General features: G+C 44.8%; 6 protein-coding genes, 1 long non-coding RNA gene and 1 pseudogene across 10 annotated transcripts; 3 read left to right on the top strand and 5 right to left on the bottom strand.

The window, feature by feature from the left end:
- LOC120651532 overlaps positions 1–842 on the bottom strand; it is a 3,006-nt pseudogene extending 2,164 nt beyond the window's left edge.
- Positions 843–15,823: 14,981 nt separating this feature from the next.
- LOC120651530 (nicotianamine aminotransferase 1-like) lies at positions 15,824–20,658 on the top strand. The gene is made up of 7 exons (XM_039929028.1): positions 15,824–16,181; positions 16,941–17,280; positions 17,363–17,581; positions 18,146–18,205; positions 19,531–19,686; positions 19,754–19,847; positions 20,254–20,658. Exons 1-7 carry the CDS (start codon positions 15,904–15,906, stop codon positions 20,373–20,375), a joined length of 1,269 nt encoding a protein of 422 aa, XP_039784962.1. The 5' UTR covers positions 15,824–15,903; the 3' UTR covers positions 20,376–20,658.
- Positions 20,659–36,168: 15,510 nt separating this feature from the next.
- LOC120648720 lies at positions 36,169–37,302 on the bottom strand. The gene is made up of 2 exons (XM_039925404.1): positions 36,993–37,302; positions 36,169–36,894 (listed from the first exon to the last, which is right to left on the bottom strand). The coding sequence occupies exons 1-2, from the start codon at positions 37,236–37,238 to the stop codon at positions 36,274–36,276; spliced, it is 867 nt and encodes a 288-aa protein (XP_039781338.1). The 5' UTR covers positions 37,239–37,302; the 3' UTR covers positions 36,169–36,273.
- On the bottom strand, positions 37,294–38,186 carry LOC120648019 (homeobox protein engrailed-1-like). Its single transcript, XM_039924802.1, has 2 exons — positions 37,452–38,186; positions 37,294–37,353 (listed from the first exon to the last, which is right to left on the bottom strand). The coding sequence occupies exons 1-2, from the start codon at positions 38,184–38,186 to the stop codon at positions 37,294–37,296; spliced, it is 795 nt and encodes a 264-aa protein (XP_039780736.1).
- A 2,711-nt stretch (positions 38,187–40,897) lies between these two features.
- Positions 40,898–47,479, top strand: LOC120651529 (lysine-specific demethylase JMJ706-like). Of its 3 annotated transcripts, none has more exons than XM_039929027.1 (11): positions 40,898–41,512; positions 43,225–43,603; positions 43,696–43,852; positions 43,932–44,151; positions 44,237–44,290; positions 44,375–44,454; positions 44,535–44,812; positions 44,894–45,295; positions 45,378–45,703; positions 45,824–46,042; positions 46,524–47,479. In XM_039929027.1, exons 1-11 carry the CDS (start codon positions 41,510–41,512, stop codon positions 46,941–46,943), a joined length of 2,538 nt encoding a protein of 845 aa, XP_039784961.1. In that variant the 5' UTR covers positions 40,898–41,509; the 3' UTR covers positions 46,944–47,479. The 3 variants fall into 3 exon arrangements, with proteins under 3 accessions (XP_039784961.1, XP_039784958.1, XP_039784959.1); XM_039929024.1 differs by lacking the exon at positions 40,898–41,512 and adding an exon at positions 42,573–42,680 and having other exon boundaries at positions 45,779–46,042; XM_039929025.1 differs by lacking the exon at positions 40,898–41,512 and having other exon boundaries at positions 43,216–43,603; positions 45,779–46,042.
- A 1,242-nt stretch (positions 47,480–48,721) lies between these two features.
- Positions 48,722–49,419, bottom strand: LOC120648719. Its single transcript, XR_005665057.1, has 2 exons — positions 49,263–49,419; positions 48,722–49,188 (listed from the first exon to the last, which is right to left on the bottom strand). It is a non-coding gene; the product is annotated as an uncharacterized LOC120648719 (long non-coding RNA).
- Positions 49,420–54,460: 5,041 nt separating this feature from the next.
- LOC120651528 (probable inactive shikimate kinase like 2, chloroplastic) lies at positions 54,461–57,675 on the top strand. 2 transcript variants are annotated; one of them, XM_039929023.1, is made up of 8 exons: positions 54,461–54,628; positions 55,830–56,020; positions 56,090–56,284; positions 56,515–56,576; positions 56,704–56,770; positions 56,851–56,969; positions 57,052–57,228; positions 57,408–57,675. In XM_039929023.1, the coding sequence occupies exons 1-8, from the start codon at positions 54,569–54,571 to the stop codon at positions 57,509–57,511; spliced, it is 975 nt and encodes a 324-aa protein (XP_039784957.1). In that variant the 5' UTR covers positions 54,461–54,568; the 3' UTR covers positions 57,512–57,675. The 2 variants fall into 2 exon arrangements, with proteins under 2 accessions (XP_039784957.1, XP_039784956.1); XM_039929022.1 differs by having other exon boundaries at positions 54,483–54,793.
- Positions 57,676–57,748: 73 nt separating this feature from the next.
- Positions 57,749–62,291, bottom strand: LOC120651525 (probable inactive poly [ADP-ribose] polymerase SRO1). The gene is given in 8 exon segments (XM_039929021.1): positions 57,749–58,083; positions 58,086–58,115; positions 58,371–58,466; positions 58,554–58,736; positions 59,033–59,112; positions 59,210–59,451; positions 59,768–61,066; positions 61,944–62,291. Coding segments are annotated over 7 exon segments (1,842 nt in total). The 5' UTR covers positions 60,877–61,066; positions 61,944–62,291; the 3' UTR covers positions 57,749–57,981.
- Between the last annotated feature and the right edge of the window lie 7,834 nt (positions 62,292–70,125).

The raw sequence follows: 70,125 nt of genomic DNA, 5'->3' as shown, positions 1-70,125 counted from the left end.
AGATTGTAAAAAAAAGGAGCAAACAGGGAGTAACTAACCTGTACTTCTTTTCAACATTTGGTAAGCAGCCAGCCGGTAAGGTATCCATACCCCCACAGACAGGAAGCTTTGTGGATCCAGATTTTGCAGTTCCCATGCATTGGATATTTGCGACATCACAGGGACCTTGTCCCAGCACCTGAGCACTATAGCACCCTGCATTCCAGGATTGCAATACATCTGATCGTTGCATCTGAAATCACAGGAGTTGGCAACCTGGGCAGCACCAAGAAAGCGTCCCTGGTCAACGCTAGACACCAAATCGATATTCTTGACAGGCCTCTGATACGGGAAGGCGCCAATCTCCCCTTCAATCCTGCCTCCGATATCCACAAGCAGGCAGCGAAGCCTAGCCACCTCGGCCTCAAGCGCGGCATGGTTCTGAAGCTTCTTCATGAGCTGCTGGTTGAGAGCCCTGAGATAGACCACCACCTCCTCCAGCGCGGCTTTCTTCTTCTCGCGGTACTTCCTGACCGCGGCGCGGTTCCCGGAGGGGCGCTTCTTGGAGGCGTTGTTGTTCTCGGAGGGTGACTCGGCTGTCTTAGCTGCGTCAGGCGAGGCGGTGACGATCTTGGTGTGGACGTGGACGCAGGTGTGGGTGTGCGAGAGGTCGTGCACGGGCGGGTTGCAGGTGTGGGTGTGGGTGCACGCGTGGTGCTCCGTGTCCTTGAGGATGTCGTCGAAGTAGTTGTCCATGGAGCAGCTGCTGGGGGGATCGGTTGCCGACGGTCGGGCAGAGGAAGTTGTCCGCGTTGGAGAAATCAAGGTCCCCGTCGTCCATTGTCGTCGCAGCTCGCAGTCACCTGCTAACAGGAGAATCGGATGCGTGCTTTAGCGCTAACAGTGGCAGTAATAACAATAAACAAAACAGGGGGTGCGATTCGGTAGTCCTCTTTTCACGAATCGAAAGGATTACGAATCTTGAATCAGATTAGTCAATATTACGTGGGGGCAAGGCAAATCGGTATCAGTGGTAACCTAACCTACACTGGGGACGAATCGAGCGCGGCGAATAGGGGGCTCACAGTTCAACACTTTGAAGAAAAACGTGGAAATCATACAGCTATTAGTGCTCCGCCGCTCCGCAAATAAACCCATGACAGGCACCCACTCTCAGAATTTCGGATTTGGATGCTCACCGCGACGAAACTGATTCTAGCGTCGATGGACAGAACGGGGGGTAATCCGTTGATTGAGGCAACGTAGGGAGGAATTCCTTACCGACCAGAAGGAACGGGAGGAGGTGAATCGAAGCCCGGATGGAGCTCCGCTGCGCCTCGGTCTCGTCCGGTGGGGTGGGGGGGGGGGGGGCGGGTCGGGTCGGGGCGACCACGAGAGGAGGAAGCGGGGTGGAGTTGTGGGGCGGAAGTGCGGGAGCGCAAGCAGCCAAGCACGGGGGCCGCTGGTGGGCGCGCATTCGTTGCTACTGTTACCGACGAATGCGCGTAAGAGCAAGTATTATAAGGATGATTCAGCCGGCGAAATAAAACTCCACGTCAGAATCAGCTTACGTGGAGGAGGGAGGAAATAAGAGAGAAGGGTGCCGGCGCTTAGCATTTCGCCGGGCTGAATGCTTCGATCGAGGAAAAGTGCTGGCCCTTTGCTGCCTCTTCCAATCCTGTGTGCACATATATACCAGGCATTAAATGCTTGTGTACTATTGCAGTCAACTTTTGAGCTGTTCCATTATACTAGTTGGCTATATGTTACTAGTTTTATATGACATGGCACCTCTTACAGCCTTCAGCTGGCTAAATTATAATCCTTGCTCTAAGAGGATTAAGTGGTGCACGTGCACAACTAATTAGCAGCGAATATTGATATCTTCCTACGTATGCCCCTCACCACCATCCACTGTTTCTCATTTCCAGTGTCTACCTTCTGTTGTATTTTATTTACTACGCATGTTGCACATCTTTATTATGTTTTCTCTTTCCCTTTCGGGGCAGTGGGTACGAGGGAGATGAAATGGGTGGGGGAAATATTTTACATACATATGAATGTCAAAGTATATGTTATTCTTGTATAATTGTAAGTACTAAATCAAATAACAAAAACACTATATCTTACGTTGTAATCTCTTTTCATACAAATGGCACTAACAAAAAATCAATAGTTTAGAAAAGCATTGGTCAAATAAAAAAAACTCTTGTTATAAATTTTGGCAGATGCAGTAACAGATACCGCATAGACACATATAAATATGCACCTTCGTACAAAAGCAAGACTAATGGAGATAAATCAAAAGCAAAGAGTCCACAGCTACACCTGCAAAAAATATTACGACACCAAATAAGTACTTGAAAACAATAGAATTTCAAGTCTTTTGAAAAAATAGACTTAGAATTTAAATTTCTTAATTGTATATCCAAAACTTCAAACATCTCTCGCAGGACGCAGGCTCAAAACAAGTGGCTGGGTTGGAGCAGCCAGCCAAGCAGCTCCACCTAGCCCCAAATTGGCTTCTCCCACCAGCCAAACAAGACAAGATATCTTTTAAGTTACATATCTAAGCCTTTACAGCTGAAAAATAAAGGAGTTTCAAAATTATGTATTCAAAACATTATAGTATCTAGCTATCAGTTCACATACTAAAAATCTTTTGTACTAGGAATTGAAAACTTTCATGTTACAAATCAAAACTTTTGTATCTAGGATTATAAAACTTTTATATTATAATATTAAATACTGTACACATGTCAAAACCTTAGCTATCTGAAATTTAAAAAGAAACTTTCAAATCGTATATTTAGAACTTTGTAGTGGGTGTATGGAACTTTAAACCTTTGTATTTCCAAACTTCACACACCAAATTTGGGAACTTTCTACTAGCATGTGCACATTATAAACTTTGTACTCTCAAATCCAAACCATTGTGTTGCTAATAGAATAACTTTGAAACTATGTATAGAAAACCTTTTAATTTCTAAGCCATCCCAACTATATACTTGAGAAGTGTACTGTGGTCCTTCTAAATCAGCAGTACCAGAAACTTTTGGCATGATTTACGAAAGCTTTGAACACAACTCAACACACATGCATGCCAAAAAAATATTTTTTGCTTGTTTCATAGATGCTTTCAACATATAAACCTTTTGTTCCATGGTCAAGGCCTTACTACATGTATACTGATAACTTTAAAGTGCAAATGAAAAAATTTCTACTTAAGTTATGCACATTAGAATCTTTCTATTTGAATATTGAAAATTATTTAACTCATAGTTTAAAAGCCAACCCCCCACCCCATACACACACACACAAACAAATAGGTCTTTCTAACTTTTAAATGGCAAACCAAGAACTTTATATGCAATGATTAAAAACTTTTTAAATAGTGTTGGAGCACTCTATACACTCTCCCTCCTTCCCAGTTTTTTAACTCATAGATCTACGACTTTCTACAACAATTAATAAAACATTGGAGTTATATGTGAAAAAAGTGTGTATGCATTTCAGCCTAAACATAAATTGCAAATTACATAACTTCTTCTCCAATGTAGAAAAATAATCAGCAACCCACCCAAAATGCCATGCCACAATTCAAAAGGAAACAATTCTAAATGTCCTTTCAATATTATTTAAATCAACAAACACTATGGACAAGACACGGATTTATAAAATGCACAACCAGATCTTTAGATAAAAATCTTAGGAAACTTTCTATGTGTTTACAAACTTTCAAGTTACGTGATTAAAACTTTCTATATGTTCTGACAAACTTTCAAGTTACATATATAACACTTTATGATTGTACCTGAAAACTTTTGACTCATATGTCTAAAAAGTTTCAATAATACATTCCTTTCAATGTACATATTCGAAACTTTATAATTATATTTGAAATTCTTATGATACATGTATTTGGAAGTTTTCCATTTATAGTTCAAATAAAAATTAAGCTATATGATTTAAAATAGGGAGCGACATAAGGCAATAGGAAATAGAAATATCTCAATCGTGAGCTAGCATGTGCTCTGACTAGATCTCAACAAACTTACAGGCTACTAATTGCTAGATTATTGTGGTTGATAAACAAACTAATGCTACAGTTCATGTGTAGGTACGGCTGTGACCACTAACTAGACTGGGCATCAAAATCTAGTAGGCAGCAATGTTTGCAATTCTGAATGAACCAGACTACAAGCAGGTAGCAACACATGCAGGCCAAAAACAGGGCGTAAACAAAAGAGCGGGTAGCATAGGCTACCTATGTCATCAACCATTAACAAACAAAACAATTGCTAATGGTGGTGGGCTGGTGGCCGGCAGTGAGCAGCAGTGGTGGTAACCTCGTCGCCCACACATCGGCCACACAAACACAGGGAAAAGACAGAGGGGGAAGCGGAAGGGGGATTAAGCTGGGATTGCAAGGGCGACGATGCAGGTCACCACAAATCCAAAAACTTTGTACACTAAATTTATTAGCTCCAAAAACCTTCTATTAGCCTATTTTAAAATTTGTCCTCCCAAATCCAAAACTTTAATTCAAATCTAGCACTCTAAATTCCAAAACTTTCTACTAACATATTTTCAAACTTTCTACACCGGAGTCTGCAACTTTGTAAATCCAAAACTTTGTACACTAAATTTCAGAACTTTATACAGTTAAATTTAAAAATCTATACTACTAGATATGAAACTTTATACATGAATATTTGAAATCTTTTACAAATAGATATAGAACCTTTTACATAAAACTTTCTATTGAAATAAAAAATTAACACTAAATTCAATAACTTTGGACTTTCAACTCAAGATCTTTGAAAAAAAACACTTGTCAAAAAATATTTTAGTAAAACAAACTCTGAACTTTGCAGCCCAAATTAGAAAACTTTCTACTAGTATGTTATAAACTTTTTACTCTTCAAAAAAATATGGAACTTTGTGATAGAATATTTGAAAATTTGTACTTTTAGATTTAATACTTCATAATTAAAAAACTTTGCATTCCCATATTGAGAACTTTGTCCTAACCTATCATAAACTTTATATCCCTAACTTTATCTGAAAAAATGTTAGAATCGTGAACAGAAGAACAAATTTAGCATCTAATTTTAGGGACTTCATACCAGTGTATTTTGAAACAGACAGAGCATTGGAATGGCGAAATAGAAACTCGTTAGAATGGATGACACCGGGGCTGAAACTGCCATGATCCTTGCGCCACCGAGCTCGCCTAGCCATTAGAGAGGATTTTGCTCGAGGGAAGAAGATGGAATGGGAACGAGATGCAAGCGGATGCTAGGTGGCTGTTCGGGAGACGAAACAGATGCAAAATGAAAAGGGGGGAAAAAGAAATCGAAATGGACCTGTACAGCTCATCGCACGACTAGATGCGCTTTGTTTTTGGTTCACGTGGGTGGTCTCTCTAATTGACACGCGTCCGTTCATTGCTAGGCGGTTGCAACGAACGAGCGCCATCTAAGGATTTCGGCCAAGCACGGTTACGGATGGATCTGGACGGGACGTGGTGGCCTATGGGCTCTTCTTGTATTCTCTTCTCTCGTCCTTCTGTGGGGGTAGGGGAGCCCGGAGAGCAGCGAATGAGGGCCTCTTTGGCAGGGCTCCACGGCCGGCTGCAAAGCCAGCTCCAGCCGGAGCCCTGCCAAAGGGTGGAAATTTGAGGTGCTCCAGGTCTGGAGCTGGACATGCAGCTGCAACCGGATCATGTAGCAGTGACGGAGCCAGGGAAAGGAGGATTCTCGCGGCTCCGTCTTGAGGCCCACGGGTGTGCTCCCAATTTGCCCCACAAGTTCCAATTAATTACACCAATTTTGCCACTACCCTCGGGAAAAAAAGACGCTTCAGCGCGGCTGCCTCACTCCCCAGTCCACGCGAAACAGAACGATGCTTCTCTCTCCCACACTGAAACCGTCCGGCGACGCTTGATGAACCCCCTCCGTCGGCCGGCGGCGCGCCGGGAGGGCACTCAGGCGAGCGAAATCGACGGATCCACACCTGCAGAGCTCGATCCGGGCATTGGGGGCGGCGGAGGGTTCTCCTATGAGCCGGATGGCACTCTACGCCCAGGAGGAGGCGCGGCGGCCGGCCAAGGTGCAGCGCGGGGGAGGAGCGCGGACGCGGCGTGGCCGAACTCCTCGGCGGCTGCCCCAACCGCATTCCTGCCTAGCGTCGGTGTGCTGGCGGAGGGGGGGCCATGGCAGGTGGGTTGCTGGATTGGTGGACCAACGCAGCGGCGGCGGCGGCACTCGGGCCGGAGTGGCTCGCTAGCGTGTTGACTGCAGCGCCAGCGCCGGCTTCGACATCCATCGGGAACCATGCAACCATAGGAGAAGCAGAGGCCGCTGAAGGAGTCCCTGCTCGCTGACGAGACGAGCAGGACGTGGTGGCCGTGCACCTAGGCCGTGGGCAGCGGCTCGTGCTACCAGTGCTACCGTCGACATTGATCTCACTGATCCAATGTAAGAACACTTCCCTTGCTACCAAATTTCTAGATAATATTGGAGTGCCGTATCATGCATTAGAATGTGAACATGGAACCCATTGTGTGCTTGGAATTTTTCGCAATGGAATGGGCATTACTTCAAATGGATTGTGTAGTAACTTATGGTACTGAATTCTTGGCAGGTATGAACATTGGTTGTACTCACAAGTCTGCACATGTAAATTATTTGTAAGTTGCTCATATAATTTTTTTACTTTATTTTAGGAAAATATTACGTTGTTGATGCTGGCTACCCAAATAGGCCTGGATACTTGGCACCATTCAAGGGTGCAAGGTATCATATTCCAGATTGGAAGAAAGGTCCTGCTCCAAGGTGAGCATGAACACTTTAACCATTTGCATTCAAGTATTCGCAATGCAGTAGAGCGTGCTTTTGGTGTGTTAAAAATGAAGTGGAGATTACTTCTCAAGATGCCTAGTTTCCCAATGGAAAAGCAAAAGATGATTGTTGCTGCAACCATGTGCCTCCATAATTTCATTCGTGAGAATAATGCACAAGATAAACATTTTGCTAAATGTGATCGGGATCCAGATTATGTGCCCACTATAGCGGAAAGGTATAAAAGAAGTCGACTAATCCAAAATGCAGGAGATACATCAACTCCAGAATCTAGCGATTTGTCTATGGATAGATTCCGTGATGACCTTGCACGGGCCATAACTAGATCATCATGAGTTTGTATCCATGGTTATATGATTTATGTGACGATTGAGAAGACAAACTATTATTATGAGAAGATAAATTATTATTACCTGACTAATATTTCTATTTATTTATTTACCTATTTATTTATTTTCACATGACTTCAAGGTTTAAACTCGGTACAAACATGTCAAATAGCAAAGGGCATATTGGACATTTCACATGTTCTATCCATTCATAAAAATCAGCATGAAGCCGTTTTGACAAACGCTTTACAAAACGGCTCCGGCTCCACTAGAGAAACCGCTCCACCAGAGAAGCCGGAGCCGGAGCTGTTTTTGGTGGAGCCGGAGCTCTGCCAAACAGGCCCTGAGTGGTGCCCCGGATTCGGTTGGTCAGTGTGGACCGTGTCTACAAATTTTTTCTTCGCTGTTTTATAGGAGTACTTGTTTCTTGCAAGATTTATAATGGCTTTCAGATATGCAGTCATTAATTTGATCATAATGTTTCCAAGGATTATTTCTTTCATTTCAAAACAAATCTAGTTTCGACAGATTTTGAATATAATAATAGTCAAAGAAAGATGTATGGTTAAAGGCTGTGTTTTCCCTTGTACAAGCGTTACTCCTAGTCCTAAGTGACGTTTCGGACATTAACATAGTCTCTAAAACTTAACTCTGATTACTATTTTTCTATAAATATGCACAATATACAATCAAAATATAAATATACTTTATAAAACTGCATTCTAAAATGAATACTATATATATAATATAGTTAACTTAAGATAATCTTCAAATATTAGTATTTTTATAAGACAACAAGACTCGAGGGAGTGGGTACCGAGGGACGTAAATTCGAAGACAACATGACGCTCAGGCACATTTGACAATTTTAAACCACCAATTGGTTCATAGCTATAATTGTATATACCTGCACTTTATTAGTACCTTATTACATCTACTGGTCATATGCTGTTTCCTACATTTACCAACTTGTGGTGGTCAATCTGGCCTAGGCAAAATGTGAGCTCATCTTACCGCAAGGAAAATAGAGAAAAGTTTCCACTGCAGTTTGTTGCATTTTACATTTGTACTAAACTCTCTTAGGAATTAAGCTTAGATTAGCGTGTGCTGTGTGACCATATGTGCATCCCAATTGACAAGGTTTAAGTCCAATTCTGCTCAAAGTCGGGTGCTTTCTTTTTCTTAATGTCTTACTCACCAAGTTGCTGTTAGCCTGTTAGGTTACCAGAACGAATATGTATATCTGCTATTTACATCTCAACTTGTTTTCAATCTTCATTCTTGGCTCGCTGCCTTAGGCATCTGATTTTATAGGGATCAATCATATAATTCACTATGCCCAGGTTTTACTTCTTCGGCAGGTTCATATTCTTACTAAAGCAATATTAGGAACCTTGTCAGTTTCAGTAGTCACAATAATATAGAGTATTCTCATTATTTCTACGATTTAAATGTTCCATTGTCTATGTTGTCCGGTAGATTCAGTTTTATTTCATTTCTGACACATTATTGGTGAATGAGCAGCATGGCAAGACAACACAATACTGCATGCCTCACAATAAAATAACATGACGTGGCACGCTGCCTACTAGGTGTTGAGTGGTGTGACAAGGAGCCTTTGTGTATTGTTGTTTCACATTGTAGGCCCTGAGGCTTCAGCTCCGGCTCCAAAACCGGCTCCAGCTGGAGCCCTGCCAAACGATGCATTTTGCACCAGCTTCAGGTCAGGAGCCTCCCATGGAGCCCCTCACGGCTTCCACATGCGAGGAGGAGCCGGGAAAACGTAGCTCCACGCGGCTCCGGCATGCCCTTTCCAGGCCTGCCCCCGGGTGGGGCCTGCCGGCGCACGGCCCGCGGAGAGGAGGTGGTTGGCGACGCTCGCAGGGGCACGACCGGCGGGGCCGGGGCTACCCGCAGGGAGGATGGGGCCGGCGGCGACCGCAGCGAGGAGGCGGCCGCGGGCCGGAGCTGCGCGGAGGAGGCGGTCGGCGGCGGCCGCGGGCCGAAGCTGCACAGAGGAGGGGGCCCGCGGCGGCCACGGGCCAGAGCTGCACGGAGGAGGCAGCCGGCGGCGACCGTAGAGAGAAGGTGGACAGCGGCGACCGTGGGCTGGGGCTGCGGCCGGCGGGGAGGGAGGTGGCGCAGCAAGCAAGCCGCAGGAGGAAGCGACGAGAGAAGAGACAAGGAGGAAAGAGAAGGAAGGAAAGAAAAATAAGGAAAGGAAAAGAAAAAATAAAATAAAATAGAAAAGGAGGGTAGTATGGATATTTTACCTTTTCTATGTATTTTAAACTATTTGAAGGAGCTGTTTTGCCAAATGTTTTCCAAAATAGCTTCAGCTCCACCAGAGAAGCCAGAGCCGGAGCTATTTTTGGAGGAGCCGGAGCCCTGCCAAACACGCCCGTAGTGTTGTCTTGCCAAGCTAGTCATGGCTTGACCAAAAAGGTTATTTAAAGACAGTTGCCAGGTGACTATTTTAAAATACTAGTTTATGATTAAAAACTAAAAAAAATGGTGTAAATTCATCAGGGAGCTATTCCTCATATTATGAAGAACACACATGATGAGTTCTTTAGCAAGATTATCAGGTTGTTAAAGGAGTGCGCAGAAATATGCTACAGCAAAAAAAAACATAGTTGGACAGTGAGCCACGGACCCCCGCGTCGCCCTCCCTGGCGACTCGGGGGGGGCGACACCGCGCGCCGCCCTGACCCCCCCCGCCTCCCTAGCTCCGGCGGCCGCCGTCGCTGCCGGCCGGCGGCGGCGGCGGCCAGCGGCGGTGCTGAAGCCAGCCCCCGCGTCACGCTCCCCCTCTCTCTCTCTCTCCCTCCTGCTTGCTCCCACGCCACTCACCCCTCCCAACTCTAGGTCGCTGGCTCGTAGTCCGCCGGTTTTCGACTGCTGCTCGCCGGATCCGCCCACCCCGGCTTTGGATCTGCACTCCCCTTGCTGGGGGAGCCCTCTCGTCGATGGTGGAGGCGCCGGTCGGGGGTGGGGCTGCTCATCGTCGTCCCGGCTTCCGCGCTCCAGATCCTGGGTGTCTCTGGCCCGGATGCGCGTTTCCCCTGGCCAGGTGGTCTCTGGGGGCGGTGGCTGCCGGCTGGAGGTGGTCCTAGCCTCTATTGGCCTCTGCCGGGGCTGGGGCCGTTGCTCTCCGCATCTCCGGGTTCGCCGCCGCCTCCGAGTCTGCCCACATCGGCGTCCTTGTGCCAGCCGCCGGTGCGGCTCGCCTTCCCCTGGTTGCGGCAGCCACGCTGGATTGATCTGTGGTCCCGGGCATGAAGGTTGTTCCTCGGTGAAAACCATGTCCGGTATTCTGGACCGGCGACGATGGCGCTCAGTGCGTCATGTCCCTTCTGGGGGCGTCATCACTTGACACCTTCATGCCTCCTCTGCCAACCCAGTCCGGTGACCCCGCCTCCCGGTTCGGCGTGTTCCTAGGCACGGCTGCGGTGCTTCATGTTCAGCTGTCGGCAACCTTTGGTTTGGGGTTGGTTTTCTAGTGAAAATCATGTCCGATGCTTCGGATTGGCGATGATGGCGCCTGGTGCGTCATTTCCCTGTTGAGGGCCTCGTCTTCGGATTCCCTCATGCTCTTTTCGCTGGCAGTCTGATTTCTTTGCGGCTTGCCGTGGACGGTCGTCTTCATTTGTTTCGCCTACCTGTGCTCTATCGACACATCATCACCATGTTCGCTGGAGCTGCGACTACTACGACGGATGCTTTGCCGTCGTTGTGCTGGCGGATGCTTTGCCGCCTCTGCTTCACTCGTCTGGCGGATGCTTTGCCGCCCTTGCTACTCCGAGTCCGACGGATACTTTGTCGTCACGGTTGCTGCTTGTTGGTCATCATCGCCAAAGGATGCTAGCCCAGTTGGTTAGTCACTCCGGCGGCACCCCTCAGGTCCTGAGTTCGACTCTCCGTGGGAGCGAATTTCAGGCTGAGGGTAAAAAAAATCCCCTCACTGGCCCCGTGTGCCAAAGCACTGGTTGTGAGACGGCCAAGGTCGGCCTGAGGACCCTTACATGGCCCAGGCACTGTGTTCCCAGGGGTTACGTCTCCCAGTGTCAGGGCGAGGCCCGGATTCGGGGATTTTCTCGGTCGGGGAAGCCGATGCTTCTTCTTAAGCTAATACCGGTGGGGCGGTCTTTCCCCACCCGGCCGAGTTTTTTTTTTGTTGGTTGTCATCGACGGATGCTTTGCCGTTGTGGTGATGTTCTGGTGGATGCTTGGCCACCCTTATGTTGTTACAGGGTCTCAGTCAACGATTTGGTGATGGTGCTCTATGTGTAGGTTCATATGATTTTTGTCGCTTGGTTTGGTTTGGTGGGTTGTGTGGAGCTCATTTGTAGTCTTTGTTTAGCTAGTTTGCAGGCTGTTTGTTTTCCTAGCCTTTTTCGATTTTTTCTCTGTTTTTAGTCCTTTGTGTACTTGGGTAGGTCAGCCTCTGTTTAGCCTACTGCAAAAAATATTTATAAGCTGCTTTCTTCTTAATGAAATACGTGCTCAGGCATGGTCGAAAAAAATGCTACAGTGAAATAAAGGAAATCAAGTGTATTACCTATCCCTGCAAAGCAGAAGGATTATTTTTTATGATGGTAAGACAAATAGAGGTTGTGTTTAGTTCCCCCAACTCCTCCAAATTTTCCAAACTTTCCATCACATCGAAACATTAAATATAACAAATGACTCATGCATGGAGTACTAAATCTGGTAAATAAAAAAACTAATTGCATAGTTTTGATGTACGTTGCGAGACAAATCTTTTGAGCCTAGTTAGCCTATGATAGAATAATATTTAACACATACAAACGAAAATGCTACAGTGATTTTCGCAAACACTTTTCACATATTTTTTGCAACTAAACACAGCCAGAAGTACCTTTTTACATTGCTTGAAAGAAAAATAGGCTGACAACCTATTCTGCAGGTGAAACTAGGCATATCACAGTTGTCAGACATTAGTGATGACGTCGATTTCTGTAGAAAGTTGGCAAAGGAGGAATCAGTCATGGTGTTGCCTGGTACGTGGTAGCAGGAGGGCTAAAGGTTATTTTTACATCTAACATATCAAAAACATGCATATTTTCAGAATATATTGTGTAGACTATAGATCTGCATAATTATGCCACTCATTGAGAATGTTATTCAAAAAAAGATAATCAGTACTTGATTGATCAGTAACCAAGTACTTTCTGGGTCTAGAGCACTGCTAGCAAAAAGTATGTGTAAAATAACACCGGGCACTAATTTCTTAGATTGAGGCCTCAAGATGACATATTTTCATAGGTCCCCATGTAGTAATATTCTCAATTTTAACTAAAGAAGGCAAGTGCACCGTTCTTCATTTTGTGGGCACCACAAACATTTCTTGCTGATTTGCAGGGACTGCCTTAGGCATTGAGAACTGGCTGCGCATAACCTTTGCTTCGGATCCAGCAAAACTGAAGCAAGGACTTGAATGGATCAAGTCCTTTTGCCAGAGGCATAAGTCACATGTCAATTAATCCTAAGGGAGTGCCTTTGCAATACTGAATTAAGGCCGTGTTTAGTTGTGCTCCGTAAAATTTTTGAAAAAGTATCTTTCTATGTTTGAATTACTAAACATAGATTAATCACAAAAATAAATTACAGAACTCGTCTGTAAATCGCGAGACGAATGTAATGAGCCTAATTAATCCATTATTAGAGGTTGTTTATTATAGCATTATTGTAGCAATTTAGCGTCTGATTACGGCCTAATTAGGTTCATTAGATTCGTCTCGCGATTTACAGGCAGCAGTCGCAATGCGTTTTTTATTTCGTCTAGATTTAAGTCTCCATGCAGGTGCCGGAAAAAAATTGAAATTTTGATTTTTGGAACTAAACGGGGCCTAAATTCTCCAATGCTTGTTGGGGTTTCCATGTTCGTACAATGGCATTATGTTTCTTGAGTACGTTGAACAAACAGCATAGAACTTCGCCTCTGTTGTGTTCGCACAAATTTCACCTGTTCCCCGTTTAATGCTTCATCATGTATAAGTTTATTCACACCGCAGCATTCCCCGTGTGGCTTCGCATGCTTTCATCCGAACACCAGCAAATGAATATGCTTGGAAATTAGATCTGAGCATGTTATATATGGATCCCATGTGTTTGTGTAAAAACGAAAAGTGAATTTGCTACATACTGGCTGGTCCAGTACTCCAGTGAAGTGGGTTATTGGGTCTGGTTTCCAAGAAAATGTTTGTATTTTTTGATAAATGTCCATTTGAACCCCTGAACTTGTCGTGGCTGACATGACGGTCTGTCGTAGGATGGGTGCAAAACTCTCAACTGCCTAGGGTGCAAAAAAAAATGGACATCCGGTTTTATAGATCAACGAAAGTCGAGCTTCGGTAATAGTGTATGCGTCAAAAATGGCCAGTGTCCTGTTTGGATCAGCAGTGATTTGACCCAACCCCTTAGACTTGCGAGCAAACGAGATGATTTTTATGGAAACTTTTATAATCAATCGTTCTTCTAGGCATCTTGTAAAAATTATAAGTAATTGTAAAATTCCAGGTTCTCTATAGTTATTTTTTGAGCTCAGAAATCAATAAGTAACACCAAATAATCAGTTTTATTTTAGGAAGACTGACTAATAGCCCTCCTTCGAGGAGGACTATATGATGCCCCGTAAGAATAAAAGACGGTAGAGAAAATTCTCTAACCGCCTTTGTTACTGTTTTTTTTTTTTGCGGCAACAGGGATAGGAAAGACGGTTAGGAATGCAAAATCAGAAATATGGGATGCCGGAAATGATATATTTCGGTTAGAAACATGTCGATAACGATGAGAAATCGATAATTCAAATTGGAAACACTTATATGCACATAAATCCTTCCAACGTTCAACCATTCAACTTAACGTTTCTGAAATGAACTGGGTTCTCAGAGTTGAAAAATCCGACTCTCTGTGCTAGTTCCTAGCACGATTTTTTTTTGCATGTATGGAGTACTAAACGAAATTTATTTGAAAATTTTTTTTAGGAATGAGTGTAACTTTTCACGACTAATCTAATGACGGTAATTAATCCATAATTGGCTACAGTGATGCTACAGTAACCCTGTTCTAATCACGCGGTCAAAGGTCTCATTAGATTCTTCAAGGTTTCTAGCGCAGGGGTTTTGGAGTTGGTTTTGTAAACTGCCTTCATTTAATATCCCTAATTAGCAATCAAAGTTACTACAGTTCTAGCGAAGCACAAATCAAACATGGCCAATATTTACTCTAACCGGATTATGAATATACTCAACAATGTGCGTTGGGGGTGTGCGTTGCAGTTATACTACCTACTAGTGGCAGTATTTCCCTTTCCAGGCCCTAGCACGCTAGATTCAGCTGATGTGTCCATGTGGTAGCACTTGTAAAAATGTAAAAATAAATCCTCTCCACGCTGAAATGTAAGATTCTGTTTGGCATAATTTGAGCTTCTCTTAAAACAGTTGGTGAAGCAGTTTTTTTGGTGAAGCTAAAACTATATTGAAAAACATTTGGGGAAATAACTTCTTCCTAGTGAAGTTGGATGAAGCCAAATTTTTGTAATTTCATCTCGCTAGTGGAAGCACGTGGACGGCAGAAAAGCTGCTACAATTTAGGGTTTAGGGTTACAGAGTTTGTTGGATTAGGCCTTCAATATTATCAAAGAAAAAAACGTCTTCAACAGCCTACCTCACTAGTCATCCAGCCTCGATTACAGAGTTTGTTGGATTAGGCCTGGTTTAGTTTCAAAATTCAAAATTCCAAAACTATCACATCGAATGAAAATCTTACATGCATGAAGTATTAAATCTAGACAAAATAAAAAATTAATTGCATAATTTGTAAATTACGAGACGAATCTAATAAGCCTAATTAGACCAAGATTAGCCACTAAATTGCTACAGTAATTGCTATAGTAACCATGTGCTAATGGCGGATTGATTGGTCTTAATAAATTCGTCTCGTAGTTTACAGACGAGTTCTATAATTAGTTTTGTGATTAGTCTATATTTAATACTTCAAATGTGAAAAGATTTTATTTCAAAAAATTTACGGAAGCAACTAAACAAGGCCTTACTCTAATATTTTTCTTGTCAAATCTATTTTAGAGAATAGCTAAATCAGTAAATTTAGCTAGTTTTTTAACTAATTACTTGAGATGCTCGAATGCTTCTTAAACTAGTTTTTTCAAAAGTACTCCAATAAGCTAAGTATTTAACAATCCTAATTACTTTCGCTTATTAGATGCAGTGAGGTCGAGCCGCTTAGAAATGAAACGAGGCACATGTTATTCTTCTTTATTCTTACTTCCTCCGTTCCAAAATGTATGCCGTTTTGATTTTTCTAAATTCATAATATTTGTTATGCACTTAGATATAATATATGTCTAGGTATATAATAAAATATATAAATTTAAAAAGTCAAAACGGCTTATATTTTGGAAGAGAGGGAGTATGTGTTAAAAAGCTTTTGTGGTAAGCAAAAAAAAAGGTAAAACGTTTGGATAAGATTTTCAATTTTTTTTCATGTATAAACAGCTTATAATAAGTGGAATCAAATTCAGCACCTGTGAGCAGCTGAAGCAGTGGCCAAGCCAGCACAGCAGGAGGGCACCCAGTGCGCCACCCCTTTTGGTTCGGAATTAAAGAAAAAACGGACGGCATCAGTAGACGACGCTACGGACGAAGCGGTGGCCAAGTCGGCAGAGCAGCACCTGCCTCGCAGCGATGGAGGGCGGCGGGAGCAGCAGGAGATGGCGCTTCGCGTCGCCGAACCCGGCCGTGGCGGCCGCCGGGGAGCGGAGCATCCAGAGGCACCTCCGCGACCTGCACGGCTGCCTGGACGAGCGCGGCCCGCGGCCCGTGATCCCGCTCAGCCACGGGGACCCCTCATCGTCCCTCTCCTTCCGCACCGCTCCCGAGGCGGTGGAGGCCGTCGCCGCCGCCCTCCTCTCCGGTGATTTCGACGGCTACGCGTCCCGCGACACGAATCTCGCAGCTTGCCGGTTAGTGCCCAGAGAGACCCATTCTTGGTCTCGTTACTTGCTGTTACAGTCCTTCCTTGGCAAAATAATGACGCTTGGCTTGAGTACGTTATGTTGTTCTAGATCTTTCTGAACTGAATATAGTCTCGTTTATGGTTACAAATAGTGTACGAGTACTTCTTTTTTAGGTCTCAGTCATACCTTTTCCTTTTAACTTTGACCATACCGATAAGAATTATATAGATTGACAACGTATTAGCTTTTACAGTTTTACTCAATTCATCAAGAAAAGTACTTTCATAGTTTTATGTAATATTTAATCGTCACTATGTAAAAATTCTTATAGAAATTACTAGTCAAAGTATCATCTTGCATACCATGTCAATGTCCTAGCAATGTGCCAATAATGATTACAAATAGTGGTAATAACATATTGAATATGAGCTTGACAAACAGCAAAGATGCATCTATCAGGGTCCTCATGAGCGCAGCTGTAACCACTAGCTTTTATTTCAACATATTTGTAAAAACTACTAAATTATAATCTTACAAAAATGCATTCTGAGTCCAATCTGCATATATACTTTTCACAAGAGTCTGCTGCAATGTTGCCTCTTTATCCATCTTGTTCACACATCCGAACTAATTCATGAGAAACACATTGTCGCATAACAGCAAATTGTGAATCCGTCATCTATAGTAAAATATTTATTAAATCTTCCTTGTATGTACATGTAAGTCGTATTCCTTTGCCAATACTTACGTTCTTCTTAAATCCAGAGCTGTTGCAGAGTACTTATCGTGTGATTTGCCTTACAAGCTTTCCCCTGATGATGTTCTCCTCACTTCTGGATGTACCCAAGCTATCGAGACTGTGATGTCTGTTCTTGGCCAACAAGGTTTCAATATATTGCTCCCAAGGCCTGGTTACCCAAAACATGAAGCACATGCAGTGTTTCATAAGATGGAAGTACGCCATTATGATCTTGTTCCAGAGAGGGGTTGGGAGGTCGACCTGGAAGCTGTTGAAGCTCTTGCAGATGAGAATACTGTTGCAATAGTGATTACTAATCCCAACAACCCTTGTGGCACTGTGTATACTTACGAGCATTTGTCCAAGGTTAGTAAGTTGTTTATATAATGCTAGGTAGCCTTGTGTTATTCGTGTTATAGAGCTTATTATGTGCCTGTATCTAACTTAGATTGCAGGTACAGCAAACAAGCTTGGTATGTTAGTCATTTCTGATGAGGTCTATGGGCATCTTGTCTATGGTAGCACTCCTTTTGTGCCAATGGGTGTTTTTGGGGATACTGTTCCAATACTCACACTTGGAGCTATATCAAAGAGATGGGCAGTACCTGGCTGGAGATTTGGCTGGATAGCAATTTGTGACCCTAAATGTATTCTGAAAGAAACCAAGGTGATTCATAAAATCATTTACACATCTTTTTTGTCATAAAATTTTGTCGGTGGCATTTGTTGTTGCCTGACGTGATATAGTTATTATTTGTTTTTTCAGTTCAGGTTGTTTCTATGTTTAGAGAATTAGAGAATTCATATTTCCCATATGACGTATATTTGCTGCTGGAATGTTATAGCTGTGTAAATATACTCAACACTATATCTGTGTAAAGGATTGCAAATATGTATGTTATGAAAAAATTTCTCTATGCCAACTAATCTACATGTTGAGGTAGTTTCAAAATGGCTCAAAGAATAACTCTTACACTTGGGTGCATGAAGGAGCTGCAAGTCAGAGTTAGAAGAGGTCATCCTAGTGGTTGACAATATGGTAAAAATAAAACCCCATGAGTCCTTATATAGTTGTTTTACTCCTTCTGGTTCTGGATACATAGTGCATGCTTATCTGTGCACAAACTTTTGTGTTATTTCTAGAATTAATTTTTTGTGTGATGTTATTGTTTTCATGTGACTCTAGGAATATCTTTGCTAACTGTTTGTACTAAATTGAACTCAATGATAGGTTTTTCATTCACTGACAAGCTTCAAAATGCTAACAACAGATCCTGCAACATTTGTTCAGGTTAGTCTTTGGGTTAATGTATCCCATATTATATTCAGCTAGATGCTCTCGAAGAGTTTGTTTTTCCGTTTCTTGGCTCTAGCAATATATTCGATAGATATGTAAAGTGGCAGATCAGCGATATTTTTTTTATTTTGAAACAGCAAGGCTATGAAGGGCGGGCCTGGTGCAGCGGTAGAGCCTACCGTCTGTAACCGGAAGGTCCCGGGTTCGAGCCCCAGCCTCTGCACATTTGTGTGGGTAAGGCTTGGGGCTTAAAAACAACCCTTCCCCAGACCCCGCACAGTGCGGGAAGCCTACGGCACTGGGTACGCCCTTTTTTTAAACAGCAAGGCTATACCAGGAATTTGTAGTTCTACTATTTCATATTCTTAGAATCTATTTAGACAGGGTTTAATTTTGTTTCACTTCAACACAAACTTGTGCTAGGCACATTTGACAATTTTAAGTCACCAATTGGTTCATAGCTATAATCGTATATACCTGCACTTTATTAGTATCTTATTACATCTACTGGTCATATGCTGTTTCCTACATTTGCCAACTTGTGGTGGTCAATCTGACCTAGGCAAAATTTGAGCTCATCTTACCGCAAGGAAAATAGAGAAAAATTTTCACCGCAATTTGTTGCATTGTACTAAACTCTCTTAGGAATTAAGCTTAGATTAGTGTGTGCTGTGTGACCATGTGTGCATCCCAATTGATAAGATTTAAGTCCAATTCTGCTCAATGTCGGGTGCTTTCTTTTTCTTAATGTTTTACTTACCAAGTTTCTGTTAGGTTACCAGAACGAATTTGTATATCTGCCATTTACATCTCAACTTGTTTTCAATCTTACTTCTTGGCTCGCTGCCTTAGGCATCTGATTTTTTAGGGATCAATCATATAATTCACTATGCCCAGGTTTTACTTCTTCGGCAGGTTCATATTCTTACTAAAGCATTATTAGGAACCTTGTCAGTTTCAGTAGTCACAATAGTGTATTCTCATTATTTCTACGATTTAAATGTTCCATTGTCTATGTTGTCGGGTAGATTCAGTTTTATTTCATTTCTGATCCATTATTGGTGAATGAGCAGCATGGCAAGACAACACAATACTGCCATGCCTCGCAATAAAATAACATGACGTGGCACGCTACCTACTAGGTGTTGAGTGGTGTGACAAGGAGCCTTTGTGTATTGTTGTTTCATATTGTAGTGTTGTCTTGCCAAGCTAGTCATGGCTTGGCCAAAAAGGTTATTTAAAAACAGTTGCCAGGTGACTATTTTAAAATACAAGTTTATGATAGGTTAAAAACTAAAAAAATGATGTAAATTCATCAGGGATCTATTCCTCATATTATGAAGAACACACATGATGAGTTCTTTAGCAAGATTATCAGGTTGTTAAAGGAGTGCGCAGAAATATGCTACAGCGAAATAAAGGAAATCAAGTGTATTACCTGTCCCTGCAAAGCAGAAGGATCATTTTTTATGATGGTAAGACAAATAGAAGTACCTTTTTACATTGCTTGAAAGAAAAATAGGCTGACAACCTATTCTGCAGGTGAAACTAGACATATCACAGTTGTCAGACATTAGTGATGACGTCGATTTCTGTAGAAAGTTGGCAAAGGAGGAATCAGTCATGGTGTTGCCTGGTATGTGGTAGCAGGACGGCTAATAGTTCTTTTTACATCTTTTTTCGGAAAAGGGAACTTCTATTAATTTCAAAGTGATAACATCAAAGTATCAAAAGCATGCATATTTTCAGAGTATATTGTGTAGACTATTGATCTGCATAATTATGCCACTCATTGAGAATGTTATAAAAAAAAAGATAATCAGTACTTGATTGATCAGTAACCAAGTACTTGCTGGGTCTAGAGCACTGCTAGCAAAAAGTATGTGTAAAATAACACCGGGCACTAATTTCTTAGATTGAGGCTCCAAGATGACATATTTTCATAGGTCCCCATGTAGTAATATTCTCAATTTTAACTAAAGAAGGCAAGTGCACCGTTCTTCATTTTGTGGGCACCACAAACATTTCTTGCTGATTTGCAGGGACTGCCTTAGGCATTGAGAACTGGCTGCGCATAACCTTTGCTTCGGATCCAGCAAAACTGAAGCAAGGACTTGAAAGGATCAAGTCCTTTTGCCTGAGGCATCAGTCACATGTCAATTAATCCCAAGGGAGTGCCTTTGCAATACTGAATTAAATTCTCCAATGCTTGTTGGGGTTTCCATGTTCGTACAATGGCATCATGTTTCTTGAGTACATTGAACAAACAGCATAGAACTTCGCCTCTGTTGTGTTCGCACAAATTTCACCTGTTCCCCGTTTAATGCTTCATCATGTATAAGTTTATTCACACCGCAGCATTCCCCATGTGGCTTCGCATGCTTTCATCCGAACACCAGCAAATGAATATGCTTGGAAATTAGATCTGAGCATGTCATATATGGATCCCATGTGTTTGTGGAAAAACAAAAAGTGAATTTACTACATACTGGCTGGTTCAGTGAAGTGGGTTATTGGGTCTGGTTTGCAAGAAAATGTTTGTATTTTTTTGATAAAAGTCCATTTGAACCCCTGAACTTGTCGTGGCTGACATGACGGCATGTCGTAGGATGGGCGACGTGTAGGTCAACACCACCGTCCAAAACTCTCAACTGCCTAGGGTGCAAAAAAAATGGACATCCGGTTTTATATAGATCAACGAAAGTCGAACTTCGGTAATAGTGTATGCGTCAAAAATGGCCAGTGTCTTGTTTGGATCAGCAGTGATTTGATCCAACCCCTTAGACTTGCGAGCAAACGAGATGATTTTTATGGAAACTTTTATAATCAATCGTTCTTCTAGGCATCTTGTAAAAATTATAAGTAATTGTAAAATTCCAGGTTCTCTATAGATATTTTTTGGGCTCAGAAATCAATAATTAACCAAATAATCAGTTTTATTTTAGGAAGACTGACTAATAGTATGTTGCATCCTAAGGATAAAAGCAGTCGGGAACGGTCGAGAAAATTCTCTAACCGCCTATGTTACTGTTTTTTTGTGTGGCAAAGATATATTTTGATTAGGAATATGTCGATAACGATCGGAAATCGATAATTCAAATTGGGAACACATACATGCACATAAATCCTTCCAATTTTCAACCATTCAACTTAATGTTAATGAAACGAACCGGGTTCTCGAGTTGAGAAATCTGACTCCTTGTATTGTCATGATAGTTCCTAGATTATGCGCTATCACATACAGAACTCATCCCCAGTAGATATCTGATATTAAGTCGAATATGGGTTTAATCATTACATAAATCTAGAGAATTTGTAGTACGGATTTTCATTACAAGCCCCCTAGGCTAATTCGTGACATGAAAAAAATGAAAGTAATAACTAGGCTTCGGGGTCATCCTTCATCTTGGTTCTTCTCCTTCACATACAGACTTGAGTGTAGAATGAGCCTCAATCATATAATCCATTGTCGTTGGTGTTGCATTGAACCTTGCATGTAGCCAAGCTATCCCTAAGAAACGGGATATGTTCATATCACGATCCATATGCAAACTTTATTAATTGATCTATACTGCAAGTACGCGGGAGTGTGAGAGGTCCTGCCTCGGATCCAAGCTACTTGTACTACCTCTACCTGTACTAAATGTGCTTTTACGCGGCTGCCGATGCATGCCTCTCCAGCCGTTCTGGACTGTTTGATTGGCTGTCCGTCCCATGCTCTGTTTTTGTTTTTTTAACTTCACAACTCCCTTGTCCATCGGAGCCGGTTGGGTTCAAAAGGGTTCGAAGACGAGGGCGTGCCGTCAGCTTGCGTCGCCGGCCGACCACGCAGCGTGAAGCGCGGCGCGCCGCGGGTTTCCACGGTCGGAACTCGGAAAGAGCCCAGCGGATCGGATAGACAGATATCCTCGCGCGCGGTCTGCCTCGTCGACGACCGGCGAGTTGTCCAGCACTCCAGCTCCGACCCCGGAACGTTACGGCCGTCGCCGCCGATCGGCTAGGCCTTGTTACTAAGAAATTGTCCAGCGACTCCGCGGCGTCGGCGCGTCGGCGACCCGTTTCGCCGTCTCGTGCATTGCATTATTGTCTGCACGACCGACGCCTGATGGATGCAGACTGGTCTTTGGCCAGTCCACGGTTGGGGTGGACGGATTCGTGGCTCGCACCTACTGGTAGAACCTTCCAGATTGAAGTCCCTTCGTCAAGCCTGAGAAGAGCAGGTAAGCTGATTGCTACTGCGGCCGTGTTTGGTTGGGACCTTGAAATTTTTTTCACCTAGAGAATCTTCATTATATGGGGCACTAAATGAAAGCAATTTGCAAAACATTTTCATATATGAGTGCAGTTTAGCGCGACGAATATAATGAACTTAATTAATTCATGATTTGCAATGGTAATGTTACAATAATCTTCCTCTAATCATCTTCTAATCATGCGATTAAAGGCCTCATTAGCTACAGTACATGCTACAGTACTATAGTTGTGGAGATTGTTTTGCAATTAGATTTATTTAATACATTTAATTAGTGATCAAAGTGGCGCAAAATTTTCATGAAATTTTTTTCAGAGCCATCCAAACCTAAAGGAATGTAATTTTCATTTCGGGAGAAGTCAAATGATATCAAATTTATACAAAAAATTAGTAATATTCATATCTCTGAATAGATTTAAGTATAAAAATATATTATTGTACATGATTGATCTAATTATACTTATTTTGTAACATCAATATTAGTACTATTTCTTATTAATTTTGATAAATTTAAAATTGTTTAACTCTTGAGAGACAAGAGTTGCACTCTTTTAAGGATGGAGTAGTACATACGTATATGATGACTTGTGTGACCAAAACTAGCTCCCTTTTGTTTTTGTCTCCGAATAGATTCGCTTTTATTTGTTCTCTGCTAAGAAAAAAAAAGTTGCGCGCCGCAGTTTTTTAGGCGGAGTACTTGTTGTACACTTTATCTATGGCCATGTTTGATTCACACCCTCAATTTTTTTTTATAAAAAAACAAATATATGCATAGAGTACTAAACGAAATTTATTTACGAAATCTTTTCACAGATGTTGTAACTTTTCGAGGCGAATCTAATGAGCCAAGTCCCACCGTGATTGGCTACAGTGATGCTACAGTAACCGTCCCTAATCATCCTCCAATCATCCGGTCAAAGGCCTTATTAGTTACAACATATGCTACAGTACCATAATTATAAAGATTGTTTTGTAATTAGACTTCATTTAATATCTCTAATTAGTGATCAAAGGGAAAAAGTTTTCATAAAAACATTTTCACCCCCTAACCAAAGAAGGTCTATAGTGGTATATCCCACGGTTCTACAGTAGCATGTTAATACTATATCTTTTCGGATTTGGATAATAAAGCCGCACGGGACACGTCAGTAGTAGGAGTATTTGCGATTGGACCAAGAGTACAGTACTGCACACCACCGGACGCGTCCCCACCATCAAGACAAAAAAAAAAAGGCTGAATCGGACCCATTCGGACCGGCCCGACGGGCGAGAGCAGTTGACAGGGGGTCCTACGACCGCTTGGCGCCACTAGTACAGTACTAGCCGTGATTGGAAGGTTCTAGTTGTACTTACGTGGCTGCAAGGACCCACAACTTGCCCGCCAGAGTGGCACGTAGAAGGAAAAAAATCCATGCACGCGTATCACATCTTGGAAGCAAGCAACCAAACGATGATTGATTTCTCTATTACTAGTACGGAGTAGCATCAAGCGCGATAATTAATTCTGCCATGTATCAATACGGTTCACCCAACCAAAGTCACTAAACAAGTATGAGTACACATCTTCAACTGTTCCGCACGCGAATCAAGTGGCGCGGCAGCCGGCAGGCAGATATGAGGTGGGTAGGTCTGGTGCCCCTTGTGAGGATCGGAGCAACTCGTCCACCTGCTCAGCTCACGCGCGGAGATGGCGAGAGCGAGGGGAAAAGGAGAGAGACCTCCTTCATCAAGGGGAAAAAAAAAAGAGAAAAAGCGGGAGAAAAGCAGTGCCACCAGCCAGCCCACCACAGCACAGATGCTGCCACGCTTTCTCGGTTCTTCTCGTCACGCACGCACGCACCCCCGGCCGGCCGGCGAATCTCGGTTGATCCCCGCAGCAGCCGCTGCCTGGCTGGTATCTCCCGTCGCCGGCCCGTGAGCGCCACACGAGTGCACGACGCATCCACCATGTGTGTGCGTGTGTGTGTGGACGACGGGGATGGTGGGCGGGTAGTATGGTACTGCAACTCCTACATCACAAGTCGCGAATCCGAGATATTCCGATCCGATCCGATCCCTGCGCCGCGCCGTGCGGCAGCCGATGATCCTCCGCTAGAAAAGGGAAAGGAAAGAAAAGGCCAGGAATGGGGACCCGATCCACTCCACTCCACCGGTAGCGGCGGATCGTCCCGGAATCAACAAACCTGAAGCGGAGAAGCGGGCGCACCGGTGGTGGTCGCGGCGCCTGGACTACTGGTACTCCTACATCACAAGTCGCAGCTGCAGGCGATGCCATGCCACGACCACCGGTTGGCATTGTTGGAGCCTTCGAGTCGCGGGGCCCGCCCGCCTCGTTTGGCCATGGCTGATACCCTTTTGCTGGCGGGCGGGCATGGCTGGCATGCCGCTGATGTCCACGTCAACCGGCATCCGCTACGTGTGGCCGCATGAGTGGCTGCGGCTGCGCGCGGCTGTCCACGTCAGCGGCGCAGATGCCCGGAAACGGAAAGGATGGAAAGCAGAGGAGGAGGAGAAGAGTGGCGGCGCGGAGGAGGGAGGGACCAGTCACTAGTCACCAGTTTGGTTGAGGCTGTGTTTAGTTTTTTACATGTAAAATTTTTGTGTTGGAATCTTACTAATTTGAAGTACTAAATAAAGTCTATTTACAAAATTTTTGTATAGATGGGTTATAAATCGCGAGACGAATCTAATGATGCTAATTAATCTATGATTAATGCATAATTAGTAGATGGTTACTGTAGCATCACTGTTGTAAATCATAAATTAAGTAGGCTCATTAGATTCGTCTCGCGATTTACATCCCATTCATGTAAAAAAATTTAAATAGACTTTATTTAATATTCCATGCATGTGTCGAAATATTCGATGTAACTTTTTTTTTTTGTATTTACAGAATTTACGGATAAGGCCTGAGGTTGGCGACGACGCGTCGCTGCTCCTGGAGTCCTGCGTCACGGGCTTGATATGGATAATCATTTGGATCTGGCTTCTGGGCCCGGAAGGAAAGCAAAGCACGGGGCCAAATTGCTAAACGGAACGGCGATGAGAACAGCAGCGGCGACTCCGTCATCCACCAACTAGCCAGCCGCCCAGCAGCGGTTGGGTTCTCCGGCCGGGAAAGGAACGGCTCGTGCACCTTGGACCCCGAATCTTTGGATTCTTCTTCGATCCTCGCTCGCATCACGAGCACAGACAAGGCAAGGAGCGGATTACAGATGGACGGATATGGGTAATGCGCGTGAGCTAGGACAGGAAAGGGAGGAAAGGGGCCCCACTTGTCTGTGGGCGCACGGTTCGTTACCTAGAGCCGAGTAGTAGAAGCAGTACAGTAGTATTAGAGAGTGATTTGTAAGCATCGACGTGGTGCTTTGTTTACTAATCTCCTGCTAAGCTGGATGACCAGCAGTACAGTAGCTAGGGCCCTGTTTGGTTTCCCTATCATACCTATCGCACACGATTCCTGATAAAAAAATCAAACATGCAAGATGCAAGGAGTACTAAACGAAGTTTATTTGCAAAACCTTTTCACGGATGGGTGTAACTTTTCACGACGAATCTAATAATAGTAATTAATCGATAATTGGCTATAGTAACCATCATCTAATCGTGCGGTCAAATGCCTCATTAGGTTCGTCTCGCGAAGTAGCGTAGAGTTATAGAGTTAATTTTGTAAATTGCCTTTATTTAATATCCTAATTATTGATCAAAATTTTTATACTACTTGTGCTACTTCAAACCAAACACGCCCCTAGTACTACTCTGCAGCGTGCAATTGCCGTTTCCCCTCTCAAGTGTCTGAACCCCGCAAACAGCAGCAGGCTGCATCAGCGGATTGGTGATGCTCTGCCGCCGCCGCTGCCGGATCGGATCAGCCGGGCGCGGCATGGCGGACACGTCCGCGCCGCCCCGCCCCGCCCCGCCGATCTTGTCTCGCGACCCCTCTGCGGACTGGTGAACGCAGACCGAACCCACTCGCATCCGTGAGCTGGATAAGCATGGCAGGCAGCCGTGGCAGCGGGCAGATCGATCAGTTGCAGATCCTGCCTCGATATCGATTAAAAAAAGGGAGAGCGAGAAAACGCAGATGTCGTGTCCCTGCTTTGCTTTCCTCGGCTCGAGTGCTCGTCGAGAAAGATCGAGATGGCAAACAGCAACCTCACACCCACTGATGAAGCGATGAGCACTGCCTGCTGTGGGGGCGGTCCATCCAGGTCCCCTGCTCACTCTGCCCTCATCGTCGCTTCCTCACCAACAAATGCAGTACTACCCATATGGGAGCTTCTTTCAAAAAAAAAAACCCATATGGGAGTACTTTATCCTTTCGTTCCGAAAAAAGATGAGGAAAGCAGAACAGTACGATCGAGTCCATATTAGCAGTACCAGTAGCGCAAAGCCTGCATACGCACCAACTCCCTCCGCTAGCTCCACTTGGTTGTGCGGTGGGTTCCGTCTCGATCCGTCGGTGCGTCACGCATGAATGATGAGATGTACCGGGGAGAGGGGGCCCTTGGCGACCTTTATCCTGCAGCCGGCCGCCCGCTGCGTGCGTGGCAACCCAACGCTCCGCCACGCCATCGCCTGCTAGCAGCTCCAGCCAACTACTAGGCTACCTACTCCACCGCTAGGCGCTAATTGAGTCGTCGTGGACTAACCGCATTGTATCATTCCAGGACCGGTGCTTGCTGCATGGGAAAGAGGAGGAGGAAAAGAAAAACTGATGCAGTGTACTATTAGTGCCGATCCAAAAGAAGCTGCTGCTGCTAGCTCCTTATCTTAAATTCTGTAAAGAAACCGTACCACCATCTCTCTATCACCACTCCAACCCACTCCAGCTGCACGCACGGGTTGTTGGGTCGATCGGTTGAAAAGGCGTTGCAACAACATTTGGCACAAGGGAATGACATGATGGGGACATTAGGCAGGCAAGCTCCTTATGCTTAGCCCGAAAAAGAAAGATTCCCCCCTTAATCCTCTCCTGCTCCGTGGGCGGCCGCGGACGACGACCACAGTTTTGGCCGCCTCCGGTATCTCGTCCCCGTGCCCTCCTCCTCCGCCGCCGTGTGAACCGGAGGCAGGCAGGCACCGCCCTTGCCCTGCCCCCGTCGAAAAGGGAGAAGGGAACGGGAGAGCGGGGCCAGGCAGCAACAGATTCGCTGTCTGTGGCCTGCCCGATGACGAGCCCCAGTCTCGGCTCGGAGTGCTGACCGTGTCGTCGTCCGGTCGGCGTGATGACTACTCCGGGTGTGAACGATTCAGCGTCGACCCCGCGCTGGTCCGGTCTTTGGGTTCCGCAAGCAAGCAGATGCCTTTCGCGTCCCTTTCCGCGGGGAGCACTTGATTTTAATCAGGAGCCGTGTCAATCGGAATATGGATTATTTACTGGTCCACCGAACAACACAATGCTCACGCGTGGGCCGCGGTATGTATATAATAATATGTTTAAGCGCTGTGGAAAGATTTCGGGTCCATGGCTGCATACAATTGTGGTGTATTTCCATGTGTGCCTCAAACACCATACTCGCGTGCTCGATGCGACAAACTTTTATTCGGTTGTGGTAGACTTTGGTCGCCGGTTAATTGCTCCATTCATATTGTTGCGCTTGTGGCTCTGACTCTTCACACTCTCTTTGGACTAAATTAAGAATACTCTAGATTAAATTTTAGGTACACTCCATTCCTGTTCATTAAGATATATTTTCTCAGAGCATGTGTTAAATTTTAGGTACACTCCATTCTTCGCTCCTCGAGCAGTCAAATAACTTCAAATTTGATCGAGTTTATATAAAATAGTATTAATATTTATATTACAAAATACGTATTATTATATTAATTATGTAATATATTTTTAAAATTTGATCTATTTAGAGACACAGATGTTAGTAATTTTTTTATATAAATTTCATCAGATTTGAAATTGTTTGATTTCTCAGAATGAGAGTTGCATTCTTTTAGAAACTAGGGAATAGGATCACTACATTCAGCCTTAGAGCATCTCCAAGAGTTTACTAAATGAGGTTGGCATCCTAGAAAATTTGACAAAATAAGAAAAAATAGCCTCCAACAGTTTGGCAACCAACTTGGTATTTTTAGGAACTTGGCAAATTCTACCCCTTCGACGCGCATATATGCGCGCGCGGAAATGCTTTGGCATCGCGGTCTCCGTCGTTTCGCGACTCTCCAGAGGCGGAGCACGTACAGACATAGCTGCTACTTCTTCTTCTACCTCGCGCTCTCTCCTGCTGCAGTTGGTCGCCGACGACGCTGGCCGGCGCCGGCCGCTCCGCGCACCTGACCGCCAGCTTCACCCGCGTGAGGCTGACGGAGTCGCAGTCCGCCATTGCCTCCGTCGTCCTCCAGCTCGCCATGGAGCTCCCCTTTCCGACCCTCCTCCTCCCAAGCTAGACTCCAAAATCGGTTCCCCTAGCCTCCGTGAAGCCCTTCCTCCTGTCCTCCCTCGCCGCCGGCTTCACCCCGCGTGAGGCTGACAGAGTCGCAGTCCGCCATTGTGTAAGGAAAATGGCCCCTTTTAGGGAAATGGCCTCTCATGCCATGGTTGCCATATTTCCTCAATATGTGTTTTGGTGATTTGATGACAACCCAACACTTGGACTAACGTGTGTGTTAAAGACGATTATATCCAGCCCTTAGGTCCAAGGGATGAAAACATGAAGAAAAAGTTGAAGAAACCGACGAAGACTCAATGCAAGAAGCCATCAAGAGATAAACAGAAACATTTCTATACACCGGTTAAACCGACGCTAAAGAAAATACATACGTCGGTGCATTGGCAGATGAAGACCAAGGAAAAACATACACCAGTTGAACTGATAAATCACCGGTCAATTACATTGGTGTAGTTGTCCAGAGAGTAGGTTTTTTGGGAATTCTGGGACAGCTACATTCACCGGTTAAACCGACGATGAAGTTACATTCACCGGTCAATTACGTTGGTTGATTAAGGTAGTCGTTGAAGTATAACGGCTAGTTGGAAAAAGATGTTCACCGGTTAAACCGGTGATGACACAAAGTGAATCATCGGATTAACCGGTGTTTGCGCTTTTTGTCAGCCACTTTTCCAACGGCTCTTTTGGGGTGTGTGGGCTATATATACCCCCAAGGCCGGTTGTCACACATGGTTGGAAGCCTCAAGAGCTGAAGAAAGTGTTGCCCAAGCAAAGATCCATCACCAACCATCTTAGAAGTGATTAGTGCTATATATAGCTTGTGAGAAGCTTTGAGAGAGTGCTTTGTGCACTTGTATAGGCTTATTTCTTGAGAGAGCTAGCTTAAGAGAAGTCTTGCCGAGTCAAGCAAATCATTCCCGTCGACGACCCTCCGACTTGGTGTGCAGCGGTGCCGACACTTTGTACGGGGGAAGAGGAGACCCCTCCTTGGTGGAGAAGCTCCGTAGTGGATTTCGGCCGGGTGACCGAGAGAGACGGTGGCGGTGCACGAGACTCGGTGTTTTGTGGGCACTTGGCTTTACTTGCCGGTGCGCCTTGGTGGCCTAGTGCAAGACGGTGATCGGAAGAGCCTCGGTGTCCTGTGGACGTAAGCATTTGTGCCGAACCAAGTTACATAACCGTGTCTACTCGGGAGTTTGCATCCCTCTTGCCCTTACCTCTTTACTTACCGTATTACGTTTCCGTATTTACTCTATCTTGCGTACCTTCACTTTCCTAATTAGTTTGATTAGGATTGGCTATAGGTTGGAAGTCTTTTGGGGTAAGTAGAGAGTAGTATAGATAAACCTTAGTCATAACTAGTATGTGTAGGACGTGTTAGGTTTATCTTATGCAAGTAGTTTGAGCCCTAGGTTAAAAAGCGAATTAGCGACCATATTCACCCCCTCTCCCTCTAGGGTCGGACACCCCGGTGATCCTTACACATTGCCGCCGCCGTCCTCCAGCTCGCCGTGGAGCTCCCCTTTCCGACCCTCCTCCTCCCAAGCTAGACCCCAAAATCGATTTCCCTAACCTCCGTGAAACCCTTCCCCTATCCTCACTCGCCGCGCCGGATTTCGGCCGGCCATGTCCGCCCCTCCCCTGAACATACCGCGCATTTGCGCGGCTAGTATTAAAAATTTAAAAATTTGCATGTTATTGTATTCTTACTTAAAGATTATACTATTTTCTTTACCATACATCATCCTGTTCATTATCATAAATTATATCTTATTATTGATTAAAACAATTCAACTATGATCTACCTATAATAACAATTTAATTTCTCGAGCTTTAATAATATTATGCAGATAATTATTCTTATTTTCATTTTATTTTGATTGATTGTTGTTAGTTTTAATTATTATTATTAATATATATTTGTAATTGATACATAGCTAAATGATATTTTATATTTATTTTTTCATAATAGCATTGGTGGGTGATTTTTAATTAGACACATGGGTATTTTAGGCTAATTTTTATCGTAATGACAGTGGTGGGTAATTTTTATTTTTCTATTTTTCTCCGATTATTGTGAGAATTTCTAGGCATTGAGAGCGAACGTGGAAGCTTCATTTGTTGGCCAAATAATAAGATAATAGATAAATTCTCTCCACACTGAAATGTAAGACCCGGTTTGACATAGCTTCAGCTTCTTTTAAAACAATTGGTGAAGCAGCTTTTCTGACGAAGCTAAAATTATTTTAAAAAATATTTAGCGAAATAGTTTCCTCCTAATAAAACCGAATGAAGCCACATTTTTGTAGTTTCAGCTCGCCAGTGAAGCGCGTGGATGCCGCCCCAATCAGATCTATCCGCCATTCCGCCCGCAGGTCCTCCTCAACCTCAACCCGTGGTGGTGGTGTTCCACTCCTCTCCCCTCACGCCAATAGGAGAATTAAATCGGGTCCGGCGCTGCTGCTGCTCCGTGCCTGCCTTTCGCGACCCAACGTGCCGAAAGAGCGGACGGAAAGCAAGAAAAAAGAAGAAGAAAGGCACCGGACACGGGACACGGGACACGGCGTCGAATCAGTACGGGTGGGGGCCGTGGGGCGGGGGGCATCTGGGCCCTCTCGTCAGCTGCCGTGTTGCGATCCTGCTGCCCCCCACCTGTTGGCTGACCTGCCGTCCTCCTCCTTCCCCTTCCTCCCAAATCCAGCAAAAAACTATGCGCCCACCACCAGCATCATCAGCAGCAGCAGCACGGCCAACCTGACGAGCACGAACAGTCTTGGAGGACGGATGCATCATGGTACTACGGGACAGTTTAGTTCCCAAATTTTTTTGGCAATGTTTGACCATTAATTAGGAGTATTAAATATAGACTAATTATAAAACTAATTATATGGATGGATGGAAAATCACGAGACGAATTTATTAAGACTAATTAATCTATCATTAGAGGTTGGTTACTGTAGCACGATATTGTCTAATTATGATACAATAAGGTTTAAAAAATTCGTCTCGTAATTTCACCGGGGTTGTAGAATGGGTTTTATCAGTTATTCACATTTAATACTCCTAATTACTAGTTAAATATTGTCCGTTGCTATAGCACCCAAATTTTTTTGGAAACTAAACGGACTCTACGAGCGAGCGAGCGAGCCAACAGCGTCGACCACGTGCACAGCCACAGGAAAATCCGAGTTTAGCATCAGACCGGTGATCGAACAACCCGTCGACGTCGTCGCGGCAGCAGCCACCGGGTGCCTCCTGCCAAGGTTCGTCTAACCGACCAGTCTCGTGTAACCGCCGGGCTCCGGTTCCGGTTTACCGGACCAGTTGCACCGGTTACCGGTAGAAACCGATCAAATTCAAATTTAAATTCAAAAAACTCAGTTCAACCGGTTCGTACCGGTATACCGACCGGTTAGACCGGTTTACCGGCCGGTTTGACCGGTTTGAATTCAAATTCAAATTTAAAATCGTATGTATAACCGGTATACCGGCCGGTTTGATCGGTTTACCAAGTGGGCCTTAATGGGCCGTCTCATTTTTTCCTTTTCTTTTTTGTTTTAACTTTAAATCCCCGAAAAGTATGTTAAACGAACGAATTTTTGAGAAAATTTGACACCATTAGATTCGTCGCACCTTGAAGTATTTTTAGGAATATTTTGGGAATTTTTCATTTTTTGAATTCAAATTTAAATTTTGAATTTGGACCGGTTTCGTACCGGACCAAACCGGTACCGGGCCGGACCGGTAACCGATCAAACCGGACCGGTTACCGACGGTTCGGTTAACCCTGCCTCATGCCAGCAGATCTGTGTCCGTGTCATGTATTGCATGCGTCTGCTGCTGCCGAACGGATGAACGAACGGTGGCGCTGTTTATTTCGAGAGACTACTTTTCGCTGTCAAATCAAAAAAAATCTTACTACTTTGAAGTATCAAATAAAATTTGTTTATATTTTTTTAAAGCTGAGTGCTAATTCACGAGACGAATCTAATGAGTCTAATTAATCCATAATTTGCTATATTGATGCTACATTAACCATGCACTAACCATGGATTAATATATCTCATTAGATTCGTCTCGCAATTTAGCCTCAGGATTCTATAGTTAGTTTTATAATTAATTTTTATATAATATTTTTAAATACTAAAATTTTCTTTGATGTGATATGAACTAAAGTTTAGTCCATAAAACCAAACAACCCGAGGCGCTGAAGATGAAATGAGTGGCCGTTGGATTCCCTGCATCTGGTTTCTGTTGTGCGTGACGGATCGCGCTAGATTCCCTGCCGCGAGCACTCCCAGTAGCGGTTGAGCGATCCGTCTAAAAAATTAGCCCTAAAAAAAGATCCATCTAAAACATAAAATCATCTTAGAAATACTATGACAAATTAATCATAGTTGTTTCTATTTATTATCTATATTTAGTACTAATTGATTCTTGCTTACAAAATTTCTAAATAGGATAGGATGATTTATTTTTTGAATATTTTGAATCATAGACTGACTTAGTTTTTTTGGACGAAAGGAGTATATGAATTACTACGCTCATTATATAAGCAGGGAGGAATCGAAGCCGAAACTCAAAAATAAGAGAAAGATGATGGTGACACGGTAGCGGCACTCATAAATTATGTCACCACCACCCTACCACTACTCCAACAACTACCGTCTGCAGCCTGCTCCTGCTGTCGCTCAGGGAAAAAAAAGAAAGGCAAGGTCAACCACGTCCTGGGCTCCCTCGTGTGCCCAGGACAAAGGCGACGACGGGTCAGCTCCCCCAACCGGCAGGCCGCCCGGATTCCCTTTCTCCTACCGCCGGCTCGGTCCAACCGCGTAACCACCTCAAGCCCCGTACTCCAACAGGAGGACTCCATCGCGGCCGTCCGTACCGGATACCTTTCGCCACCCCCGCTGTCAGGCGGGATGCCGGCCGCGCGCGCCTCCTGCCCCGTCCCGTCCCGTCCCGTCATCGCCGGGTCGGCGTCCTCTCTCGCCACCACGGGATGGGCGGGCGGGCGGGCGGGCGGGCGGGCAGATCCACCAGACTCCAGAGCCGCGCCGTGCCGCGCCGGGCCAGGGCGGCAAAGGCGTCTGGCCTGTCGCCTCTGCGCCTGGGCGCCAGCGAACACCCAGCGTCCGTGAACCAAATAAATGGACGCGCCCGCGCGCCTCTTCGCTCGCGTCGAGTGGAGGTCGTCGCTACTGCTAGGCTCTAGCCTGGAGTCACCTAGCTGCACTGTAGCAGATGGGGGTGCTGTGACCGTCAGGTGAATGCCCTGCCCCGCTCCTAGGCTCCTACCGTCCTACGGTCCGCCGCCCAACAGGAACCATACCAATGCTACTACGCTACAATGGCTGTGTTTAGATCTCAAAATTGGGTGCCAAAATTTCTGCTCAATTTGTGTCAAATTTGTGTTGAAATCTATACATGTGTCAGGCCTCATGATGGACGGCAGTTGAGAGGATAAAAAAAGACTGAACTCTGCATGCACTCCGCGTGGATGGATGGATGTCAGGCCAAGCTGCCGCCGTGCATGGTGTTTTGAACTCTGCATGCAGCATGCAAATCGCCCGTGCAACTGTTGCAAATGGCCTGCACTCTGCAGCATGCAGCCGTGCCCTTGGGCCAAAGGAAATAATTTATTCAACACACAACTATTACAAAAATTACAAAACTGTTACAAACATAAAAAAATGTTTCAAACCCGTACAAAAACCGAGTGGAAAAAACAAGTCCTCATAAAATTACAACTACAAATACATGATTTAATTGAGCGCCCATGCATTTGAACACACATTTATTGGCTGCCATGAAACATTTGAAATGCAATCAAATCACGAAATTCGTTCATCTGTTGGTTATCTAACACAACAGGCGCCTCCTCAGTTGGTGGCTGTTCTACGGAAGCAGCAACCGGCACATAGTTTGGATCACGGTCACAACGAGCAAAGTGTCGGTCCCTTTCTTGACTCAACCTGATGAAGTTATGAAGTGCCATGCAAACAACTACTATATGTGTTTGTGTTTGTAGATTATAACTCGGGATACCCATCAATATCCTAAACTTTTGCTTGAGCACTCCAAAGGCTCGCTCAATGCAGTTTCTAAGTGAGGAGTGTGCGTAGTTGAACAACTCTTCTTTACCTTGTGGTTCTTCTGCATTTTGAAACTCTTCGAGATGGTACCTTGTGGTCCTGTACGGCGCAAGGTACCCTGGACGGTTGGGATACCCGGAGTCTACCAGATAAAACTTCCCTGCACCGGCAAGCACCTGTAAGTATTAAGTACATGTAATTAGGAAGTTTAAAGACAGAACAGCCACTTAAGTACCTATAGGTGGGTGAGGAAACACATGTCCAAACTTATTCATCGAATCATCAAATACCCTCATGTCATGAACTGAACCAGGCCAACAAGCATTGACAAATGTGAATATCAAGTCGAAGTCGCAGCAGGCCATGACATTTTGGGTTGTTAAGTTTTTACGGCACATGTACTGATTCACAAGATCTTTGGAGACAACACAGGGAACATGAGTGCCATCAATTGCCCCAATACAATCCTTGAAGTAGGGATAAAACCTACGGTTGTCCAGTCTCGAATGCATGGTTCTAAACTGTCGGTCTCTTGGTTTGATGATGTCATCAGCTAGCTTCACCAAAGACTTGAGCACTTTCACAAACAAGTTATGCACAGTTCCCAATGATCTCCGAAATATGTTCCTAGCTTGCCTAACAGATTGTGGAGCTCCAACTACCCAAAGGAACATTCCTAAGGCCTCAATTGTGGATGACTTTCCACTATATGTGAGCCCATACAGTTCTACCAACAGATCATGTAGTTTGTAGAATAGTTTGGGGGTCATTCTATACATGTCATAGCAATCCTGGGTATTGCAAAGGTTCCTCTTAACCCACTCATCACCACTTAGACCCGGTTCTACGACCCTATACTCAGATCTGGTGAAATACTTGTCAACATGCATAGCCACTGTGGACATACCTAACAATGCAGCATGGGCAGCAGCCTGTTCATGCTCAAGGGTGGCTAGTAGGAGGTCGTCAAACTCGTCCTCACTATCCTCAGCCTCTCCATGCAATTGACCCTCAGAGGTGTTCATACCTAAGGTAGGAGCTGGAACCTGTAAGCAACAATAACAACAAAAAAGAAGACATCAGTGACAAGTTGCCAGCTAATTGGGGTCCTCATTAGTGCACATCGTCACACACACAGCAGTTCAACTCACTCCCAACACACATCTTTCGAATTCAAATAACACACATCTTTCGAATTCAAATAACACACATGCAAGCTTTAGTTGTCCAACACACAACCTTCACAAACTAAGACAGCCATCACAAACTAAGGTCTACGGACACAAAGGATACATGAATGGTTGAGAAGGTCTAGACCCGATTTGCGTAGGCTTTGATGGTCTGTTTCCTTCCTTCAACACCATTCTTGAGGAACCAGATGATGGCCTTCTCATTCTCGAGTATGTTGAGGACACCAAGCCATTCTGGGCTGCTCTCAGTGAAGCCACACTCTTTGGCCAAACTGATAATGAGGTCCACCTGCTCCTCCTCCTCTTTCTTCTTCCGCTCCGCTGCCTGGATGGCAGCCTGCTCTGCTGCCTGACGTTGCGCTGCACGCAGCCTCAGGGTGCCATTGAAGTATTCACGGCCATCACCAATTGCTGCAGTGAGACCCCCAATCTTTTCGCACATGGCCCTCACTGCTGGGCTCTTTACCTTCTTATGGGGACTGCTTGCTGTGCTGCGTAGGCTGTGTGTGCTGCGTGAGCTGCTGGTCCTCTTGCTGCCAACGCTAACAGGTGTGGCCACATGTTGATCATCTGGCTCTTGTTCCTCTTCATCTTCAGCGTCATCACTGGTAATGTCCTGTACTGAGCGTTGCCCAGGGGCATACGAGGTGGAACCATCAGCAACAAAGCCAGCGAACATTTTATCCATCTCCTCTATGTAGTCAGGAAACCCATCCCTGAGCGCCATCAAGTCTTGGTTGCCCTACAAAAAGTTGACTGCATTAGTTTAGTTTATTCATTGTTCATTATACAATGTAAAATAAAACAAGGCATTGGGCGTGTGTTCTCTTCAATACTGACCGCAGTGGCCGACTTCCACCAGTCCGTAGACGCCTCAGGTATGGTGCCATCCCCGCGGCCCAACCCAGAGCCTTTCCTCAACTTCTGTTCTATAAAGTTCCACTTCAACCGCAGCTTCTTCAACAGGTACTTGAATTGCTCAGTGTCATGATAAATTTGGGTTGCCAACAAAAACCTGTTTGAGATTTCCTCCCAGCCGCGCGGCGTCATTTTACCCTTTAGGCATTTGTCGTTCCCAGTATCCATTACGCCGCAATAGATCTCACAAAACCGCTTGATAAGGTCTGGTGTCCACTGACCCCTATCGGTGTCCTCCTAAACGACTGGTAACAACGGCACGAAATGAACGGAATGGTGGACACTAATGAGTTTGCATGAACAAAAACATAGAGTAGGTGCAGAATGGTGCGCAGTAGTGAGTTTGCATGAACAAAAACATGTAGGTGAAGAGACGTATACCCCAACTCGGCGACGGGCATTGCGACGCCTGCCTCTGCGAGCTGGTCCCCTTGCAGATCCACCCGGGTTGGGTGTAGGGGACACGTAGCCGCCGTGGAACGCTGACGCGTCGCCCTGGAACGCTGCTGCGCCGCCGTGGAATGCTGATGCGCCGCCCTGGAACGCCGATGGGCCGCCGTGGAACGCCGATGTGCCGCCGTAGGGCACATATCCGCCAGGCATTGCCGCAGGGTGGCCGCCCATGAATGCAGATCCGCCGGCCACGGCAGCACAACTTGCGTCCCCGAACGCAGATCCGCCGCCGACGTGTGCAGATCCGCCACCCAGGAACGCAGGTCCGCTGAGTCCTCGGCCGCCGCGCGGGCCACGCAACCCGAGGGTACCCCTCCCGCTGCGTGCGGGTACGCGTACGGGAGGCGGGCCCTGCCTCACGGCCGCTCCCCCAGGACGAACGAGATCTCCGAATCCTGAGGTGTCTGACCACTCCGATGCCGAGTTGAGGTCGAGCGCATCGAAGTCGAGGCGACTTGGTTGAAGACTGCTCGACGACGCCATGCCATACGCGGGGGGGGGGGGGGGGGGGTAGACGGGGTTGTAGGGAAAGCCGGGAGGAAAGGCCACCTGCGGGGATAGGAAATCCCGGGTACGGCCGCCGTCGCCGTACGCACCGTCATGGCCGTAGCTCCCGCCGTCGCCGTCGGCACCGTTGTGCCTACCGCCGTCCTGGCCGTCCATCGGCCTGGATCTGGACGAGGAGGTAGTGGATGAGGCGGGGGATGCAGGGGATTTGGGAAGCGCCGGCGGATTTGGGAGGCGCGGCGGCAGCGGGTGTGGAGTGGGGGGCGATTGGGGAGAGACGAGGCACCTAGGTTTGGACTGTGGGGGAGGCGACGCACCGGGGTAAAAGGATAAGGCAGGGTCGGCCTGGCTGCGGGAGCGGGGTGGGCCGCGCACCACGTGGGCCGGACACAATCATCACCTTTTCTGCCATTTTTCAACTTTTTTGCCAAATTTCTGCCAATTTGCAACTTTCCATGCCAATTTCAAATTTCATGCCAATTCCAAGGGAACTAAACACAGCCAATTTGAAACTTTTTTTGAATAAACTACAATTTGAAACTGAAATCCATGCTTACTGCACACGTACTCTCATGAACTCAAACTCCGGTACAGGTCGTCCCAATTTGCTCAAGTGTTCTGTGAGCCATATCCGATAACATTGTTCACCTGTCTAGCCAAAAAGCTATATAAAAAAAGAGAGATCTCTTTCATCTCAATTCCTAACCATGGGAACGACTAGATCATTATTCTTTTCATTGAACTCTATTTTTTTAACCAGCTAGCACATGTAATTAGAGAAAGCGGGTCTATCCAATGATTACATCCAGGAATGCAACTTGGGAGATGGTGTCTTTCGACATCTAAGAATGAAACCTAGTTTAATCTCATGTCTTGATTTGTCTAACTCTAGTTTCTAGGATTATTTATGGTATGGCTTTATCTTGTAACCTCATTCACTTTTTTCGGAGTACTCTATCTTATCCCATCCATACTTAAAGTCAGGTCGCGGTAATGCGACTACTACAACTAACTTTCTCTTATCTTTTTTTTATATGGTAGTCTAGAACATAATGATCTCACCTTAAATATCTACCATTTCTTGTTGATCCAACTATTGTCATACTATATCTAGAAAATGATGTCTATACTATATCAGGTGAATTATACACATCACAAGAGTGGATCAATAATATTGAGTAAATGAAACATTTGGATCTTTCATAATTGAGAATACTATACTATACTATAATCACTAATTGGCTCCCATGCAACGTCCCACACAATTGAGAATTTGAGATGAGAGATTTTTTTTGAGCGTTGATTGGCACCATCATTTTTTCCCCAACGAATTAGGAGCCGCATAGGTATACGAATTAGTATAGATGCGCATCCGTGCGTTTCAGATTCAGTTTTGAAAGAGAGTCTTTCCCCGGCCCTTTACTCGAACCAACACAGAATACAGGTGAAACATGGTGCTGGTAAGGCCAGTCTCAGTGGGAGTTTTATTGAGGATTTTATGATATTAAATACTATCATTTTTGCTGACATGGTAAGGAAAAAGAAGGATGTAGTTTCATGAGATGTGAGAAGAGTTTTATCACCATAAAATTTATCTGTCACAGTTATCTAGTTTTCAGTCTAGATAACTGTGCCTATAGAACTCCCATTAAGACTGACCTTCACTAGTCCAGTTGTGGAATGCTAGGACAAAACAAGGATGCGGAGTAGATATCCAGTGCGTGTGCGCGCAGCAAATTATAGGAGAGAGTCGTACCGGTGAAGCTGAGCAGCAGCAGTAGGAGCCTACCTAGGGCAGAGCGGTGGAGGGGTAGTGCGCTGGCGTGGCCAGGTGGATAGCATCGGCTGTAAAAACTGGAGCACATGCACGCAGGTGGCAGCGGCCCGTGCTACCCCCGTCCCTCTCTCTCTCTACAAAAAATACTCCGCTTTCATTAAAGAAATATAGGCCATGTTTGGTTAGCAGTCTTGTCAAGATTGCACTAAAAGACGAATGTCCGCATGCAGTACTAAATGAAGTCTATTTGCAAAACCTTTTTAGGAATAGGTGTAAATTTTCGAGACGAATCTAACGAGCCAAGTTTCGTCATGATTGGCTACAGTGATGCTACAGTAACCGCGCTCAATCATCCTCTAATCGTGCGGTCAAAGACCTCATTATTTAGAGCAACTGCTACAGTACCATAGTTGTGGAGGTAATTTTGTAATTAGACTTTATTTAATACTCCTAATTAGTGGTCAAAGTATCATTTCTCTCTCATCAAAACAATTTCACCATCTATCCAAACATGGCCATAAAGAGCACCCACCCTGGCAGTGGCGACAGGGGCACGGGAGAGCGGTTGTTCTGTTGGGAGAGGGCAGGGACGGAACCGGATGGACGAGCGAGAAGATTCATCGGAAGGGAAGGGAGCGGGGAAAAACAACGCGGTTCCGTTAGCGGTGGGCGTACGGTGGACCAAACTGGACGGACGGACCGCGACCACAACGACGACCACCACCACCACAACACACAGCCCTGTTTGGTTTGCAATTTTAAGTATTCAAGGAAAGGAATCTTTCACGTATGTCGGGTTAAATGAAGTCTTATTTGCAAAATCTCTTTAGAGATAAATATAATTTTTTACGGCGAATTTAACGATAGTAATTAATCTATGATTAGAAGATGGTTACTATAGCATTAATGTAGACAATCATGAATTAATTATTGTCATTAAATTTATCGTGAAAAATTACATCTATTCATGAATAGTTTTATAAATAGACTTCATTTACTATTTTATATATGAATAGGTTTGAACCAACCAAACAGGGCTGAGAAGAAAAAAAAGCAGGGGGTAGAGAGAGAGGGAGAGGAAGGGAGCGAGGCCACGGGGCGGGCGGTACAAAAGTCATCTGCTCTCCTGCTCCGCGCTTTCCTCCCACGCCCTTTTGCGGCTTTGGGGTTTTCCCATAACGCCCCTGGCCGCCGCTGCTCCCGTCGTCGTTCGGTTGCTCCAACCTCCCCTACCCTACTCTTCCCACCCGCAACAAATACAACCACCACCCACACGTCTGCCCCGTTCCGTTCCGTCCCGTTTACTCCTCCCTCCCCTCCCCTCCCGTGCCTCCGCCCGCCTCCCCCTCCCCCTCGCTCCCGGGCGGCGGCCGACCCCTCGCCGGCCACCGCCGCGCGCCAGTGGGGCCCGCAGCCCTCCCCGCCCCACCCCCATTGCTGGCCCCCTCCCCCACCCGGGCTCCCTCTGTCCGGCGTCGCGCGGGAAACTAACGAACCAAGGGCCAAGGAGGGGGAGAGCGCGCGAGAAGAGAGAGAGAGAGAAAGGAGGAGGAGCGGGAGGCTCCTCCCTGTTTCAGTCCAGGCGCTCCCGATCCCCGCCCCGCCCGCCCGCCGGGGGACCTCCGGAGGGGAATGCGGGACCCGCGCCGCCGAGGATCCCGCTAGGAGCTTCTCGGACCGCCCGCCCAGCGACGCCAGCGACATGGTGAGTCCCTCCCTCCGTCCCTCCCCGCGCAGATCTGCGCCAATTCCCATCCTCCGCTCCACCTGCCTGCTCGCTGCCTCGCGCGCCTTTAGCTCGCGCCGCCGCCGCGTCGTCCCGCGTCCCCGTGGTTGATTACTGTTTGATTCGTCTCCTCCCTTCCTCTGTTTTTTCCCTCCCCTGCTGTTGCGCGAGGAACCAAACCGAGGCCCTATTTAGTCCGCCCCGTAAACTAAAAAAATTGTAAACGCAACATTTTGCGAAGGAATTTTACTAATTTGAAGTACTAAACGAAGTTTATTTACAATTTTTTTTCATGATGGGCTGTAAATCGCTAGACGATTCTAACGAGTCTATTTAATTCATGAGTGATACTACAGTAACCATCCGCTAATTATTGATTAACTATGGATTAATTAGCATCATTAGATTCGTCTCGCGATTTACAATCCATCTGTGTAAAAAGTTTTACAAATAAATTTCATTTAGTACTTCAAATTACCTAGATTCCTTTGCAAAATTTTGTTGTGTTTACACCCCATGGGAACTAAACACGACCCGAGTTCTCTCCTTTAGTGTCGATTAGTGGCCCAACCGGTGGGTTTCGCCACCAATTGCGACAATTCGGGGGGGGGGGGGGGGGGGATTTCCATTGCTAGCCGTAATTAGCGCGCGCGAATCGCTTCCTCGGTTCCTCTTTTACCCAATTAGGTAATCCCGTTGGTTTGCCGCCTCCCGGTGAATTCCCCTGTCCGCCAATGCTGGAAAAGTAGGAGCCTTTACCCCCCCCCCCCTCCCCCGGGAAAACTCGTCAAATGCGCCTCCCGTTTAGGACTAGTGCATCGGATTCACGCGGCCTAGGCGAACGGGTCAACTCGAAACTTCCTAGTTTTTACCCTACCCTCACAGGCCACCACCTGGCGTAACATGGAATTTTCACCCCCGCCTCTACCCCTCGCCGTACGGCTATCGGTCTCGGCCTCTCCCCTTCCTGGCTTTTCGTTTGGGTTATGGTAGTATGTGAGGCCGGGGATACTCCTGGTGTGCAAGTTAAGTTACGGGGCGCCGTCCTATTCTTGCCGTGTGGGGTTCCCGTCGCGTTTGTGCGCCACCTCCCACCGCCCTTTTCCACAATTTCTTCGCCGTCAGCTCCACCATGGTCGTAACGCATGTGCGTAATCGCCTCCCTTTGACCGCGTCTGCTTGGAACATTTATCTTCTCTTCTCGTCTCTTCCTTTTCTTTTCTTATTCTTTCTTCACAAAGGGCCTACACGCCGTTCCTTTTTTTTGTGTGTGTTCTCATCGCACTGAACCTGTTGTTGTTAGTTCTAGCGAAAAACAAAGCTCATGATTTAATCATGTATTTTTTTTGGTGATATTAAACGACTGGAACTGTTACGAATAGTTGGGTTTACAAAGTAGATTGGATAGCAGCATAAATCCAGATGGCCGACTGATTGCGACTATGGCTGTGGTAGGGAAACAACCCCGAGAATATCAATGTGACGTGTTTGATTTCAATTTCTACAGCTTTCTTGACTTGGTTGTGAGTTGCTGCTCTTTTGGTACTTACCTGGAACCAATTTGTGGCATCCAAACTTTTGGTGCTGATTCAGTCTGCTGTCTCTGTTGGTCAATGCCTACTTGCAATACTGAACCGCAGTAAACATACTCTTGTTCAAATCCAAAATTGACGTGTTTACCTATGCCACAGGTGGAGGGTAGGAGTTATCTCCCTGCAGAGGTCAGGGATGGCCTTGCGACCCTGAAGCGGAGGAGGCTCGAGAGGATGCGTCTTAGTGCTGAGAACGAAGCGGGTGACAATCCTGCGGTAGCTGCTAGAAGCGGCGGGGATGCCTTGCGGAGCCCCGCAAACTGCGGGGTCAGATTGCTTTCAAACAATGCAACAGGTTTACCTGGAAATGTACAGGACAAGGATCCTTTCGCAAAGCGCAAGGTGGAGAAGTTTGATATGTCCAGCCTTGAATGGATCGACAAGATACCAGAGTGCCCCGTGTATTGTCCTACCAGGGAGGAATTTGAGGATCCCATTGCTTATATACAGAAGATTTCACCAGAGGCTGCAAAATATGGTAAAGCTCCTTCTAGCATCCTCCTCCCACTCATTGATCCAATAACCTTGATGGACTTTTTCAATAATTACCGTATCTTTACTTCTATTCAGGTATTTGCAAAATCGTGGCCCCGGTAAGTGCTTCTGTTCCTGCTGGTGTTGTGCTGATGAAGGAACAGCCCAATTTTAAGTTCATGACTAGAGTTCAGCCCCTTCGTCTAGCTGAATGGGCTGAAGATGATACAGTCACTTTCTTCATGAGTGGAAGGTATGCCCACTCTTTGTCTATTTTCATTACTGTTTTAGCATATTTTCCTTGCCTCATCATAGTTGACGTGACTCTGCAGAAAGTACACATTCAGAGACTATGAGAAAATGGCCAACAAAGTGTTCTCTAAGAAATATTCCAGCACCAGTTGTCTCCCAGCTAGGTATGTGGAGGAGGAATTCTGGCGTGAAATTGCTTTTGGGAAAATGGATTTCGTAGAATATGCTTGTGATGTTGATGGGAGTGCCTTCTCTTCTTCTCCTCATGATCAACTTGGGAAAAGCAATTGGAACCTCAAGGTGAATACACTCTTTAGCTCACCGCGTGTGTGGTTGTGTCATATTTCCTACTCAGGTCATTATTGATATTTTTTAATTTGTCTAGAATTTTTCACGGCTTCCCAACTCTGTTCTGAGACTCCTTCAGATGCCAATTCCAGTAAGTAATATAACTATTCTATTTATGCTGTCTATTGTTTACTGTGGCACCTGTCATGATTGCAAATACTCTGATCCAAAACAGGGAGTAACAGATCCAATGCTTTATATTGGGATGCTCTTTAGTATGTTTGCATGGCATGTCGAAGACCACTATTTGTACAGGTAAAAATCTTGATTCTTGTTGAGAATGATTACCTACTTGTTTAAAGGCTGGGGATCCTGACATTTTGATTGATTATCAGCATAAATTACCATCACTGTGGGGCATTTAAGACATGGTATGGAATACCTGGCGATGCAGCTCCTGGGTTTGAAAGGGTTGCTAGCCAGTATGTATATAACAAGGACATTTTGATTGGTGATGGGGAGGACGCAGCATTTGATGTTCTACTGGGAAAGACAACAATGTTCCCTCCAAATGTCTTACTAGATCACAATGTTCCTGTATATAGAGCTGTACAAAGACCTGGGGAATTTGTTATTACGTTCCCTCGTTCTTACCACGTGGGCTTCAGCCATGGTATGCCTCACATTTTTCTTTAATAATATTTCTTTGTTGCATTATGTATCTCTATATTCTCAGAAAAAATGAATTACTCAGGTTTCAATTGTGGAGAGGCTGTTAACTTTGCTATTGGTGATTGGTTTCCTCTGGGTTCTCTGGCTAGCAAGCGCTACGCACTTTTGAACAGAACTCCATTGCTTGCACATGAGGAGCTACTCTGTCGTTCTGCTGTGCTTCTGTCCCAAAAACTGTTGACCTGTGATCCAGGATCCTTGGACAAGTCAGAACATCCATACTCCCAATATTGTGTGAAATCCTGCTTTGTGCGGTTGATGCGATTCCAGCGACGTGCACGTGGCCTACTTGCTAAGATGGGTTCTCAAATATGCTACAAGCCAAAAACTTTTCCGAATCTGTCCTGTAGCATGTGCCGGCGTGATTGCTATATCACACACGTGTTGTGCGGATGTAACTTTGATCCTGTCTGCTTGCACCACGGTAATTTATGCTGAAAGTTGCTGTTTTTGTATTTTTTCCTTAATTTTTTTTGGCTAATTCTTTGTTTTAATTGGGGATGCAGAGCAAGAACACCGGAGCTGCCCTTGTAAGTCCAACCGTGTTGTCTATGTTAGAGAGGACATTGAGGAGCTAGAGGCTCTATCAAGAAAATTTGAACAGGACATCTGCTTGTCCAAGGAAAGAATTTGCATTGGCTCATCTAAGGAGGCTGAGATCTCTGATATAAATGTTGAGCGTGCCCCAAATTTGGGGACTATACTGGATTTTAGCAACAAGAAAATTGGCATTACCGGCATTATGACAGCTGATGATGGAACGAGTTATCCTGGAGTACCAAATTTGTCATCTTCTGCGTATCATGAGGTGCCCAGGCATTCAGAAGCAAGGGTGGGTTTATTTGGCTTGTATTGAAACATATTTCTAACTGCTACCCTTATTTAATTGATATTCTTGCTCTTTTAGGTCCATGCCACACAAACTAACCGGATTTACTCCGCTTCCAATCAGGCAATAAACACATCATCAGTGACCAAAGGAACTTACGCTACTGATGAGATTTCATCCGTCGTGGATGATGCTTGTAATGGACTGGGTTCATGTAATGATTCAGCCATGGAATGTAGTGATGATTCTGACTCTGAATCTGGAATTTTCCGAGTCAAGCGCAGGTCCACATCATTTGACAAACCTACTGACACAAAGATATCAAACTTTTCTGAACAGCAGGTATGTTATTCTTGTTAACATTAGACTGTAGGATTTGCTTTCGGAACGAGAAACCAATTTAATTGGCCAATTTTTCAACTTTTACCATGTAGAATTACAACATTTCTGATTTTTTTAAAAAAAATTATTACAATATTTCCTGGTAGCTTATAAGGTTGGGCTTGGGAAATCTATGTTCCATAAGCATGATGAATTGTTGATTAGTGAATTGTGATGCTACCTCAATAGTGTGTTTTACTGTCACAAATGTCTTCAGACATGGCCCATTATATAGATACTAGTATATAGTGGACTCAGGCATATTATATATCATTTAGCTGAGTTTTCAGCTGACAATGTGACGCCTAAGTTTAAAGCCCAAAGTTAGTTGCCCAAGACAAATTTGTAATTTGGATGGAGAAACTTTAGTAATATTCTTATCACTTTACTTTTCATAGTGCGCAAGCTGTTCTCTAATATAATATTGACTTGCTGTCATCAGGTTCTGAGGCGGCTGAAGAAAGTGAATCCTGAAGTACAACGGGCCAGTAAGCGCCCAGAAGAATCTGATACTTGTCCTGTTGGTTCTGTCCGAATGAGCCAGAAGAGCTTAAATCCTGCTTCTTCTGATGATGAAAGAGAGGACACAGTTCCCATTTCTTTCAGAATAAAGCGGCATCAGTTGGAAACTCAGGACAACAATACAACTCATGTGGCAAAACCGCAATCATGCCCGCCTTCCATTGGTTCTCTAGAAGAGTTTGTGGGAAGAACTAGAGATGCCACAGCAGAGTTCCGTCCGAAACGAGTGAAAATCCGGCTACCTTCTAGTGCCAGTAGACAGCTTGAGCAGCAGCGCAGTTCCGGGCAGAGATTTGCAAGGGATGACAAGTTGTCGCTTGGTTGCCCGCGTACATTTTAGGGCAATCACAGGTGCTAACCTCTACTGAGCAGGCGAATTCTTTGTTTAGGTGCATTGTTAACTACACACGAGGTGACAGAAGAGAGGGCAGGTGGTGGATGGTGGCGAGGCTGATTTGATTAGCACAGGTGCAGACTGACTTTAGGATTGGCAGCAAAGGAAGTGGCTGGCTAATCGATTCTTTTGTGCAGCAGGGCCTCCAATTTGAGGCCTCTGGGGGCACGCTTAGAAGACACGTGATATAACATTCTTGGTGGAGGTTCTCGGTCACAACCGCTGGCTCTTTGATGCTTGCCTGTCGGTGACAGAAATTCAAGAGAACCTCGCTGCGTTGATTTCTCTTCTCTGCAAATGTTTAGAGCATTTTAGCTAGCGTAGCTGTATATCTGTCTCTTCCATTGTACCTACGACCTTTCCTTTTGTAATTTCTTGGAAACAAAGCTTAGCTGCTACACTACGGCTAACTGTATTCTTTTGTTGCTTCAACCAGCTGCTCCTTAACATTCAAATCAATAGCGATTCATTTCTTTTTCGAATGCTTGGTATCCTAGTCTGTCATGGTGCTGCTGCTCTTTGCTGCTGTCAAAGGTGGGTGGAACTCTATTATGATATCATTAGGGATAGGATGAATGGCTGAACACTGCTAATGCTTGACAAGCACTTGCACAACCTGAAAAAAAAAATTGTATCCAAAGACAGCAAGGCTCATGCGAATGCACGACAGTCGACAGCACATGTTAAAAAAAAAATGCACGACAGCACGAGGATAAGCATGCGGCCAACCTGCAGATCAAGTTAATCCCTGCGCGACCACGCCATGAGATCGCGACGAGCGAAGGAACGGCCTCGCCATATGAATATGATAGATCACCACCTCCTTTACGATGTGAATGCGACACCCAGAGAGGATTGGATCGAACAGAGACCGTGGCGCCCATGGAGCAGAGACGAAAAAGAAAGAAAGAGACCAGGGGTGTGTTTAGATCCAACAAACTTTCTAAACTTTTCATCACATCGAAACATTAAATATAGTAAATGACACATACATGGAGTACTAAGGGCACTCCCAACCCAGACTCTACTATAAAGTCTAAGTCTCCTATTTATTGTGTTTTGCTGATGTGACAGTATATTTATGGAAGAGAGAGGGAGAGAAATCAAGACTCCAAGTCTTATTTAGACTCCAAGTCTTCACGCAAATCAAGAATGAATGTGAGAGAGGCAAGTGGGCCATATAAACTAAAGTAACACATTTTGCATTGGAAAATATAGTTTCTTGTGATGGAGTTTTTGAGACTTAGACTCTATGAGTGGAGTTTGCATTGGGACTGCCCTAAATGTAGATAAATAAAAAAACTAATTGCATATTTTTGATGTACGTTGCGAGACGAATCTTTTGAGCCTAGTTAGGTCATGGTAGGACAATATTTACCACAAACAAACGAAAAATGCTATAGTATACTACAGTATCGATGCGACTTTTTCTCCCACCTTTTCAAGGATCTAAACACACCCCAGGTGTAAACACGGACAAACCCGATCGTCCCAGAAAAGAGACGGAGAAATACACCAAAAACCGACACGCTAGTGATTACTTTGATCGATCGATCCGACGGAAACTTTACAGGGTGTGTGTTTAGATCTCCAAAATCCTCCAAACTTTCCATCACATCGAAATATTAAATATAACAAGTGACTCATGCATGGAGTACTAAATGCAGGTAAATAAAAAAACTAATTGAATAGTTTTGATGTACGTTGCGAGACGAATCTTTTGAGCCTAATTAGATTATGGTAGGACAATATTTACCACAAACAAACGAAAACAAACGAAAAGTGATACAGTGTGCTACAGTGTTTTTAGCTCTACAGTTTTTTCATGGGAACTGAACACAGCCAGGAAAAGCAAAAAAAAAAAGTACTAGAAGCAAAAACAATAAGTTCTGAAGCGCAAGCGGACGCCACGTTATTCAGAACTTAGTTGTACGAGGTAGCGTTGGTCGTCGCCGCAAGGGTGGGCGCCGCCGGCGAGCAGGTGGGGTTGCAGTGGGCGCAATGGGCCCTGCACTCTGCCAGCGTGCGGTGGCAGTTCTGCTTCCGGTCGTACCCGCAGCAGTAGCAGTCCTGCCATGGCCCGAAGTAGTTGCATTCGCCGGCGATGCAGAACACCAGGGAGATCTTGCTTCCGTCTCCCGGCGCGGCAGCGTCGGCGGCGGCGCTCCGGATTCCGGCGGCGGCTGACGACCTGCCGCGGAAATCAACATCAACATGTGATCAGCGCGTGTGCGACGCGTCAAAGATTCAGTCAGAGAAACTTACTCGCCGCAGGCGACGCTAGTAGGCAGGCCGTGAGAAGGGGCAGGAGCATAGCCCTCGCGGTTCTGCTGTCCCTCGCATCAGACGCTGAAACCAGATGTTCCTCTCTCCATTCTTATATACAGTGAATGATTGGATAAGTACTAAATATAGATTAATTATAAAATTATAATTACATAAATGGATGCTAATTAGGAGTATACCAGCTGTGTCATTAGCATATTGCGTGATCAATTAGGCTCACATTTGGAAGGATAATAATTTTCACGATCTGGCTCACATTTGGAAGGATAGGTAATATCACGCGTCTTTTTATTTTTATATTTTCAAATTTTTTTACAGAAATATATTTTTGGTTCTAGATTTTATAGTTCTATACTCCTACCGCCCGGCAGGGGGGCGGCAGGGGGCCTACCGCCCGGCAGGGGTGGTAGAGACCTATATGTAAATAAAAATAATTTTTTTTGCGCAGAGGTCCTTGGCGGGTGCCTGCCGCCCCCCTGCCGGGCGGCAGGCTCCTGCCCCAAATATAAAACTCCGCCCCTTCCCTCTGCGCCCTCATTTTCTGCCCACGAGAACCAGAGAGGGGAGAGGGGGAGAGGAGGGGTGAGGGAGGTAATTCTACCGGCGAAGCCCTGCCGGATTTTGGATCCGAACCGCAGGTAACCAATATTTCTCAACTTTGTCATTCCAGAATTTTTGTATGTTTAATTTTGTGATTAGTATTTTTTATTATTGTAAGCACTTAGGGTTCGGATTAGTGGTTATAATTGAAGCCATAGCATATTTCTAGATATTAGATTAATTAAAATGAAGTCTTTGCATGGCCAGATATGTCGATTAAAGTGGCGTTTCAAGTTCATTACGGTGACTTCTATAGAATTACTCATGATTCCTATTGAGTAAATCTATCAGCATTGGAAAGAAGACAGTGCAGTCTAGATAAACCCCTAGAGAGGAGTTTTGAGTCCATACGAAAATGTCTTCACAGGATGTTCAATGTGAATCCAAAGACTCATTTGCTTACGGTTCATATCTTGACTTCCTGGGAAACTAATGGGGATTTCTAGGAGTTGACGCATATAAGTAGTACGGAAGAATGACAACATTACATGCACGCAGCTCTTGAAAGTGGGTGGCCTCTCGCAATGGTAATTCAGATTCACCAGAAGACCGGTGATTTAGGTGAAGGGTCAACACACACAACATCTGACTGCAATGAAGAGATGGAAGAGGATAAAGAAGAAGAGAACATGCAAGCTCTAGAACCAGAACCAGAACCAGAACCAGAACCACAAGGTTTGGCAGATGAAGGCGAGCGGATACCTGGAATTGTGGAGGAAATGGAGAAAGAAGACCAGGATGCGCGAATAATGGAGCAATGTGGGGACTCATCGGACGATGAGGACGATGAGCGCTTCCCAGTGCTAGGTGAATGGCGTGAAGAGGGTTTTGGGAATCCAGTGGTACAAGATATTAAGAGTTCGGAGTTTGAATACAGAGTGAATGAGCTTATACAAGGGGCAAAATATCGTACCATTGAGGATGTGTAGGATGCTGTGAAGCTCTGGGTTGTATCTCTGAGGAAGGAATTCAGAGTACTGAAGTCTAGCAGCAAAGAATACGAGGTGAGGTGTGCAGATAGAGACTGTACATGGCGAGTGCATGCATACAAGGAAAAGTTCAAGACACACTAGGAATGTTCAATTGTTACACCACATACTTGTAGATTGACAGGTGTTGTGGGATATCATCGTAATATCACATCAACTTTCATGGCTAAGAAGATGTATGGGGTGATTCTTGACAAAATGGATTACGAGTCTGCATTGATAATTAGGGACATTGAACAGAATTTCCAGTATGTGATCAGCTATGCAAAGGCTTGGCGGGCTAAACAAAAAGTATTTGAGATGAGGTTTGGCACTTATGAAGCAACATATGACAACCTACCTCGTATGCTTGAAGCAATTGTGCACAGAAATCCTGAAAGTGCTTTTGATACATACAGTGTACCGAGCTTGTCAGGGGGGCCAAGCATTCTGCTGTGAGCTTTCTTCTGCATTGGAGCATGTGTGAGGGCATTCATTTACTGCCTTCCTATTTTGTGTATTGACGGCACTTTCCTGACAGGGAAATATAAGGGAACAATATTGACGGCAATCGGAATTGATTGCAACTAGCAGATAGTTCCCATCGCCTTTGCCTTTGTTGAGAATGAGAAAACAGAAAGCTGGTACTGGTTTCTTGAACGTCTGAAGATTCAAGTTGTTGCTGGAAGGCCTAATGTTTCCCTTGTCAGTGATAGGCATGCAGATCTACTTGCAGCTATAAAGCAGCTCCAAGAAGGTAGTCAATTTTCACCTCCTATATGGCCAGATGTTGTCAATAGGTGGTGTGTGAGGCATATGATTGCTAACTTTTATGAACGGTTCAGGAATAAGGATCTGATGAATTTGTTCAAGCGATTGTGCACTCAGAATCAGCAGAGGAAATTCGATGCTTTGTGGGGTATAATTGATGACATGAGCGCTGAATTGCTTAAGAGCCAGGCCTCACCATCCAGCAGGAGACGTTCTACAGATTTATTAGTTGGACATGCTAAGCCATTTTCACAGTGGATTGATGGTGCGCCTAAAGAGAAGTGGTCACTTCTGTATGACACAGATGGGAGACGTTATGGGATCGAGACGACCAATCATGCTGAATGTTACAATATGGTAATGCGTCGTGTTCGCGGATTTCCTCTTGTTGGCATTGTTGATTTAATCATGTATGGATGTATAAGGTATTTTAGGGAGCGATACGCATCAGCCGCTTCCTTACTTAATGATCCAGGAGTGCATTTTTGCAGAAGGGTCAATGAGTACATGGACAAAAAAATTGAAAAGGCTCGATTTCACTCAGTCATATCGATGGGCACAAAGGAGCAAAGATTTGAGATATCATGCAGGGACAGGACTGGACAGGGTGTCCGCAGACAAAGGGTAATTCAAGAAGTTTTGATAACCATTGACGGGAGGGTGTTCTGCCGATGTCAGAAGCCAAAGGTGCATCACTTACCATGCTCCCATGTCATCGCGGCTTGTTCTGTATATGAGTTAGATGCTGCGTCATATGTTTCTCAATATTTCATAAAAGAAGCCGCAACACAGACTTGGTGTCATGAGATATACGGCATCGGTATTCTAGGCCCATTCACTCAAAAAAATCCCCATCCAATGCTCATCCCTGATGCAGCTACGAAGCGGGGCATAGGCCGACGGCAGATACGTCGTATCTGGAACGGAATGGACGAGTCCGAGGCTGGAAAGAAGAAAAAACGTTGCAACTTGTGTGGAGCGGACGGTCACACTTACAAAAAGTGCCCACAGCTTTCAGTACCCATTGCTGCTGCCGAGGCTAGACCTTCCGGGAATCCGACGGATGGATCGGCTCCACCTACAAAAATTCGCCGCATCTAGTTGTGCACGTAACAGCTTGCAATGTATTTGTGTGTACGAAACTAAATATATTATATAGTTGTCTCGAATTTGGTTGTAACGAATGAAACCTTCAATGTAATATGTTATGTGGTATTTTGTTTAACGTTCTATTTATATTTTGTTCATTGTATCTTATGTGGTATTGTATCATAAATATAATCATTACAATCAAACATAGCAAACATATAAGTATTGCAATTAAATGTACAGACGTCCCGTCACAATTTACATCACAATTTAAAACCGATGTGCATCATATGTTACAGATCATGTCATGAAATCATCTAAGTCGTCATCCCAGTTGACAGATGGTGGTTCTGTAGGTGGTACAACATTACTTGACGAACCTCTCGACTTTCCTTTTCTCTCTTTTCTGGTTCTAGGTTCATGTACAGGGGGAGGAACATCAGGTGTTCGAGGCCATGATTTGGGGGGCATGAAGTCATCCATATCGTCATCCCAGTTATCACAACTAGGTGCTCGAGGTGGTGCAGCATGACTTGACGAAACTCCGGTCATCTGTTCTTGCGGAGGCCAAGAACTATCACCCGAAGATCTTTTCCACCTCATTCGTCTAGTTTGCGACATAACTCCACCGAAGATACATACCAATTTACGGAAATTTGGTATCGAATTGTTAATCAACTCCGTGTCTTCGGGGTAATCCTAGCATATAATTACACAATAATTTTACTATTTCGTAAATATGGATTACAAATGACGGACGGGATTAGAACTGAATAAAAGTTACCTTAATGTGCATCTCATACATCTCTGGCCGCATCCATATCTTACAAGTAGTTTGTAATAATCCAATAACATAAGGATGATTCGCTAGTTCACATACCCTTATGTATATCTTCCGATGTTCTAACAGATGTTCCTTTAAATTTAGCATTATAATACCTCGAAACAATGTCAAATCTTTAAACTCAACTAATTTGGACAACACCATCTCTATCGTACCATCCGTTAATGGATCCAACTTCTTACTGATTACAAGATGTGTCATGATCTCAAGAAATATACTAGATTTTTCTTCGGTCCATGAAAATCCAACAGAATTTGAGACAGCCATTGCCTTATGCTGCAATAATAATAAGATACTGTCATTCTAAGTTTACTATTCTATATTTCACTATCCAAAAACTAAATCTATTCTAATTCATAATTATTTTAGAAACAAGTCTATAATAGTTGAGAAATATTGGTTACATGCGGTTTGGATCCAAAATCCGGCAGGGCTTCGCCGGTGGAATTACCTCCCTCGCCCCTCATCTCTCCCTCTCCCATCTCTGGATCTCGTGGGCAGAAAATGAGGGCGCGAGGGAAGGGGCGGAGTTTTATATTTGGGGCGGGAGCCTGCCGCCCGGCAGGAGGGCGGCAGGCACCCGCCAAGGACCTCTACGCAAAAAATATATTTTTATTTACATATAGGTCCTTACCGCCCCCTGTCGGGCGGTAGGGGTACAAAACTGTAAAATCTAAAACCAAAAATATATTTCTGTAAATTTTTTTAAAAAATATAAAAATAAAAAAGACGCTAATATCCTCACATTTGGCAGCCAGTTTTTCGGGCCAGGCCGATGAAGAGAGAAGGGTGGGTTTAGCCCAGCAAGTTCCATGAGTGGACAGCACAGGGCTCAGCTCAACAACACACAACACAAGGCCCATGCGGCTACCCAGAGGCATATCTGCTTGGACATGCTTGCCGTCATCTTCTTGGACAGAGGTCAGAGGCATATCTGCTTGGACATGCTTGCCGTCATCTTCTTGGACAGAGGTTAGAGGCAGAGGCTGCCTCCAGACTCGTCGGAGTCAGCCATGATAGAGGCAGCGGCCATGCCCGCTTGCTCCTCCATCCCCTCGCCCTTCACCACCAAGGCAAGTACCCACCAGCGCAGCAGCGTCTCCAGACCTCGTCGTCTTCGCCTCCCTGCCTCGCCATTTCGTCAGCCCCGCTCCCCTTTTGCTGCCTGTTCGCCGGCGAGCCGCCACCGCCCCCGAGCCTCCGTGTCCGCGTCGACTGCCCCGTCCAAGGACTACGAGGAAAGCCACTATGCTCCTCTCACTGCGTAAAAGTAGGCCTAATCACTTCACGGGGGTTGCTTTTACTTGTTTGCCTGCTAACCTTTATCTGCTCAGGCCCGTAAGGATTGGGCGAGCACTATGCAGTCTGACGCACAACACCAATGTCTGTAAACTCTTAGAGCAACTCCAGTGGAGTGAGTAAATTTGAGTGACTAAAACTCATTTTAGTCACCCACTTTCCAAGTTTAGTCATATAGTCTCTACTCCAGCAGCACCGACTAAATAGACTAAAAAATGGTGGGCCTTACTTTTGGTAGCCTAAGTAAAGGGTGACCAAATTGAGAGGGTGGGAGAGGAAATTTAGTCACCCTCTCATTTTAGTCACCCAAATAGAGGCACCAAGAGATGGAAATTTGAGCAAAATGACTAAAATGTGGGTTTAGTCACCCAAATAGAGGCCCAACTGGAGTTGCTCACCCGTTTCCTCTCACTACAGTTGCTTACTAGTCAAATCTGCATATGTTGTCAAACAAGTTTCACCATTAATCCAGATCTTAAGAAAATGGAAACGTAATCCCAGCTAACTCAACTCTGTGCATGACCAAAAAAAGAAAAATATACTGATTGGAATTTTTTTCGACGAACTACTGACTGGAATTGGTATAGCCAGTAGTGACCAAAAGATAATGGTGAAGAATGGCAGCACTTAGCCAATCATTGGTGTTAGCAATATGGAAGTTAATCATGAGGGAATAATAAGTGCATGGAAATAATAACCAACATGGAATTCTGTGATTCTGAAAAGGTTTAGAGCAAGCCCTCATAATCCTGCTTTATTGTATCACCTCCAAGCACACCAAAATAAGTTTCAGACCTGAGGGAATAATAAGTGCATGTTGCAATCTAACACAATAGAACAATTGTAAACATATGTTTTGGTGAATGTGCTACGAATAGCTTCTGCTGTTCTTTCATGTCATTGTGTAGAAGACACTGTATTGGACATGATTCTTCTTATGTTGTTAACAGAAATCAGCTGGTATTACCTGTACAGTTCACTGATGGAAACGGAGAAGTGGAGCTCAGACTGGACGTCCAAAAGCTCGGCATCGAGGGTTCAAAAGATGTTTTTGTTGATGTTGATGATACATCTCTATTGATCAGAGCTAAGTCTGATGGGACACTGAGAACTTTGATGAATTTCCAAACACTGTTTGATAGGATCAAGTCTTCCGAGACCATATGGTATGCATATCGCTTATTATTGCACCCGCACTTGTAAGAACCTATTGTTTACTCACTTTGACGTTGTAGGTTTATTGATGAGGATCAGCTGGTGGTAAATTTGAAGAAAGTTGAGCAAGAGTTGAAATGGCCTGATATTGATGAATCCTGGGAGTCCCTCACTGCTGGGATCACCCAGTTATTGACAGGGATCAGCATCCATATTGTTGGTGATTCCACAGACATCAATGATGCAGTTGCTCAAGAGATTGCTGAGGGCATTGGGTGCGTGCTTCTCATTTCTATACTACCATACGATTCAACTTCTGTACAATTAGATTGTATGCTGTGCAAATTGCAGTCTGACCTGGGCTACACCATTCTACTCCATTAGTAAAAGTCATCAGCACCCATTATATGAATCATTGAAGTTGATGATCTACTCCTGAATTTACTGTCACGGTTGTTCTTCATTAGCACCTCTAGAAACGTCTCCTTATATCATTACACTGCAGGTATCTTCCGGTTTGCACAAGTGAGCTGCTGGAAAGTGCCACTGAAAAGTCCATCGATACATGTAACCTTCTCTCCTCACTCCAAGGAAAAAACTGCAATGCATGATGCATCTGCACTTTTTCTCTAATTGTACTAGTCATTTATAGTTAAGTTATTGCTGCGAAATAACAAAATACAATTACTTGTAGGGGTGGCTTCGGAAGGAGAGGATTCTGTAGCTGATGCGGAATCTGTTGTCCTGGAAAGCCTTAGCAGGTTGCTTTCTTGACCTCGTTTTCTTGAGCCCTACTCGATCGTTTTGCAAAGATTCGGATAAAGGTGTATGCATGTTGCAGCCATGTCCGCACTGTTGTTGCGACTCTTGGGGGCAAACAAGGAGCAGCTAGCAGATTTGACAGATGGCAGTACCTCCATTCCGGGTTTACGGTTTGGCTCTCGGTATCGGACGCTAGCGGTAAGAAAGCTGCTATTAATTGATCGTGTGCGGTGGTAACTGGTTGATCTCGAGGTTCATTGGATTCCATTTGCACAAACAGATGAAGCTACGGCAAGAGAGGAGGCCCGACGAAGTGTCAGCAGTGGAAGCGTTGCTTACGCCAAGGCGGACGTGGTGGTGAAGCTGGGCGGATGGGACCCGGAGTACACGCGAGCCGTTGCGCAGGGCTGCCTCGTCGCCCTCAAGCAGCTGACCTTGGCAGACAAGAAGCTGGCAGGTACGTGTTCCTTACCATTACCAGCCACCTGGTGCAGACACCAGTTTAGCACATTCCTGTAGTCCCTGGCTGCCAAAGTTTGCTGCCAGTTAGCTGGATGAAAGTAAAGTATGAACAAGTTCAAGCTTAATAAAGAGTACTAATGGTTTCTGGTTTGCGTCGTGGTGGGGAACGAACAGGGAAGAAGAGCCTCTACATCAGGCTAGGTTGCAGAGGCGACTGGCCCAACATCGAGCCTCCAGGCTGGGACCCTGACTCCGACGCCCCACCAACCAACGTCTGAATCATCCTCCTTCACAATTGTATTCTAGGAATAGTAAGATAAATATTACACTAGAATTCTCTTCATCATTTAAATTCTTCTCATTGCATACGGTGACTCTGTTTTGGCCATTTGATGTAACAAGAGTTTAGAATAGTGGGTTGAAACCTGTTTGATGCGCACGACGAACTCGGCTAACGCCACTATGGCTACATGACGGAAGTGCAAGTTCTAGTTGCACAACCCAAACTGAAAAGATAGCATCACTGCACAAGACAACATTGATTAACAATATCTGACTCGATGTTCTCTTATAAAAAGGGTAAACGGGAAGGTAAACAAGGAGGCTTTTTCTCTCTGGTAAACCGAATAATCGGTTCACAAGCACTGCACGCATTGTTTCCTATTCGCAACGAAAAGCACAAGATACAAATTCTTCACCACCAAAAGAACAAACAGCAGCCATACACAGACTGACGCAAGAGGCTTCATCACTGCTGCATTTCTATGTCAAGTCGGCCAGTTGCTCCTTTTATCTCCCTCGCCCACTGACCCCACTTCACGGTTTCGCCATCATCTTGGCCGCCGATGCGTTGGGTGCCTCGCGCCTCCCCACTGGAGGTAACTGCTGCCAAATAGACACAAAAAAACAAGTTTTTCCTCAGAAAACAGTAAACAAACAGATGATCAAACCACCGCTCTTCTGATGCTCTTCAAAAGAAGCTTGTGCACTGCAAAGATAGCGGCCTTGAGTGCACAGCAGTCCTGGTCCATCCCAGAACCCCCACTTGACACACCTTATGGCTAACAGGGTTTCAGGCTTTCAGCATGAATCTAAGAGAACATCAATCCAAAACGTGAGAAGTGGAAGTGTGCACACCTTATCTTGGAGCCGCATTATTGTCGATATTAGCACTCTATCACCAACTACATGCCTCAGCTTCTTTACTAGTTCAGCTCGACTTATTTTCTTGCTCTGGTAAATACACACATGCAAGCATAAGCGATTCATGATAGTAAGAAAAAGCCAACTTCAAGCAAGAAACAATGCTAGATATCTTACCTTGAATTCTTCATAACAACCAATAACCATGTCCATATTCTCAGGAGACACTTTGGTCGAAATTGCTGCAAACAACATGGAGAAAGGCATCCAAGGTGAGCTTGGAGCCTTTTCCATCGAATCTCCTAGCATGGGGGCTGCACATCCACCTCCCAATGCTGGAGGTGCCTCAAGGTTCATCTCCTGTTTTGTGCATAAAAGGAAGTTAACTGGTGCTTCAACTACAACAAAATTAACATAGCATGGTTTCACAAGGAAACTTATCATATTTGGAGAATTCTATCATAGATAACAAATATAGTCAGCTCCAAGTTATAATCTCAATAATGCAATCACAAGTCAATTATTGAGTCAAGTCACACAATCTGAATTACTGCACGCTCTTGCTGCTCCAACAGTGGAACTTGTTTGCATGACAACAAAAGTAGACTCTAGTGTAACAGTACTATCTAGTTGACACCCCATGTAAAGCATCTTACCTCTGACAAACAGTCGGGTGAATTCACGACCAGTGACACATCAGATGAATTCTGACAATCTTCTTGAGTCACAAGGGAATCTACAGAAAACACTAAGCAGTAAGAAAAATTGGGTTGCCACAGATCATGGACAAAATGAGCAAATAAATTGAAGACACAGTAGTTGTGATTAGTTACCTTTGGTTATGGACGGCATTTTGATGGTGACTACAAACTCAGAATAGATGTGCCTATTCAGATTCATATCCCACACAATGTAATGTTGTGGGTTTTTAAGGTCATCTACTCCACTATCAAAATAGTCACTACTAGGTCGGTGCTGCTTAGATCCAGGGTGAACTATTTCTACGTTCCCCATTATAACACGGCACAACATCATATGGACAATGCCATTTTCATCAACATCAGAGTATTTCACACTGCAGAAAGTAATACAATATTGGATTTTGCAACGGTTAGGGAAAGGAAATGAACTTTGGTGAGGAATGAGAATAAGAAAAATGAAGCAGTGATTAATTGCTGCCATCTAAAACTTGCCAACATGTTACTAAAAAGAAAATAATTAACTCAGAAACGTATGAACAGCTGAGAGACAGATGTGAGATCACAGAACATGTGAACAGCTAAGAAACATAGATAAGGAGTCAAAAGAGTTAGGTGCCAGCACTTATATTTGGAAAAAGAAAGGAAAATCCTAACAATAAATGTAGAATAATTCATAAATCAAGAACATACCAGGCATCAGAACGATTTGCTGGTGTAAGGAGGGTGCCCTCTCCATAGGCTGGGCACTTGATGGGTTTATGAACTTGCAAAACTCCATTCAGCATCATTTCATGCACAGTGCTTTTGGAGCAAGCAAGCCATGCATAACGGACATTTGCATTTCCACGGTTACATCCAGTAACATGTACTTGCTTTTGGTGGAGATGGTAACGGACTTGTCCGCAATCATCCAAAATTGGAGTTCTGTAGATTCCAATGATGTCCTTGGATTCAATAACAGAACCCATCCCCTGTAACAACAGTTTCTCCACGGCTTCCATCGTGCGCTGAGCACGTGATACCTCACCCAGATTAGCTTGGTGTGACAGCAGATTGGCTGTGGGCAACAATGTGCATGGCTCATTTTCTCCAACAGCTTCGCTAATATCACCATAACTTTTTCCTATGGAACTCTTTTCAGCCCTAGCTCTCTTAGGACTGGAAACATCTTCAGTGCTCGGATCGAAATTTGAGCTTTCCGCAGAACTTTCTGAAGTTCCAAGATGTCCATTCATTTCTCGTGTCCCATTTGGCTCCACACTAATGTACTCATGATTTCCGTTGCCAAAATCTTTCTTCATAAATAACTTCTGATCTTGCAGAAATGTTTCTGGGAAGTAACCCTTTCCATTTTCATCGATCCAAGCTATCGGCCTCTGAAGACCTGTCTTCGAGTCTATGAATGTCATATGCACAAAATCTAGCAAAAAAAGCTGGTTCCGATATCCAGTTTCAGTGATAGTCTTTTTTTCCCTGAAGTCAGCTCGGGCTAACTTGACAATCTTTTCTGGAAAGTCTTTCCAGTCAGCACCTTGGCGAAGCAGAATACGCTTAGGTGGTGCGCTAGTCATGAAATTCTTATAGCTCTGCAAAACCTGCTTGTTGAAGTGGCACACAATCTTTGCCTTGCGGTCTTGATCAACATGAAACCTAACAGCAGAATCATTGGCAGGACGCTGATGCAATTCAGAGGTGCGGCAGGCCTCAGCATCATATGCAGCGGGGCTCTCCCACTTTCTCTTGAGACTACTTACATTCCTTCCACATTTACCCAATACCTTTTCGTTCATCGCAGCCATTATTGCTAGCAGAAATGAACACGGACAAGAGACTAATTCTTCCAACCAAGCTAAACCCGAACAAGTCTAATATTTACACTAATCTAAGAGAAAAACCTCTGAAGAAGCTCAACCTCATTGTCAACAGGGCTAAAACGAAAAAGAGTCGGATCACAAACGAGATAAGAGATAATGATCCTGAAAAGGAAAACTGATGGATATATCAGTAAGACATATTGTTGCAGTATTTCAAATATACAACAGAAAATTATAGGGTTATATAGCGGGACACTCAGAAAAGGAAGAACAATGATACCAATTTTGCAGTGAGATCTGGGGTAACAATCAGTTTCACTGGCTGTTATATTAAGCATGGGCAAACAAATGAAACATATGCATTTCTTTTGTCGTCATGTGGCAATGTCCTTTCATGCAAAATAAGTCAACAGTTGACCAATAACGGCAAAAGGTGTGCTGCACGCGTATCGACAGAGAGGCAGCAACTTCTCAGGGCATCAACCATACACAGTAAGTTTGGTTGCGGTCAGAGAGAACACATGACACCTCATACCTCTACTAACTTGTACATGGTTCATCAACTTCCATTGAATTGAATGATGAATTAACTAAAACACCAAATATTCTCTTTCATGCCCAAATTAGAAGTACATGATGATGGGTTTAACTGAACAGCGAGGGACCATATCCAAAGGCATAAGATTCATAAGGTTAAAATTCAGCATAATTATCACAAAATCCGCTCATGGAAAGTCAGCCAACGCATGGGCAGGCAAGGATTTCAGAAAACCTAAAAAGTAATTAACCAGAATTGAGGGCACCGGACCCAAAAAAAAGTAATTTTGACGAGTCAACAATACATGGAATTAACTTGGAATCTTAAATCTCCTTTACCCCCAACAATTCACACCTTGATCGCACATATAATTCACATCGAACGTAGCAGGGCTTGTACAGAAACTAAAAAAAAATTAACAGATCGAGCATACACGCATACATACAAACATACAAGGGGATCTTTCCCCACCCGAGCAATCAGACAAGCAGATCCGCCGATCGACGAGGCTTACCTAGGGTTAGTTGCGGCGGCGGTAGCAGGAACGACGGCGGACGAAGAAGAATTTGATAGCTTCATCTCTCCCGATCCGATCCCTTTTGCACCCCCTAGGACTCCCCTACCGGCCCCACTTTATCCCCGGCGGTGGCCGGAGGCGGGGGTGCCGCTCGCTGCTTTCCGGCGCTGCTTCTGCTGGCGGTTCTCCCTCCGGCGAGATTGAACTGGTCAGAGGTCAGAGCAGAGCGAATCGGCGGCGGCGGCGGCGGGCGACGGCGAGTCGAAGGCAGGAGCTTGTGCGGCGGTGGAATTATTGGGGGGGCAGGCGAAGGCGACGAGATGAGGGCGAGGTCCACGCACGCCTTTGCCGTGTCCCCCAACTTGGTATTATTATTCGGCTCCACCCACCGCCCTGCGCCCCCCACGCTCTCCCCGACGCGTGGGCTCGGCCCCACCGGGGCGCGGGTACAGCCCGCCCGCTAACTTGGATGTCAAGTCGCCCCGCCTCTTTCCTTGAGCCGTAAGCAAAATGGCGATGCCGTGATGGCGACAGCCGGCGGCACGCCATCGGACGGTTCGAGTCAACGGTCTCTGCCCGCGGCAGCCGCATCAGGACCGTCCGTTCGAGGCAGATTTTTTTCTCTCTCTCTGTTTCGCTTGATTCTGGGTTTGCGTGCGATACTCGAGTATAGGCGCCGTGGTGATGACGGATTCTGCAAATGTTGGGCACAGTTCAGATTTGCCTTGGCATCCAGTCGTTTTTTTTTGAAAAAAAAAAGCCTGATGATTCGTTCATCATGTTCATGTCATCTTGTAATTGTATATTTGGTGAAATTGCACGTCGTGCTTCACGAATCCGTGGGAAAATTTCCCACGGATTTTCATGTTGTCATGGATTAATTTATTGGGTGACTGCTCCAAATTTGAGTGAAGTTCCGATATAAACTGCACCTACGTTTCTGGGTGACTTCCTACTCCAAACCGGGCAATTTTAAAACAAGTCAATTCAATCAACATCATGTTGCAATTTCATTCTAGAGCGGCAACTAACTGTCATAGGGCTGCCGAGCTTCTAGTACCTGAATTACTTATGCGCAGTGACTTTCTGAACAAACTCTCTGGATCATTGGTCATTACACTTGACTGCATATGAGCTGAGACATTTTATAGGCAGAGTACTTGGCCAAGTCATAGTTTACCAAACAAATGTTGATTATAGGGATCGCAAGTCCTCTAAATCGTGGTAGAGAAAAATAGAGATGGAGACGATAGACCTTCTTGTATAATCACAAATATTTTCATACCATATCTTGCCATAGGCTGTCTTGTACATTCTTATTTGAAACTATCTACAAAAGTTTTTTTTATCTGCTAATTGCATATTAGGTGAAAAATTATGCTCATGTCATCGGGGATTCTTTTTTGAAAGATACCTGGGTTTTGTTGGATGACTGATGCAAGAGATGAAGTGAAGTTCCTATCTAAACTGCCTATGTTTCTAGGTGATTTCCTACTCCTAACTAGGCCATTTTAAAACAAATCAAATTAATTCGATCAACATCATGCTGCAAATTCATTCTAAAGCGACAGCTAACTATCTTAAGGGCATGTACAACAAGCCATCCCTAAGCCGTGAATTTTGCAAAAAGCACCCTTGTGGGCAGAAGCCGTCGTCTCGCAAGGCGATGATGGCGGGCTCGTGCTCCCAGGTGAAGAGACACCAAGCAGACGTGTTGTACAGGGTCGTCGCCTGGAGACGATGAGACGCGGATCCGACTGTGGTGCGTAGGAAGAATCCAAGGTGCGAGTCAAATCCATATATTCCTCATCCCTGCACTCGCGCCCCAGGCTTCCCCCTCGCCACCATTGCCGCCGCCTCTAGGACCTCCACGCCGACCTCCCTCTTCCGCGTCGCAGCAGCCCAAGCCGACCCCCGGAATGGAATCCCCTCCTCCCACTGGTGCTTGCTTTCCAGCCTGGCCACGCCGCCTCCAGCTCGTCGGAGTGCCGCCACCCGCGCTACAAGCAGAGGAGTTCGAGCGGAATGGTGGAACAATCAGTAATAGCGGAGCCCAGATACTCTGGGAATATGTCAGGATACTTCACAACCATTCGAACATCCGATCGACAACCTAGATACTCTAGGTACAAGTCCAAATACTCCGGACTTTGGGTCCGGGCATTCCAGACGGTGACCCGGACTCTCCAGGTTTGGCAGAGACACTCTCAAAAATTTTGTGCTGAATTGTTTTTTTGTAAATGATACAAGTATACACACTTGATCATATTCTTGCCCATTATTCTGGTTACATAGGCCCACTGGCGGAGCCCTATCGGGGGCATACTATGTTCAGCCCGGCTAATTCAGCTGATTTCATGGATATCACGGATAGAATAGTGGACTTTTAACAAGTCTAAGCTCTATAGGTCACTTGTCTTTTGGTATATATATACGCTAACATGTCACTGTAATAGGTCTCCATGAACTATAGACCATGTCATTTGTATTTTGTAAATTGTGACTTTAATTAGCAGTAGAGTAGTTTAGGATCGAGACTTATTTCTATACTACTCTTGTACATACTGGCTCAAATCTTAAAAAAAATGCCCTCCCCCCTACATTTTGTTGCACGCTCCGCCACTGCATAGACCGCGTGTGAAAATTGTGTGTTGTCTCATGTACGCAACAAAATGGCTACAAAGGTCAAGTATGCACTAGATCACTATGATTTTATATGTTAAAGGATGAATTAATAATCACCCTGCAGACAGCCCATTGTCTGTTTGTGACAAAATGATAGCAGCAGTCTGCACTGTTGTACTTGCAAACTACGGAAACTTTAATTTGGGCCATCAAAACAACATCCAAGGGGAGGAGCGGATAGAGGTGGGAGGGGGATTTGCAAAAGTGTGATTACCCAATCCAAAGGCGGATCCAGATTGTAAAATTAACCAATCCCCCATACCCCTTGGATGTTGATCCAATGACTCAGATTGAAGTTTTCATAGTTTGCACAAAGAGGTTGGTTTGGGTAATCACACTTTTGCAAATCCCCCTCCCACCTCTCTGCGCCCCTCCCCTCGGATGTTGATCTGATGGCCTAGATTAAAGTTTCCATAGTTTGCAGAAGAGGTTGGTTTCCATCTGATACGTTCCCTAATTGATAAGAGAAGCAAATCTAATCGGTAAATAACAAGGAATGCAACGTCTGGGACTTTGAAGAGTTCCAAAAATTGTATCGGCCACGAAGTCCGATGTTGGTATTAAGTTATCGACTATAAAGCCGTCTCGTGATTGTATATTTATTTTTAGAATAAACTTGTTGTAATAAAATACATGTAGTAATTTGAATCTAATTTACCGTCACTGTTATTTGGATCAGATTTAACTGAGATAGCGCTAAAAGCGGGGCAATAAAATAAATAGAATTAGCCCATGAATTGAATTATAACAAAGAATAAACATATAGCAAAGATCTATGATCGGCTAGGACAACCGATTGAACCTCCAAGTCATCATCATTGTTACTAACCTTGGAGAAGGGAGAAGAGAGAAGTTGATCATCATCAGTAGAGAAGACCCTATATTATATAGAGCCATTTAGAAACATAAATAGTCTCTCGGGAATTTAGAGAGACTCATAGGAAGATAGAAAGCCTTAACACCCCCCTTCAAACTCAATGAAAGTGGAAGATCTGAAGCATTGAGTTTGAGTAGGTGAAGCCGATGTTGCTCTCGAGTTTGTGCTTTAGTAAAGAAATTTATTAACTGCAGTTCAGATGGCACATACTGCAAAGCAATAGTTTTCTGATGACAATGAGACCGACTAAAAAAAGGCATCAACTCGAATATGCTTTGTAAGTTCATGCTTCACTGGATCATTGGCAATTTGTATGGCGCATGTATTATCACAGAGAAGAGGTGTGTGGGGCATCACATGGAATACCAAAATCAGCCAACAACCATCGAAGCCATACAATTTCTGAAGTAGTAGTAGCCAATGCTCGAAGTTCTGCCTCTGTACTAGATCGAGATACAGCTGCTTGCTTCTTAGACTTCCATGCAAGAGGAGATGATCCAAGAAGAATGCAGTATCCTATGATGGAATGGTGATCTGTTGGGTCACTTGCTCAAGTGGAGTCCAAGTAAGCATGAAGCTGAAGCGGACTATCACGAGCATAGAACAAACACTGACATGAGGTCCTCCTTAAGTATCTCAGCACATGAAGTAAATGTCCAAAATGAACGGTGGTAGGAGCACTCACAAACTGACTCAAAATATGGACAGCATGAGCAATATCAGGTCTGGTGATAAATAAGACTGACCACAATATGGCGATATCGAGATGGATCCTCAAGAGGTGTACCATCAGTGGGACGAAGCTGCAGGTGTAAATCCATAGGCGTATCAGCTATCCGATTATCGCTGATGCCTGAACAACCAATAAGATCCTCTGTGTATTTAGACTGACAGAAAAGTATCCCTTTGGAGAATGTTGAACCTCAATCCCTACGAAATAACTCAGAGGACCCAAATTTGACATTTGAAATAGCTCACCAAGTTGCTTTTTCAACACAGAAATGTGTCCCGCATCATCACCCATAATCAACATATCATCCACATATAGAAGCAGCAAAGTGCGATCACGTGGAGAGAGATGAATAAATAAGGAAGGATCATGATCACTAGGTGTAAAACCAACCGCCTGTATTACAGAGGCGAAACGCTCAAACCAGGCACGAGGAGCCTGTTTAAGACCATATAAAGCATATCGAAGACGACAGAGATATCCTATAGGAGCATCAACACCTGGGGGGTTGCTTATAAACTTCTTATGCAAATTACCATGAAGAAAAGTATTCTTAACATCCATTTGAGAGATAGTCCATGAAGAAGTGGCAGCCACTGCAATCAAAGTCCATACAGTAGTCATATGAGCAACTGGAGCAAATGTCTCATCATAATCTCATCCCTGAGTCTGCTGAAAACCTCTTGCAACGAGATGAGCTTTATATCTCTCAATGAACCATCTGACTTAGTCTCAATTTTGAATACCCACTTCAATGTGATAGGCGCAACATGTGATGGTAATGGAACAAGATCCCAAGTTCCTGTACGATCCAGGGCAACAAGCTCCTCAGTCATAGCGAGCTGCTATTCTGGAATGTGTGCAGCTTCCTGATAAGTGTCTGGTTCACCAACAACAGCAGTCACACGGGGAAAACCATATTTGTCTTCAATACAAATAGTACTGCGATATCGTAGATTGTATCTTGGACCAGCCTGTGTCTCATCAGAAACAATATGTGACTCATCAATATTATTGGAATAATCAACAACGGGCGCATTAGGACTGGCCAAGGTGGTAGAACTAGAAGGAAAACACGTGTGATAGGTGGTTTGGAAAAAGGATGAGGTGGTGGTGGTGGAGGAGCCAGTGCATCTGTAGGTGGTGGAGGTGTAGGTGGCACATGTGCAGGTGGTGGTATAGGAGGTGTGATGGAAATAGGAGGAAGACACATAAAGGATGTAAACTGTGTGGGTGAAGATGAGGACTGTGTATAGGGGTTATAAAAGAAAAGACGATCCTCAACAAAGGTCGCATCATGAGAGATACGAATGTGACGAGAAGAAGGATCATAGCAGTGATATCCTTTATGCTCAGGACTATAGCCCAGAAAAACACATTCAACAGATTGGCAGAGAATTTGGTACGTTCACGAGGAGCAAGCAAAACATAGCACGTACATTCAAAAACTCGGAGATGGTCATAGTTAGGAGGGGTGCCAAAAAGTACCTCACCAGGACATTTATTAGATAGTTTGGACGAGAGTTGCCTATTTATGAGATATACAGAAGTAGAGATAGCTTCACCCCAAAAATGAGAAGAAACAAAAGATGAAATCAAAAGTGTGCGAGCTGTCTCTATATTATGGCGATGTTTGCGTCCAGCAACACCATTTTGAGCATGAGCTCCAGGGCAAGAGAGCTGAGCAAGAGTACCCTCAGAGGACAGGAGCCGGTGAAAAACATCAGACAGATACTCACCACCAGAGTCAGAACGGAAAACTCTAATAGGAGCAGAAAACTGTGTGTGAGCCATGCGAACAAAAGATTGGTAAATGGAACACAATTGAGAATGATGTTTTGTAAAATAAATCCAAGTATAACGAAAACGATCATCAATAAAAATGACATAATATTTGTGACCACCCTTTGTAGTAAAGGGTGCAGGGCCCCATACATCAGAATAAATAAGATCAAAAGGTCTAGCAGAATGAGAAATACTAGATGAATATGGGAGTTGTATTTGTTTTCCAAGCTTGCAACCCTTACAATGAAAACTGGATTGTACAGATGTTTGACCTAAACATCCTTTATTTATTAAGGTAGATAACCGAGATCCACAAAGATGACCAAGATGATGATGCCACTTGGTGAAGGATGAGGTGGATGACGAAGCGGCGGATGACACATGAGTAGATGACTGTGAAAGACGTAGGGTGTCGAGAACATAGAGGCAAGGGGAACAGCTACGGCGATGGCCAGTTCCAATCACAGCCCCGGTTTAACGATCCTAAACAAAACAAGATGAGTTGTCAAATCCAACAAAACAATTTTGATCTGCTATTTGTACAACTGAAAGAAGACTCATGGACAGCTAAAGTATAAAAGAGACATCAGGCACAGAAAAATTAGAAGTACAAAAAAAACCCTGATGAGTGATATGGCAGGATGTGCCATCTGCTGACTGAATAGAAGCACCATCAGCAACTGGCTTTCTAGCAACAAGTTGGGACTGGTTAGAGGTCACATGAAAAGAAGCCCCTGAATCAAGAACCCAAGAAGACTGAGGAGCACTGATAGGTGAAGTGGCAGCAATAGACACTAAGCCTCTAGGTGTAGAACCAACACCACGACCTCTAGCCGCACGAGCAGCACCACGTGCACGAAAATCAGCCAATTTCTCTCAATGCTGAGAGAAACAGTTCTCTAAACTAAGATTTTTCTTGCCATAATGCTTACATGGTTCTGAAGATGTTCCTTTAGGTGGTGCATTGTACCTCTAAGAAGCTGCCAATACCGTGTGAGACATTGACATAGGAGGAGCAGTAATGGATCGAAGGCGAGTCTCCTGAGCAAGAAGATCAGACAAAGCACGAGTCATGGTCAAATCTGATGAATCATGAAGTAGCCGTTTACGAATGAAATCAAACTCTTCTCTGACTCCCATGACAAAACGATATACAAAAAACTTCTCAATAAACTGATGTGCTGGACAATTATGTGCTGTACAATCACCTATCATAGAAGTCAAAGAGCCCACAAGACGATCAAAAGCAGAGTAATACTCACCGATGGTCATGTCATTCTGCTCAATAGCATGTGTTTGCTGCATGAGAGTATGTAAAAGGGCACCGCTATCCTGAACATATCGTTCCTTCAAATGAGACCAAATAGCTTTGGCTGTTCTAAACTTCCGAAGGCTCATAATCATAGATTGCTTAACACTATTAACCATAGTAGCCATGACTTTCCCATCATTGATTTCCCAAGTTTGGACTACATTAGCATTGCTAGGATCAGCCACTATAGTAGGAGGATCATCAGTTAAATGGAAGTATAAACCATGACCCCTCAAGGCCTCAATGTAGTCTCAACACAAAAAGCCCACTCTGGGTAATTCTGGCCATCTAGAGTGAAATTGATTACAATTTCATTAATCTGTGCCATGTTGGAGACTACTAGAATATTACCAACAGCAGCGAAAACAGGAACAGAGAGGAGATGTCACCGTGAGGATGCAGTGTGGATATCACCAGGCAGCAGCGAGGAACCAATAGAGGGTGTCTTGAGAGAAATTGCAGACCAGTAGTAGATGGAAGATGGGGAGACACAGCCACACGATGAATAATTGGTGCTTCCTCTGTTTTCCTTCAGGCAACCAGCAATGGACGAGGCACAAACAAGTAGCAGTTGGTGTAGACGAACTGCAAGGGATGGAGCGCAGACAGGAGGCGCCAAGAGCAGGCCCGCGCTGAGGAACAGAGTCGCGACTGGCGCAGACTCGATCCAGACGACGACGGCGGGCAGCCGCAGCCCATGATCCCTGACGGGCGCGAGGTGGAGGGCCGGCGCGACGGACGTGCAGCTGTGATGGAGGCAGACAGTCACGACGGGCGGACTGCACTGCGG

This window comes from Panicum virgatum, chromosome 9K (assembly GCF_016808335.1).
Source record: "Panicum virgatum strain AP13 chromosome 9K, P.virgatum_v5, whole genome shotgun sequence".
Taxonomy (NCBI): Eukaryota; Viridiplantae; Streptophyta; class Magnoliopsida; order Poales; family Poaceae; genus Panicum; species Panicum virgatum.
This window is presented reverse-complemented; position numbering and strand designations above follow the sequence as displayed.

Bases quoted from the DNA above. Each gene is read 5' to 3' on its own strand.
- LOC120648720 (XM_039925404.1), bottom strand. From the start codon at position 37,238: ATGGATACTGGGAACGACAAATGCCTAAAGGGTAAAATGACGCCGCGC. The intron at 36,895-36,992 runs GTCAGTATTGAA...AACTTTTTGTAG, and splicing joins GGTGGAAGTCGGCCACTGCG to GGCAACCAAGACTTGATGGC.
- LOC120648019 (XM_039924802.1), bottom strand. From the start codon at position 38,186: ATGGACGGCCAGGACGGCGGTAGGCACAACGGTGCCGACGGCGACGGC. The intron at 37,354-37,451 runs GTATACGTCTCT...CAAACTCATTAG, and splicing joins ATGCCCGTCGCCGAGTTGGG to TGTCCACCATTCCGTTCATT.
- LOC120651529 (XM_039929024.1), top strand. The intron at 44,291-44,374 runs GTAAGTAATATA...GATCCAAAACAG, and splicing joins TCCTTCAGATGCCAATTCCA to GGAGTAACAGATCCAATGCT. The intron at 46,043-46,523 runs GTATGTTATTCT...TGCTGTCATCAG, and splicing joins CAAACTTTTCTGAACAGCAG to GTTCTGAGGCGGCTGAAGAA.
- LOC120651528 (XM_039929022.1), top strand. From the start codon at position 54,569: ATGATAGAGGCAGCGGCCATGCCCGCTTGCTCCTCCATCCCCTCGCCC. The intron at 56,285-56,514 runs GTGCGTGCTTCT...ATTACACTGCAG, and splicing joins GAGATTGCTGAGGGCATTGG to GTATCTTCCGGTTTGCACAA. The intron at 56,970-57,051 runs GTAAGAAAGCTG...TTGCACAAACAG, and splicing joins CTCGGTATCGGACGCTAGCG to ATGAAGCTACGGCAAGAGAG.
- LOC120651530 (XM_039929028.1), top strand. From the start codon at position 15,904: ATGGAGGGCGGCGGGAGCAGCAGGAGATGGCGCTTCGCGTCGCCGAAC. The intron at 17,582-18,145 runs GTGATTCATAAA...ACTCAATGATAG, and splicing joins GTATTCTGAAAGAAACCAAG to GTTTTTCATTCACTGACAAG. The intron at 19,687-19,753 runs GTAAGACAAATA...CCTATTCTGCAG, and splicing joins AAGGATCATTTTTTATGATG to GTGAAACTAGACATATCACA.